Consider the following 71,031-nt stretch of genomic DNA (forward strand, 5'->3'; position numbering starts at 1 on the left):
TGTAAGCTTTCTTTTTATTGTTACATGCGGAATTTTCACCCAATATCGTCCTCCAGCCGGCTCTGATCCCTCGGCTTTCTGTGAATCAATCAAACAGCCACACACACACACACACACATTCCGAAGCCATCCTAAAGCTGTGATCACACTCAAAAGTCTGGGTGTGATGTGAGCGAGAAGCACCCGACAGGTTCACACACACACCGTCTCTGCTGAAGCTTTATTTACCAAAAGGTTCTCTCACACACACACACACACACACACACACACACACACACACACACACACACACACACACACACACAAGGAGGCCCAATAAGGAATAAAAAGTGATATCTGAATACATTAGAATTGTAAGTGGAGTCAGACGCCCACCACAGTGCAGTCATACATAAAGATTAGCTCTAAAAGCCGTCAGAACTTCACAGAGGCGCTGCGAGGAGGAAGAGGAGACAGATTGGCAGGCTGAAGACAAAAAGGGCCACAAGGACAGACGGTAATCATGCATATGATAATTGGCCGGGTTAACTCAAACGTGCCCTTGAGGAGGAATAAAGGAGTTTGGAGCTGTGAGGATGTGAGGTTTGATGTGCCGGGTTATTCTTTGGCCTGATTAGCAAGCGAGCGAGGACACGCCGCCGCAGCCCTGATGTCACCGCGTGGTCACTTTAGATCTGACCATCCTCAGTGTCACTCCTATGTAAAATAATCAGACTTCCACAATCACACATCATCATTCTGCCTCTTTGATTGTATTTGCACCTCATGTAAGCGTGATCCTTGTTGATCCTCTTCATTAGGCAGTTTGCATTTCCTTTAGATCTCCATAGGTGGCGCCACATTGCTGTAGAAGCCCATAAGCTGAGTTGGAGCCTGACACCAACTCCATGAGCGCTCCTGGGTCACAGGTTCAGAGGTCGGGTTCAGGCTCTGATCCGACGACCGCAGGCGCCATAATACAACAGTGGGTGGCGCAATGAAGCACCCATGACCGAAGCACCCGCTCATGCAGAGTCCTGTTTGTCTCCCATCCTAGAAGAAGAGGTGCCCAGAACAAATAACATCCTGCCGCCTCAGATGAGCGACTCGTGCGTCACAGGCCCGATGTTATTTCCACCCTCCTCTTCATCACCCGGGGCGTCGGTGTACAAACACTCAGTGATTAGAGACGATGGGAGACGAGGGCGGCGTGTTCTGCGCCCAGCGGGAGGGAAGAAAAACACAAAAAACAGCAATGTTGGTGGAGCGATCTGTGACGCGTTTGATTCTGCAGTTCTAGGGATCGGAAGGTTCCTGGTTCGATTCCGGGTTCCTCCTATTTACAGTCCGCACAATAATGTTACTCAACTGTCCAACTATCCGTTTCGACTTTCTGTCCTTTTATCGTCTATTGGCTTTTATTCTAACAAAACTAAACGGCTCCTGGTGTTCCCTGGGGGCCTCGTCCCTCAGTCGGCCGTTGTTTGCGGTGTTTGCAGATTTGTACCGTGGATGGATTTGTGCGACGCCGCCGGCCTGTTTTCCCATCGACAAAAGCGTAAATGTCATATTTCTCACGCCGCAATACCAAAAGTACACTGACCCAGTACTAATTTGTTTGAAATGAAAAGCTGAATCAACGTTTCCCCTCCCGCACAACAGAAGCTGTGCCAAACTGCGGCAATGCTGATTTTCCATAAAGCGCCGTTGCGGCCGGCCAGCTCGGTTGCAGGAAAACAACAATGAAGTCAGTCTTGTTTGACATCCGCCGCTGACCCCGAAACAACCTGGGCAGCAGAGATAAGCCGCCCGCTAAATTACTTTTCTGGCCCCAGTGAAGGATATCGGGGAAAGTTTTGATGCGGTCAGACTGAGAATGGGATCAGCTGACACCGGATCCATGACGCTCCGACCTGCATGGAGTCTGTTCTGTGTCGGATTGTGTCACGTCTTTGTTGTTAGGTGTTAGACGGTGACATCATCAGGTCCCCAGATCTGGATTTGAACTTGATTAATGCGAGCAATTGCTTTTGTTTCTGTTAATTTGGCTGCAAAACAAAACTGTCTCATTCTGATTCATGACAAGTCTGCCGAAGCTTCGCCGATCCTCCACCAGCGTCTTTGCCTCAACAAAAGCAGCATTCCATATTCTGTTTGTGTGTCGCCGCTCATCACTTCATGCTTTCCTGCTTCTTCTTCTTGCGTGTCGTCCTTTTCCAGCTCCGGCGTGTCGGAGATTAAACTTCAAAGCGTGAGATGCGATGCAGCGGCTTTGGTGGCGGCGTACAGACGGAGCCTCAGGTTGAACTCCTCATCTGTCACCTGAGCGATATCTGCACCCGCCAACGTAACAATCCGCCTCATGGGGACTCGTCTGACCACAGCCTCACCCCAAACAGCCGCGGGGGAGCAAAGGAAAGACGATTTTGCTTACGCTCTCACAAACAAACTGCCAAACTCTTCATGACATTGAGTTTCAAGTTAACAGTTTTGTGATTTGAGTCAAACTCGGTCGTCTTCCGGGCCTCTTCCTCTGAGGTTTGATTACCGAGCTCTTCTCTCTCTCCGTGGTGTCTGAACACGGCGTCACACTGAGGTCTCTGCGCACTGGCAGACGGACTCGATGACCCCCCTGTCTATTCTCGGGGACATGCTATAGACCCGTCGTGTCCCATCGCAGCTCCTTCTTAATTGGACATAATAGAGGAGCGGCGACGGAGCGAAAACCAAACATGTCACAGAATACACAACGCACATTTAGACGACTAATGGAACCTAACCCAATAACGAGTTCATGTACTCACAGCAGAGTAAAGCACTCGGTGTGATGAAGCTCGTTGCGTCCATCCTCTCCTCTGAAGGTTAGAGGAAACTTGCTAAACTCTTCATCAATAGGTTCCCTCTTCCTCATAAGGAACTGGGGATTTGAATTACTCCCACTTAAACATAAGCAGATTAGTGTGGGTTTATAAGGGGGGGGGGGGGGGTGTGTGTTCATGATGTGCATCCAGCCTGGCAGGCAGTAATGGATGGAAATGGACTGCTAATGAGTGGAGCTGCTTCGTTTCAAAGCAGCTGGTTGGTTGCTTTGTGGCTTGTGACATTTAGCTTCTGCTGTTAACATCCTCTGCCAAGGAGCTCACGAGGAGCTCACCTTGCCTGCCCGTGCACACACACGTGTTAAAGTGTGTTTTCGGTGAGAGCACGTCAACAAAAGGAGCGGACAGGTTCAAGCGCTTCACACGTTTGCATAAGTGACACATGCACACGTATGCGGTGACATCGCCACAGAGAAACTCTCAAAAGAGGGAGATATTGGGCCGGTCACAGGCGACGGGTCGACGTTGAAAGAGCTCAGCATGAATATACCAGATAAGATATTTCCTATTTCGCAGTACAAGAAAAGCCGCCCAGCAGGCTGTGAATGGAGGCTTTGCACCCTGCGTCCATCACATTCATTTTTAAAACAGAATTTCAGCTTCAGCGAAATTGATCTTGTACTCAATTTGAGGTTTTTAGTGGCGAAGAAGAAGAAAAAAGCAGATGTCCACGCTGAGAGTTTCATTTGATTCCTTTTCAGACAAACTGTGAGAGACACTCGGGCGGAACTTCCGTGGCTGAAAGTTTCCACTCCTCTGCGCGTGTGTGTGTGTGTGTGTGTAGCGTTTAAGACGTAAACACAGGGCCCTCGCTCGCTGTGACAGGAGAGCCACTCAATCTCTGCAAATCAGCCCTGAGACGTCTTTAACCAGCCAGCAGAGGGGACGCCACGCCGCCTGGAAGCTTCCACCTGAGATGATGCCGGATTATATAAAATGGCAGGACGGCGCCGTGCGACCTGGATCGCAACGAGCGCCGAGGTACGGTGGCCGAGAACCGCCACCGCTGCAAATAAAAGAAGCGCTGCAAAAATAAAAAGCTGGTGCAAAAATAAAAAAGGCGATGCAAATAAAAGAAAGTCTGCAAAAAAGAAACGCTACTGCAAATAAAAGAAAGTCTGCAAAAATAAAAAAGTCGGTGCAAAAATAAAAACGGTGATGCAAATAAAAAAGCCACAACGGAAGTGGGTTACCGGGGACTGTTTTTGCCGATGCACCTGTGTGAGTAGAAGACGACGCCGACGCACCTGTGTGAGGAGAAGAAGACGGCGACGACGACGACGAGAAGAAACTACGAGTAGGAAAACGAACTAGAAAGTAAGTGAACATGATAGTGTTTAATGTCGCTACGTGTACTTTTTAATGTGTTATTTGGTTAGGCCAGGTAACCCCAGGTTTGAAGGTGAACTGGAGAATGCCGGTGTATTGTTAGCTTCGGCTAACACGGGGAGACCACTAACCAGATGTCAGTTTGACATCATAGCTGGAGTTTGAGTTATTGGATGACATCGTTTTGTTAGCGTGATGCCATCACACTCATTTATTTAAGTAGCTTCAGATTCAAACAGCTTCAGCAGCATTGGAGACACACTTTCTGGACCAACATCTGACTGTGACTCTGTGAGTGAGCTCGTTTTGTGGTGACTATCTACAGTGAAGACAGCTTATTACTGTCGTTGTTGTTGTTTGTATCATTAATAATCATGCTAACAATAATCTAAGGCGTGGGTAACAGAAGTTATGTGGATGAATGTGAAGTTTAAGCTGTGTGGGGTGGCCAGGGACCTTTGAGAAAGAACCATGACCATAATGTCAGATTGAATCCTAAACTTGACTGTTTTTGCTTTGTCATTTACCAGGTCATGTTTTGTCCATTCTGTGGGGTGAACCTTCCATCCGTCCTGGTATATTGTGGCTCATGCTGTAGAAATGTCAGGTTCCTAAGGAGTCTTCAAGATGAAGGTACATTTCTTTCTGACAGTTAATGAGGTTCTTAAACATGATGGATTGCTATGCTTTTTCAGAGAATATACTGTCTGTTAGTCATGAATATACCACTTCATATGGTGAAATCCATAACAGAGGCATGTGGAATACAATGAATTTGAAGACATGAAAAATTAAGAAAGTTTCTTAGTCTAGTAGGCTACTGATCCCTGTAAAAAAATCCTATGCAACAATTTTGAGTGTTTTGCACTATGCTACTTTTATATAAAGACATTTTCAATTAATTAACTTTAACGAGTGCATTGAATAGCTTGATTCCTCAATAACTAATCACTAACTACCATGTCACCCACACATGATAATCTTAACAATCTCATTTATTCACCTCTGTAAAAATTGAAAATGTTCATTATGCAGTTCATCATTTAGCCTCTAATATAGTGTCCTCCGTCCTACCCCTCAGGTCCTGAAGCTAGTACTCCAGTGGATGAACTTATCCAAAAATATTTCACAGAGGGCCATAGTTATGAAATAATAGTGGACTTACTGAAAACCAAACACAACACATCAGTCAGTTTTCGCAATCTACAAAAAAGACTAAAACATGCAAGCCTGACCAGAAGGATCAACTACACTCCAATTGCTACTGTGCAGGCAGCTATTTCCGAGGAGCTAAAGGGATCAGGCCAGCTTTTAGGGTATAGAGCGATGTTGCAGATTCTGAAACGGAAACACTCTCTTGTCGTCAGACAAGACGATGCACCTAATGGCAGAGCTGGATCCATGTGGAACAGAGAATCGCTGCAGACGTAGATTTGTTCGAAGGGCATATCATTCAATGGGACCAAACGAAACCTGGCACGTTGATGGGTATAATAAATTAAAACCTTTTGGAATTGGCATAAGTGGCTGCATTGATGGCTTCTCCAGAAAAATTATGTGGCTGAATTGTGGAAAGACGAACAACGACCCTTCAGTAATTGCTCAAAACTACATCAACTGTGTAGTTGAGCATGGAGTTTTTCCAAAGCGGCTCCGCACAGATTGCGGCACTGAAAATGGAATAATGGCCGCCATTCAATGTACCATGAGATCAGAGCATGCAGACGAGTTTGCAGGAGCTTAAAGCCACATGTATGGCACTTCAACATCCAACCAGCGGATTGAAAGCTGGTTCCGGAAACAAAGGTTTCTGTCACTTTTAATTCATTTATGTTTTACTTGACCCTGGATTATTGTATTTGCTGTATGCATTTATATTATTTCTCAGTTTAATGTATATTGCTGTGCTTTTTAAAGGAAAGGGTATATTGTAGTGAAATCTCCAAAAGGCATGAGTCAGTAGTAAGTGGACTTGTACATTAATCTAAACCTCTTGAAGAACGATGACCTGGATGAATTTGTGTTTTCTATCTAGGAGCCAATTTTGGATGGATCTGTTCAGTGACTTGAGGGAGAGGCATCTCTTCAATGGCAGCCCTGCAAACACAAAGTTCACCTCCTGGAGTCACCTTATTTATTATTAATTACGTAAAAACTGAAATAATGTGGTGCTCTAAAATGTGGGTACTTAACTGCACTTGAAAATATTTTGTAACATTTTGATTATAAAATTTAAGATTCACAATAAAGTTTTCCCTCATGTGCAATGCTTTCTTTAATATTTGATACTTAGTTTAACCTAAGATCATTGCTTGTCTTTGGGTCTCTGCATCCTTGTCCTGTAAGAAACTCTGGAGATAATTGTAATGACCATGAAAGTGAAACTTAATTGATGTGTTGCTCAGTGTGAACACTTTCCTGTACTTGCTCCTAGCAATTGTGGTTTCCCAGCATCTGCCCAAACCCTGAACCACATCACCAGCATCATGCCAGTGCCAGCAACTCCTGCTGGGGATGAGCATGAAACTCTTTTTGGAGAACTGCAATGACAGAGTGGTGTAAGAGCTCCTTTGCAGTGGGAATCAGCTGTAGAGAACTACATCACCCTGAAAAACATGGCTGGTCTGTAAAAATTTTAGGGACATATTTGTGTTGTGACAACACCAAAACAAACTTCTTTTTATGTGTCGTATTTGCTGCTGCTGTATATTGCTGCTGTCATTTTCTTCTCTCCCCTGTCATTTGGCAGAGGCTTTTGTCCAAAGCAACGTACAAATGTCTGTAATAAAGTTGTCTATGCCTGAAAAAATCTTAAAAAAAAAAAAAAAGAACAGTCTGTAGTTTTTTTATTTATTTTTTATTTAAAGAAACAAGCTGAAGCTGCAAGCACATTCCTGATATCAAATACAATAAAAATGTGCGGTCTTGACAACAGTCTAAAAATGAAATGTTTAATATAATGTACACAAACATGGATCTCTAGGTCAGAGCGTGACACATTCTTTTAAGTAGTTTAAGCCTTGATTGTGTGACAATATTTTCAGACAAGGCTAAGTGTGAACGATAGACTATGTTTCGGAGCTACAATTACCAGAGCTGCTGAATCAGTGCTTGACTCTCCATCTGCAGGTTCCCATATCTGGAAGTAAAAAACAATATATCAGTGAGCACTTCAAATTTGATTGACAGAACTAGAGCTGAACAAATTTGAACATAAATATTGAAGTTTGTAAAATATGTGTAGGCCAGGACACTGCAACATTTACTGTAATTTAAAATGCTATTTTGGCACGTTTCATCAGAAACATGGCTTCTATGTAAAATCTAGAAACATTTTCATTTTCAGACAGAACTTACAATATAATCAATGTAAGACACAACAAATGTGGCACTCACCAATGTATCAGCTGCACTGAATTCTGCAGAGCTTGGACTCATGATGATCACCTCTGAATCCGACAAAGTAGTTTCGGAGGCTGCTGGTGTCCACAAAAAGGACAATTCATTATGATCTGCAAAAAACAAACAAAAAAAACAAGTATCATTAGGTTGCTTTGGACTTAAATTGCATGAACATTTTAGCCGTCAGTTCAATACCTCAATCTGACATTATGGTCATGGTATTTTCACAAAAGTCCCTGGCCACCTCACACAGCTTAAACTTCACATTCATCCAAATAACTATTGTTACCCACGCCTTAGATTATTGTTAGCATGACTATTAATGATACAAGCAACAACAACAACGATAGTAATAAGCTGTAGCCGTCAGTTGCTTCCACTCTCGTTAGTGGTCTCCCCGTGTTAGCCGAAGCTAACAATACACCGGCATTCTCCAGTTCAACTTCAAACCTGGGGTTACCTGGCCTAACCAAATAACACATTAAAAAGTACACGTAGCGACATTAAACACTATCATGTTCACTTACTTTCTAGTTCGTTTTCCTATTCGTAGTTTCTTCTCGTCGTCGTCGCCGTCTTCTTCTCCTCACACAGGTGCGTCGGCGTCGTCTTCTACTCACACAGGTGCATCGGCAAAAACAGTCCCCGGTAACCCTCTTCCGTTGTGGCTTTTTTATTTGCATCACCGTTTTTATTTTTGCACCGACTTTTTTATTTTTGCAGACTTTCTTTTATTTGCCGTAGCGTTTCTTTTTTGCAGACTTTCTTTTATTTGCATCGCCTTTTTTATTTTTGCACCAGCTTTTTATTTTTGCACACCAGCTTTTTTATTTTTGCAGCGCTTCTTTTATTTGCAGCGGTGGCGGTTCTCGGCCACCGTACCGAGGCTCCGTGACTCATCCTTAGTGTCGCAGCCTCGCAATGGAAGGGAGACATCGACAAACACCGCGGCAGGCTTGATCAAGGACTAATTAGGATGTGTGTGTGTGTGTGTGTGTCTCTAAATAAATCATGTGTGGAAAACTTGTCACAAACATTTACTTTGTATGCGTGAGATGTATGAAGGCCTCCTGCTCCTCACAGCGGCGCGTGGATGTGATTGATACGTCCTGCATTGATACATCAAGAAGCCACAGATTGAGGCAATTATAAACAACGCCAATCAATCCTAATACCACGGTAACGAGCGGCTTTGCCATTCAGGGTGATTGCTCCCTCTCAGGCCCATGTTGTGCTAGGTGGCACTGTTGCTCTTCCTCTCGCCTGCCTTCATATTGACGACACCGAGATAGTGATTGGATGTGATCAGTCAACACTCGATTGTTTATTAATGATCTATACAATCAAAGTAATGACTCAGTTCAGCGTGATGGTCTGTAAGTGCTGCATAATCCCGTCCTGTTGTGAATATGAAACACTTCAGATGAAAGAACCGATCCCATTCTGGAAAAACCTCCCCGGGCTTTAGATCCGTATCAAATAAACTGTGACAAATGTCTGAGATTTTCCGCCGCTTGTTTTGGAAAATGCCGCCGCGCCGATAATACCTGTGCTGGAGTCTAATCTGATTAGATCTCATATCGCCGAAATTGCGCTTTCAAAGGCAAAGAAGTAGGTCAGGATGAGGGATGATTAAGGTGAAGTTACACCACCTGACTGATGCTGCGCCCACGCATACTTAGGCTACTAGCAGGGACACTGGAAGCCTCTAGGGGGCGCTGTGAGGACTCGAAGTTTACTGACTGATCAACTCTGGTTCGACTTGAGTCAGGCAGCCAGAGAGGCAGACAGAGAAGAGAGAGATAAACAGAAAGAGAGCCAGACAGGCAGACAGACGTGATCATAGGCGGAACACTTATGCTGATAGCATATTAGCATCAGTTGATTCCTTAATAGCATCTGGCTGCAGTTTCGCCCGCGCGTTGGCAAAAAAACGGCCAGATTTCGCACATTTGCAAGCTTTCGCCAGCTGTGAAACGTGTGAGTGGGACACATTATGTCCGCCATATGTTTTCCTCAGCATGGTGCACATCTGCTCTGCGTGTCTCTCCCATAACAATTTAGGCCCCAAACACCGTCTGAAGCCCGTTTGTGCCCGGCCATTAAATGCACAAACGTCGCGCTAAGTGTTCCGCAACCGTAACAAACCTGGACGTTTTGACATCGTGCCACGTCCCTCGGGGGCAGGATTACGCTACGGCAATTTATGGGCACGACTCAGCAAAGTATGAATTACTTGTCAAAGCTCGTAACGCTGAGCACCCTGGGTACGAGGGGGGGGGGGGGGATGCAGGCGATGCTCAATTACGGCGGGACAAAAAGGCAGGCGCGGCGCAGTGCAGGAGAAGTGCAGCAGAGCAAAGCGCCAGTGACACGAGGGACACGCCGCTGCATAAAATGCTGATTTGCGTGCGTGGTGTCGGTAAGCCTTTCAAAATGGAATTGGACTTCTGCTTAGGAATGTCGTGAACATGGACATTAATACAAATACGACGCGCCTGCAGCAAATGTGTCGCTTCTTTTCTGCCGCTTTGTCACATCTCTAGTTCATCTCTAGCTCATTTATTCTCTACCCCCACTCCTGCTTCCTCCTGTTTCCAAACACATAAAAACTCAACTTGAGCATCAGAGGTCAATACCGCCAACATCTCAATCTAAACTTAATCCAGCACTTAACCCATGCAGCAGTAGTACCGTACAGTCCTGGATTTAGTCATCTAGTTCATGACTCTGTCCTGTTTGCTGGCGTCGTACAGGAAACTTGATGACCAAGTTTGGTGTTGGCAGTGTGGATGAGTTAAGGCCATAACTTGAAAGCGTTTGTCAGTGTGTTTGGGCACAGGGATCCATTCTGCATAACGACACGCTGGCAACGGCCCCAAGAGAGAACTAATGTTATATTTAGAAGTTTCAAAAAAAGGATTCACAGGCTGCTCGTTAGGCTTCACTTTAACAGAAGGGCAGTCAGAAAGCTGTTTGGATGGCCTGTGACATTCTGATGTGCATGTGTGTGTTGTGTGCAGTTGCTTAGTTTAGTTCAATGCTAAATTTAACTAAACTGTCTATCTATTTATATATAACTGTCACAAAGAACTGACTGGCTGTAAATGTGTATGCACTGCTGTGTGTGAGTTCCACTGCTGTAGATTAATTAAAAATGACAATGGTCAAAATGTCTCCTCACTGGATTATGACTCATTCCGCAACACACAAATGTTCATCATTCCAGCTCACAATACAGAAGAACATCTAATTACTGCAAACCAGGATTAGTGTGCATATTTTATAATTAGGCCCATTGTACTTGAAATGAGATGCAACTCTTGCAGCTTTAGAATCAACCAAAAACAGACTCCCTTTGTTTATCTCGGCAGACCTCTGATGATTAGATTTAATCAAGCAAGTGATGTGAGTTTGTTTTACCCAAGGAGTTTCTTATTGGGATTGTAAATTGAAAATCAAACTGTGTTTCTCTAAAGCTCAAGGGAAGTCAGAAGCGCAGGAGTGTGTGGGTGATGATGGAACCGTTGCGTATGTCAAAGCCTCTCTGACCAAATTAATAACCCTTTTATGGATGTAGGCCAGACTGTGGCTGGTTACAGATGCACTTTGTGGTTAATATTTTGTTTCAGAGCTCCAATGTGATTATTTTGTGGAGACGGAACCAGAGGCAGCATTCGGAGAACAAAATGAAAGGTAGCAGATGAAATAGGTTGTATGACAAACTTGCAGGGTGCAAAACAATCACGCTTGAAAACTTTCCTGTCCTCCGGAATAAAAACTAGCAAACTGCGTCCGACACGCTAACGACAAGACTATGTAACTTTCGCTTAAATGATAAATTCGTCGATTAAACGTCGATTTACAAAACTGTGTTGCTTCCTACAGCATCGGACTCTAAAGCTGCTTGACTGATTGACAGTGATGCCATCAAACTTATAAAAAGTTTGAACTTTGATGTCATCCAAACCCACCAAGTTCCAACAATGATGACATCCAACCCAACTGTTACAACACTGATGTCATCCTTATACATTACTACTGGATTGCAAATGATAGTGATCAGTTTTTGCGTCGCCTTCTCCATCATGAAACAGTAACTAATAAGTAAGTCAGATGTGGACACCACAGCGTGACAGGTTTGACTCTACCTATGTGATATTCATGACCAATGTTCTCCAGCGTTTCATGAGGTCAATGTATGGAGTGTGGTATATTATTTGTATTGAAACGTTGGGATGATTAACAGAATGAATACAGCCGTCCAAGAGAGGAATTACAGTGGCAAATGTGGTCTTAGTTGGAAGTGCAAGGTAGCTGACGTGTTTATGAGCCTGAACAAAGTGTGATCAGTTTACAGACTGGTCATCACTCATGCGATATGTAGAGCGGCAAAGCAAGCGCGGAAATGGTGGTTTTGGCATCACTGCACTTTTTTTTCCAGTTTAGCCAAAATGGCATCTGCTGCCGACATATCATCTTGGTCTTTGGTGAATATATTGTTATATATTGGTGTGTGCCTGGCTGCCATTGTCTCAAATCAATCCATGTTTTGGCAGACTCACAAATGCAACAACACCTGTTCTTCTCACGACTTCCTGAGGAGTTGTGTTTTTCTATCTTTGCTGCCAGTGTACAAGAATACAGTATCACTCTGTCACAGCTTAACCTCACATCTTCATTGACAACACGCACATCACACTCACACACACATACCGTATATAACACTGTACCCTGCCCTCATTCTTAAAACTTTCCTCTGCATATCACGCATATCCGATAGGTATCTCCACGCACATGTCTCACCAGACCCTGTCCAGATGCCTCTCAGTCATTCCAACGTTCAACTTCTGGCAAGAAGGCAGTCAAGTCATAATGAGGGAGCAACAACGCAGGTCCCTAGAAAGAACCTTGAATTGGCAGCAAAGAATGAAAGGACAAAATGTAAGTATCTGCACTCTCCCTCTAGTCTACACCATCGCAAAAAAATATTTTTGTTTAGGCAGTATGTAAAAAAAAAAAAAAGTAGCTGGGAAAAAAGGTGATCCATGCTTTCAGTAGATGGTTTTTGAAATGTTCTTTATTCTGAACTTGGTCAAATAAATGTCACCCACCCTCATCAAGTGCAGGCGTCCAGGCTATTAAGTCACTCAGGACGTGGCCATATCATGCCTGTCTATAGTCTGAATAGTCTGAATGACTCCTCCTCATCTAGATGTAGTTTATCCTGCAGCACTATGTTTCATAACTGGACCTCTGTGCTTCTTCTCTTGCCTCAGATGTGACTTACCATAAGCAGCCATCTCCTCATAGGGCTAGAGGCCCTATCTCTGTGAAACCTGGAAGCAAACTGAACGCCAGCTTTCATAGCTATGTGGTGCAGTCCATCCTGGGTGAGGGGACATTTGGAGAGGTTGTCAAATGCATCAGAAAGGACACAGACAAGACAGTGGTTGTGAAGGTGTTCAAGGACGAAATACCACTGAAAGATGCACTAGAAGAGGTGGGCAAGAAACCACATTTGCTTGCTTGTTTGTCACAATACTTACATACTATATGTATTATACTGTAGTCCTACTATATCAACTGCATTTGAAAGGATTTTTTGCTAACTGCCATTAATGTAACCTCTGATCTCTCTTAGGTCGCCATCCTGCATAAGCTGAGATCTTTGGCTCCTCTCTCCGACTCCTTTGTGTGGCTGAACCACAGCTTCATGGATCGAGGACGCCTTTGCCTTGAGTTTGACCTCCTTGACATCAGTCTTTGGGACATGATGAAGAAGAGACACTTCATGCCAATGTCTCTGCAGAGCATAAGACCCATCCTTCATCAGGTATGTGCCCCCTTCTAGGCAATGACAAACTGTCACAAAATGAATACAGATAGAAAATGTCTGACCTAATCTACCTGCTTTATTTTCTGTGTCTTTCCCAGCTTTCCACTGGACTGCAGTACTTGAAGAATTTTGGCATCATACACGCAGACCTGAAGCCAGGAAACATCATGATGGTAAACCATCGATGGCTGCCCCACAGGGTGAAAATGATTGATTTTGGTCTTGCCCATGATGCGTCAAATGCCACTCCTGGTTCACGTGTGCAGAGTCTGGGGTACAGGTAATAACCGACACCATAACTGATCTCTTACGTCAGCTGTGAGGCCATACTGGTGTTATATGAGCTACTGATTGCAAATAATACTACAGATGTAATCATGATTGTTTCTTGTCTTTCAGGTCTCCAGAGATCATGTTGGGTCTGCCGTACACAGAGGCAATAGACATGTGGTCTCTTGGATGTGTGGCTGCTCATCTTTACCTTGGTTTTTATTTATTTTGTGGCAAAGATGAATACCAGATGGTACGTATTTACAAATGTGCGTTTTTTGTATTATCAAGTGAGGTCAAGTCAATTTTATTTGTATAGCCCAATATCACATACAATGTCTCAAAGGGCTTTACAGACCCACATCATCCTGTTATGGTTTCTGTTTCAACGTCTATCAACAGAAGTGTTATCAAATCTTGTTTTACAGAAATTTGTCAAAATCCTCTGGTCTCTTAAGTGTGTCTTGAAAATTTTGTAGATGAGGGCCATCATGAAAGTTCTGGGTCAGCCTCCAGACCATCTGCTGATATCTGGACTAAAAACCACAAGGTTTTTCACCACCTCCAGCAAGCAGCACTGGAGACTGAAGGTAGGATAGCTACACTGCTCTGATCTGTGTGCTTCTTCATGTCTTTAACGGATTCATAGCATTGCTAACTTTCTGCTGTCTTTTCAGACTCCAGAAGAGTTCTATATCCACCTTGAGTTGAGATTGAAGTCGCTGGATGGCCTTTCCAAAGTAAAATATCTTTTGATGGTTCAAAAGAGAAGAACCTATAGTGGAACTTGTGTAGAATATGAAATGCACTAATTTAAATTTTTTTACTTCATTTTTAGCAACATGGAAACAACCTGCCAGAAACCAATTTGCTGACATTGGATGACGTTTTTGAAGTAAGTCTCTTTTGTTGGTTCACTTTCAAAGACTAGAAACTAGGCTAGAACTTACGTCCTGGTCAATCAAACTTGCATTTTTTCCCAAAATGGTCTGGGCAATATTACTGGCACCTTTGTAGAGAAAATAATTGGATTTCACCTTCAGACACAAGGTAGAACTGTTTCCACTCGCATCATCTGTTGCCAACTCAATGAAATGAAGTGCCTTGAATCTGTGCATGGCATCATGAAATCGAGAGATTACCAAGGTATTTTCAATCACAATGTTCCACCCAGTGTCACAACGCGTGACCCAGTGTCTCCGTCAAGGTCATGGGTCCTCCACCAGGAAAACACATTAAAAAGCACGCAGCAATGATTCAAAACAAAACACTGGACTATTCTTAAGTGGCCAGCAATGAGTACAGATCTCAAGTCCCATTGAACACATGTGGAGAGATCTGAAAACAGCAGTTGAAAGAAAGCACCCTGCTAATCTGAGCGAACTGGAGCAGTTTGCAAGACAAGAGCAGACCAACTTCCAGTGTAGAGGTGAAGGAATGTGTTTATTTTATGATTTAAATGGCTAAGTTAAGATCTGAACCAAAAACACTTTCAGTGCTATTAATATGCTATGGAAATAAAGAATCAAATTGGCACAAGTAGACTAGATACTTATTTTGTTGACAAGTGATAATTGAATAATTTCATGTGCAGGGGTGCCAATATGTTTGGCCATGAGTGTACAGAACGCAATGTAGATTTTTTAAAATTATTTACTCTTTACAGGAAGCTATTTTCTCATGTCCTGTATTCTACTTTCAGGTAAAACCTTTGAACTGTCAGAGCACATTGCAAAGTGCAGAACATATTGCGGATGTGCGAAGGTTTGTGGACCTGATGGAGAGGATGCTGAAGCTGAATGCAACCACACGAATCACACCCTGTCAAGTTATGCAGCATCCATTTTTCAGCTGGCATCAGAAATCTGACAAACACAGTACCCCATCTTCCCATCAGCCTGTCCTGCAACAACCAATCCACCCCCTTAGGCAGAAGAAATTGAACAACACCCAGAGGCAGGTCAGATATGTCCTGGCGAGTAAGATGGCTGAAGATGAGGACCAGAGAGGCAAATGGTAAGTGTTGTACTCAACTGCTTATGTTTCACTGGAGCTTATTCAATGATATTACCCACCTACATTTAAAGACACTAACACAAACCTTTGCCTTTACGGAATGCCTGACAATAGCAGGATCAGCTTGGACTTTGACAAGGGTGGAAATCGTCTCCCCCCCATCAGCGGGGTCCACACATCACAGAAAACCATCTCCCCGTGGATTCTGCCTGTGAGGAAGTATGGCCAGACCCAGTGTGTCCACCAAAAAACCAACCCTTATACTTCCAGTAGAACCCAAGATGAGGTCAGACATCGTCTGCCCCCCATAAGCAGGGCCCAACAATCAAGGGAAGCCATCTCCCGGTGGATTTTCTCCCTCAGGAAGTACGGCCAGACCCAGAATGTCCACAAACAAACCATCCCTTATACCTGCAGTAGAGCCCATGATGAGGTTAGACATCGTCTGCCCCCCATCAGCAGGGCCCACCCATCAAAGGAAGCCATCTCCCAGTGGATTGTGTCTCTCAGGAACCAAGCACAGTAACACATCTCACTTCTGCTTCTGCTTGTACCAGAATGTCCATCAACAAACCAACCCGACTGTCGAGGTGTAGAGCAACAACCTCAGCAACGGCGACTTGAGCAACACCACATGATGATTCAAGTTGTGCTCATATTCAAAACATTAAACTGACTTTGGGACTTTTTTTAAGCATAGTTTTTTTAAGTAAAATGTTTTTCAATAAAGCAATTTGAATGTATTATGCTGTATATTTGTTTATTGACGCTCCTTTTTAAGGTTTAGTGCCACTAAAATTTTGCGTGATAACAATCAGTGTTCCTTGTGTTAGGACTGAACAGGAGGAATGCAAAGAAAGAAACTATGTGAAAACGCAACGATTTAAATATGCAAGTGGCAAGGAGAGTGCCCCCCTCTCTGGCTTAATGATGCTCTGTTGTCATGGGGACAACTGCTTTAGATGTTTTGAAGTCATCTATACTGTGGAGGAATCACTTCAGAATGAATGATACAACTATAATTCAGTGTGACTGCCATAATGGTGCATTATTTCCATAATTCCATCATTTCCGCAACTGTTAATGTCTCAGGGTGGGCTTGATTCAATTTCATTCACCACAGACACTTTTGACAGATGTTGGGAAGTGGAGCTGGGCTGTCTTGTTAAAACATAATGTTTGTTTACTGAAATGATGTGGTTTGATTCCAAATTGAGCCATACCAGTACTGTAAACATTCATTCAGCACAAATGAAGAATTTTCAGTGCACTAAGGCTACACGGATAAAATGGAATTGTATAAATAGCATTTTACTGGAACGGAGCATATGGATACAGAGAAAGGGAGAATGAAACGGTAGAAAGTATTCAGTCAGAGATGTGCACGTCATAACAACATTTCACCGGATCCCAATGTTCAGAGAGAACCAAACGCTACAATGGACATCAGTCAAATCTGAAGTGAACTATGAGGAAAGCACAACCCGGCAGCGGACAAAATTCAGTGAAAATTCTCAATTCGCTACAAAAAGCCTGACACATTGTCACTGCTGTACAATAGAGAAAAAAAATACACAATAAAGCAGCCAAATAATCGGACTGTCTTACCTTACTTGAGAGCCCTCATGTTCTTGGGTTGCTTGGGACGGTTCTTGATTTATTTCCATTCATAAATCCCTCAAAGCGAAGTCCATTAGTCTGGTGGTGTGACCGTCTGACCTGTATTCAGTCCAAAATCACAAAAATTGTCTTTTATATTGAAAGTATCCAATCTCTGTATTGGTATAAACTATTGCATTGGTTCTAAACTTACATTCCGCTAAAGTGGAATCTGCAACCTGAACAGGTGTGTTTGTTTGGCAAGTAAGAGGGAGGGGGCGGGGCGGCACCGGTGAGGAAGCAGGAAGGAAGTGCCTCACCACTTCCTGTCCACAACTTTTGATAGCAAACCAAATAAAACGCATATTCTGAACAGACTGCGGTCCATTGGAAATTGTAGTCGCCCCCTGGTGGCCTGGTGGCGAAATATGATCTGTGTATGAAGCTTCTATGCGTGAAATTTTTAATAATAACTCTAATATGGTAAGTGTGGTACTACTAACCTAAAGGGTTAGTGGTTCAAATCCACACTGTTTTTGTTTATTATGTTTGGGGGGAGGGGGGGAGGGATAAATGCATCTCTATCTGAAGTGAATGTAAAACGTCATGTTTTTAGGTTCATACTCATTACGTACGAGTACAGGGAAAGATAATAAATCATCACAGTGCAACGGTACAGAGTGCAAAAATACAGAAGCAAGTTATATTTTTATTTTTATTTTTTTATATATTATTTTTTAAATAGAGCAGTACAAAGAAAATCAGAGTAAATCAATAAACTGGGTCTAAAGTGCGTAAAGGTTTCACAAAGCAGAGAGAGAGAGACCATAGAGCTGCTACATATCAGAGACGATCGGGGCGCCGTTTATTACAAGTGAGCACAATTACACACTCGTGGACTCAGGGTTACAGGATCACAGAGTCGGGTCAGCTGCTCCCTGGGATTCCCCCCGCGTGTGGGACGATCGGGGCAACCACACGGAGAGCATCCTGATTGGCTGATTGGGACGAGCACCGTGAATCGAGGTGAGCGGTGGCGAAAAGAGCTCATTAGCCAACATCACGCGCTCACACACACCCGAGACAAATGTTGTGTGTGGACAACACAAACTATACACCGATCTGTTTGTTTCTTCCGATCGTTAAATATCAGGTTTTACTACTTCCGGCCGAATGCGTCATATGGTAATTTTACGGGACGCGATGACCTAAACAAAACGACGGCGCTTGCCGTTTAATTATATTGATTTCGGTCGTCATTTACATGACGTCATTACTTAAAACTATACAAAAGAAGCTCAGGCAGCCTCTGGAAAGCAGGTGTCAGATTTTGTTAAAGCAATGTCCTCCCCCTGTGAAAGTGGAGAAATTTCACCAAGCAAATCAAACAACTCTTCCTCTTCTTCTTCCTCCTCCTCCTCTTCTGCCTCTGCCTCCGCTTCTATCTCTGCTTCTGCTGCGTCTTCTCTTGCCTCAGATTCCCATCAGGCTTCGAGGGCTCGAGACCACATCGTCACTAAACCTGGAAGCCAACTGACCTCCAGCTCCCATAGCTACGTGGTGCAGTCCATCCTGGGTGAGGGGACATTTGGAGAGGTCCTCAAATGCATCAGGAAGGACACAGACAAGACAGTGGTTGTGAAGACAATCAAGGATGACGTACCGCTGAAAGATGCAATGGAAGAGGTGAGAAAGAAACCAGGCTTGCTTACTAAAGTTTGGCTTGTGCATTGTGTGTGACATAGCCTTTATTATAGTCCGACTATATTAACTATGAAAGCATATTTTACAAAATGCAATGAAGGTAACTTAAAACTCCTCTGTTCTCGCTCAGGTGGCCATCCTGCACAAGCTGAGATCTTTGGCTCCTCTCTCTGACTCCTTTTTGTGGCTGAACCACAGCTTCATTGACCAAGGACGCCTTTGCCTTGAGTTTGACCTCCTTGACACCAGTCTTTGGGACATGATGAAGAAGAGACACTTCATGCCTCTGTCTCTGCAGACCATCAGACCCATCCTTCAGCAGGTATACACGCCCTCTTCTCCAATGCACCGATAAACTCAAATACAAAACCCAAACACATAGAACATGTGTGACCTCTATCATTTCCTGTGTCTTTCCCAGATTGCCACTGGACTGCAGTACCTGAAGACTTTTAACATCATTCACGCAGATGTGAAGTCGTCAAACATCATGATCGTGGACCGTGGAGAGAGGCCTATTCGAGTCAAAATTATAGATTTTGGCAAAGCCTATGATATATCAAATTTTATTAGTGGCTCAGGCGTGCAGAGTCTCCTGTACAGGTAATAAGTGACTTCATAGTCCACCTCTTTATGCCCGCTGTGAGGCCATACTGGTGTTATATGGACTACTGATTGCAAATAATACCACAGATCATAATTGTTCATGATTGTTTCTTGTCTTTCAGGTCTCCAGAGATCATGTTGGGTCTGCCATACATGGAGGCAATAGACATGTGGTCTCTTGGATGTGTGGCTGCTCATCTTTACCTTGGGTTTTATTTATTCAGTGGCAAAGATGAATACCAGATAGTACGTATATACTTATGTGTGATTTCCTTATGGTTTCTGTTTCATATTTAGTATCAGAAGTATTTTTGGAAGATATGTTGCGTTTCCAAGTCTGAAACTAGTCTAATTATAACAGAACTGGTCTCCAGGTGTGAGGTGAATTTACGTTTTTGTCTTTAGATGAAGGCCATCGTGCAAATTGTGGGTCAGCCTCCAGACCATCTGCTGCAGTCTGGACTAAAAACCTCAAGGTTTTTCAACACCTCCAGCAAGCAGCACTGGAGACTGAAGGTAGGATCGCTACTCTGCTCTGATCTGTGTGCTACTGCATGTCTGCCTGGCCTAATTTAATGCTGACTTTTTTGTCTTTGTGTTGTCTTTGCAGACTCCAGAAGAGTTCTATATCCACCCTGTGTTGGAGACAATGAAGAAAGAGTTGAGAGTGAGGTCACTGGATGACCTTTCCAATGTAAATCTCTTTTGATTGTTCACATTTTAAGACTAGAACCTGTGTAGAATAGAGGGGATTTTTTCTGCCAAATATTTAGCAACATGGAAACTAATTTCACATCTTGTCCTCTTTTGCTTAATAAACTTCCAGTTCAATCAGTCCAGCCCAAAAACAGAAGAAGAAGAAGACATACTGGGAGAACTGTATGATCGTTGGCTGTTTGTGGACCTAATGAAATGGATTCTGCAGCTGGATGCAACCACACGCCTCACACCCACTCAGGTTCTGCAGCATTCCTTTTTTGTGCGGAGGGTGACTGCAGTCATGTATGACTTTTGGACACCTGGGCGTCAACCCCCCATCAGCAGGGTCCAGCCAGTGCAGAAAAACTCCCCTTGGACTGAAACTCTGAGGGAGTACAGCCCAACCCAGCAAATCCACCAGCAAACCAAGCCTTATACCTCCAGTAGAAGGCGTGACGAGGTCAGACATCATCAACCCCCCATCAGCAGGGCCCACGCAGCCCAGAAAAACTCCCAGTGGATTCACCCTGCAAGGAAGAGCGGCTCAAACCAGTATGTCCGCCAACAAACCAACCCTTATATCCCCAGTAGGTCCCGTGATGATGTCAGACATCGTCAACCCCCCATTGGCAGGGCCCATCCAGCGCCAAAAAACAACCAGTGGATGCACTCTCTGAGGAAGTACAGCCCGATCCAGTATGATCACCAACAAACCAACCCTCATAGCGCCAGTAGAAGGCATGACGAGGTTAGACATAGTCAACCACCCATGAACAGGGCCCACCCAGCACAGGGAAACTTCCCCCGGTGGACTCATCCTATGAGGAAGAGCAGCGCAACCCAGCATGTCCGCCAACAAAGCAAACCTTATACATCCAATAGAAGGCATGACAAGGTTAGACATAGTCAACCCTCAATCAGCAGGGACCACCAAGAGCAGGGGGACATCTCCAGGTGGACTCACCCTGTGAGGAAGAGTGGCCCAACCCAGTATGTCCACCAACAAACCAACCCTTATACGTCCAGTAGAACCCATGATGAGGCCAGACACGGACAACCCCCCTTCAGCAGGACCCACCAAGAGGAGGACAACATGTCCTGGTGGACACCCCCTGGGAGGAGGAGCAGCCCGACCCAGTACCACCAACAAAGCAACCCCTATGCCTCCAACAGAAGGCACGACATCAACCGCACCCAGGCAGGTCTGGCGCCACGTCCTCACTGGAAAACCTGAGCCCAGGCAGAGCAGATCACATAAAAGATGCTGGTGGGGGAAGATAAAGAGATGTTTGGCCAGTAAGAAGAGAGCGACTGCTCACACATACCATCATCATCATCACCAGTTTCAGCATCATGTTTTTTAAGTTAAATGTCTATTTTATCATTAAAGCATTATGAATGTATGGTGGTGAATGATCATTTATCGGCTCTCCTTTTTGAGGATTTGTCCCTTTTATACGATGACCGTCAGTGTCATGATATGCTGATGACCATTTACTGTATGTTAGTGTGTGGAAGGGATACTTTCCCTCATTTGGTTGGATTTGATATTGAGCCACGGCAACACTGTAGGCACACTTTATGTCCAATCAGCAGCAGTTGAAGATAAGATGGACTCAATATATGGAGTGAGAATATTGACTATGTGTGTGTATGGGTCTGTGTGTGTCACAGAGAGGGAGAGAAGGCAAAAGCTGGATCCAGTGTTATTACACTGATATGTCAGATCAGACAGGGATGTGATTTGAAGGACATCCGTCGATACAAAGCCATCTGTGAGAAAGAATAAACAATGTTATGTGCATTGCGCACAACATAACACGGTTAGCCAGCAGGGCGGCGACACCATTACAGGCTGAGTAATAGTGTTGTTCATTAGCAGTGACTGGGAGCGGCTGAAGGAATCCAGCAACATGGAATATCAATGAAGTGAAACATATGAGACCCGTCTGTCTGTCTCCCCCCGCCTGTCTCTTTCTCTCTGTCCATCTGTCACTCTCTCACTCGCTGCACCTCGCTGTCACTATGGATCTCTCTGTCTCTCTCTCGTTCTCTCTTCTCTGTCTGCTTGTCTGTCTCTCTGCAAAGAATCGGTCTCTCTTGCTTTCTCTTGCTCTACCTCTCTCTATCTGTCAGATCTTCTGGGTTTTGGCCTGTGCTCTTTGTTTTCATTTGCAGGGTTAATGAGTCTGACATTTTGCGATGCTGGGGAACATTTAGCCTCATTTCACATTTCTGTGCACTCTGTGTGTGGTCGCCGTGGTTATTATAACTTCATTCCAGATCTCAGGCGACTGAGCTACTCTCCGTCCCCTCCTCCTTCTATCTCACCTTGTCTCCACAGACATTCTCCCACTGTCTCATACCACCACAATATCACAGTGCTTTCCTCCTCCATTGCTCATTAAAACCCTCAACTGATAAAGAAAAGGATTTGGATTCACATTGTCCAACACGATTCATCTATTCTCACTTCAGATCATCATATAACAATAACTCGGGAGGCCAGAGAATTTCTCTCATGGCTAAAGGGCCAGGAAAAATCTTTAAACTGCGCTTCAAAGCAGGGTTAAGTGTGGGAATCAAAATGTCTTCTCCTGAGATGGATAGTTGGAGGCACGACAGCCCTCTTTTATCTCCTCTGGCACGGTTTCATCTCACCTCTTCGTCATCTGACTCATTCATCCCTCCATTCTCTGGAGAAATTATGGTAATCGAGGCGAAGCAGATATTGTTAAGCATCAGCAGTATCCTGTGAGAGGTGCAGTGCTGAGATTGGTGAGGAATTCTCATTTTCTGCTAATTACGGAGCCGTCTTGCCAAACGACGTGCGTGCTACATACTGAGGCGAGTGTCTTTCATCCTCATCCAAGGTACATGGACTGTACTGTGGATAGCATTTCGCTACTTATAAAGCTGGAAAACATTAATTCAGCATCTTGTAGAAAATATCTCAAACAAGCATTTATCAAGATTAAATATCCTACTTTTGTGTTTATGTCAATTCTATCCATTGAAAGCGGTATTTCTGGTTTTGGAGAGTTTCTGTGAGGATTAGGAGCAGCTTCCAGAGGACCTAACATCTCCATCCAGAGGACTCATCTGAATCAATCCTCTCAGATCCATAAATACAGTTGGGATGTGCATACACAGTTCAATCAATAGTCTCCTTCCCTTTAACACCCGGGCCAAGGTCGAGCATACAGCGAAGCGTTTGTGGGAGACATAAAAAGATCAGCACTGGGGCATTGAAATGCATTACGATGGATGGGAGCTTAAGGTTGTATTTATCTATTAGATATTGAATTGGAATAAATTAATGTCAAGAAAGTAATTTTAATCTCCTGTATCATATTAGCTGTCTCCTGTGATATTGGCACTTTGCAAGGTGAAAGGTGATTTATGAAGGGATAAGGAAAACTAATCAATGCTAACAGCACCTGGAGGATTTTGGAAAAATGGAATCTCTTGTGCTTCACAGAGCAGATGGATCTACGGCTGAGCCCAAACTCACTCAGGATATTTATCTTTCTTTTATGGCGGCCATATTTCAGAATGTTCAAAGGAAACAATCTGTCTGTGTCCGGGAGAACATCAGAACAATTTTCCCCTTATCATAATAATAATAATAATAATAATGCTTCTATCAACAAACAGAAATTAACCCATTGATGTTTGCCGAACATTCACAGTGAACAATCAGTGAGTGTCACCAACATTAAGGTTTATTTGCCTTAATAATCACGTATGTGTTATGTCTAAATGATGCATTGAAATAGATTTGTTTGAAAGTTTGCATGCTTTTACTGTTACTGACAATAACAAGATCATTGTGACACAGACAAAGACAAATATTAATAGATAACAAATAAATGGACAAAGAGCAGAATGAGGAGATAAAAGCTTTGCTGAAACCAGGGATCATCCTGCCTTAAAGTAAAGGTTCATGCTGGGTTTGCTGTTGGCAGATAATGATTAACTTAATCTGCCTCCTTAAGCGAAAGACTAACACAGTCAGTCAAGAACGTGTATGTGCCAATCAAGCAACACACGGATGAGAATTGATGATCTCTGGTAGTGGCTTTGTAAACTCATTGTGCTCATTTCCGTAAGCAACTTCATTAATTTTTCACATTTCAATACACGATATTGCATCTATCCAAACATGGAGGGATGATTGGATGTATAATTGTGTTTAGAGTATATATTTTGTTATTAAATCGTGATATATCATTATCGATTCATCTTAGTGTTTCTTTTATTATTATAATTTTAATAAACCCGCTGTTTGATCAATATTGTGTACATGACTTTGTATTTGAAATCGTCTCGAACGCTAAAACGCGAAAGTGGGCGTGTGCAGGGAAGTTTGTCCGCGCCGGCCGCCGTTAGATGACGTGTCGTGTGCCGATGTGTAGTCTCCTAGTGAACACCGTTATCCGCTCATAAACACAGTACAGTTTCTTCAAACTCCGCTACAATTAGTCAGTAACATAACGGTTTTACACCGGGTAGTGTTCACTTCATCAAGCCGAGATGAGACGCGCCGGTCTGGGTAAGGAACAAGTTTATATCGTCTTGATTTGAACTCATCCGTAGCTTCCGTGCTAGGGAGCTAATGCTAAGTGATTGTTGTGTGTGGGCCCTGTGCTGCTTATTTAACATCATATTTACCTTTATATTAATTTTTAATGTTTGTATTAAGCTGAAGGAGGTCCTGGGAATTATGCCGCGAGTGGGTACAGCGTGTATGAAGAGGAGAACCAGCATCTACAGGAGGGACTGAGAGCTAAAGTCACCGCTCTGAAGAGTGTAAGAGTGGGCTGGGATCAATATGGTTATTAGCATCAAACTTGTTACTGTTACATCAGTCGAGTTGTGTTTTCTTACTGTGTGAAATTTGATGTTTACAGCTGACAATCGATATTGGAACAGAAGTCAAATATCAGAACAAAATGCTGGACGACATGGTGAGTTTTACTTTCCTCTTAAGATTACACTTTCAGTTCATTATCCCTTAAAAATGTAACCTTAAATGACACTGTGTTTGCTTTGAGGTTGCAACTTGTTCTTGCTCAACTTGTTCTCCAGTCTTAATGGGATCATGTTACCATGGTGATAGGAGTCTATGTACTTTTCCAATTCTCTGTTCCACCAATTAAGATTCAATCATCCCCTCATTAATGATGGGGATTGAAACTTTGTGTGTCTGTGTGTGTGTGTTGCTTGCCTGCACTTTGACCTCGTCCTTCTCCCTTCTTCCACGCGGCAGGATTCAGACTTTGACTCGACAGGCGGCCTGCTGGGCGCCACCATCGGCAGAGTGAAGCGGCTGTCCCGAGGCAGCCAGACCAAGCTGCTGTGCTACATGCTGCTCTTCTGCCTCTTTGTCTTCTTCGTCCTGTACTGGTTCATCAAGCTGAGGTGATGGCGTGACCTCGCTGGACTCCTGGGCCCCCTGAACGCTACGTCTCTCTCTCTCTCTGCAGTCTGTGCCACGCTGATGCATCGGACCAATGCCATTGTGACGATGAGGAAAAGTGCATAAGGCCCAAAATTAACTCACATTCACACACACACACACACACACACACACAGATTGTTACTGCCAACAGCCTGTGTTCCAGTCACTACTAGGGTTCCTGTATATGCATCATTAATACTGTCAAGGAGCTTAAAGCAGCACAGAGTAATGGACAGTATTACAGCCTGTGGTTTATTACATCATTTAGACTAATGTGAGAACAAACATATTAGGTATTTATGGATAAATCAAAGTAAATAGCATCCTTAGTTTGTTTGTCTAATCGGTTATTTGACCACCTCAGCTTTGTTGTAAAAGTGTTTTTCCAATGTAAATAAACAGATTTTATGTTCTGAAATCTTTTGTTTTATTATCTTTCATGATTTTCACACGTTAGCAGCATACTAAGTTTCATTTGGATGCACATTCGAATGGCACAATGTCACTTTTCTAAAAGGTTAAATATTTAAAAAGCAAGGATTTCCTTCAATATCCCTAAAATATACACAACGTATAAACAAAACAGGACTATTCACACGAGAGAAAATCAGAGTGATGATTACACAACTTTGTAAGTTTGTTAAATCCTTAAAAATGCACAGATCATTTTTCTTTGCATTTCCAACTTTAAATGGGGGCTTAAGCTCAACAACATAATTACAACAGTACTTAAGTAGCAAAAGGCTGTGTGAACATTCTGAGTTTGTGTCAATCGGACGGTAGAGAAGAAAAAGAGAAAAGGCGACAAAATGTGACAGGTGAGCCTCCAGATCAGCTAAAGAGCTGCACCTTACTGCACTTGGTTGGTTAGATTTACGTTATTCAATGTGAATATCAGCAGAGACGTGACGTCAGCCCCTGCCAGGTCAGGTGACGATGATGACATCACTTCTTGGGTAGTGTGTCCATGTACTTGCAGATGATTTCAAGCATCACCTCATCGGCTCCTCCACCAATCGACAGCAGTCTGCAGTCCCTGTGGTGTGTGTGTGTGTGTGTGTGTGTGGGAGAGAGAGGGAGAGGGACACACAGAGGACAAACTTGGGTTCTCATATCTAAATCACATAAATAAAACCAGGGAGCAACCTAAACCCCTCAGTTCAGCTGCGTTATCTGCCCCACCACTAGATGTCAGTATGGTGTTAAATAGTTGGAACAGTGTCACTTGATTGGAAAGTGGGAATGAAACGAGTACGGTCAGACTCAAAGGTGACGCGGCGCCGTACCTGTAGAATCTACTGACCAGCACGTCGCTGGTGAAGCCCATCCCTCCCCAGTACTGCAGGCAGCTGTCCGTCACCTCTCTGCACAGACGGCCCGCCTTCAACTTAGCCATGGACGCCAGCTTGGTTACATCATTGCCTTTGATGTACAACGCTGCACGCACAGGAGGGAAGAGGAAGAGTGATTATGGGAGAGGCAGAATGCGGGACAAAGACTAAATAGCAGTTCATCAGTATTCCTCCGTCGGCAGGAGCTGATCTATCAACATGTGTCAGTGTGTGAAGACGCGTGTGTGTGTGTGCTCTGTTCCAAACAGATGTAAGACCTTTCATCTGTATCGGTGTATGCGAGTGTGCTTTCAATGTTTACCAGCCACAGGCATCGACTCAAAGCTGAAGTGATTACGAACGGAGAAAGCAGACAAACACACGGCCTTTGACCTCTGTAACAGATGCACCCACTTATTCATGTCTTTATGGCATAAGCTGTGTGTGTGTGTGTGTGTGTGTAGGCCACCTTGGCTGTGTTTTAATCATCTTAGACAAGTCAGTTTTGCCAGTTGTGCCATTGTGCGTTCCATGACCTTTTCGAGTTTAAAGGTCAGCAAATTGTAACGCTTGAGCAGCAAAAACAGATTTAAAGGTAGAGAAAACACTTTTCCTGTTCCCACCTAGAGCGCAGTAGAAGAGCGAGCGCAGCAGCTCCACCTCCGTCTGCAGCTCGGCCAGCCTGAAGCGGACGGCCTGGTGGTGCAGGACGGGCAGCTTGAAGACCTTCCTCTGTCTCGTGTACTCGATGGTCTCCTGAATGATGACGTCCAACATGGTCACGGCTGGAGGGAAGGAAGGAAGGAAGGAAGGAAGGAAGGAAGGAAGAAGGACAGGACAAGGCTCCATCAAAGAGCATTAAGGCCAAACTACATTTTCCATACTGAAGTCGTTTCTTCAAATGGGCAAATTTCACTTCATTGGGAGTGAGATATCTCTACTTTTACTTTTACTTGGGAACTTTATCCTCTACAGCCAGTAACTGCTCCTGTTTGTTCAGTGTGTCACATTAGCTTCACTCTCAGGAGTTTCCGTGATGACAGCTGGTCATATTTCTGGGAAATATGCAATAAAGGCACAGCTTTGTAGATCAGCTGAACTCCCCCGAAGTAAACTCTAGACTGAACTCAAACTTCTGCCAAAGGAAGACAGGAGGAGACAGGAGGAGACAGGAGGTCAAGGGTTGGATGAGAGAGAGAGAGAGAGGGGAGAGACACATGAGTGAGGGGTTTGCTCACCGTTGGCGGCGGCGTAGAGTCTCTCTTCCTGGAACTGGAGCATCTGGTAGGTGAAGCCCATGCCCTCCTGGCCTATGACGTTCTTGCACGGCACGCGCACGTCGTCGAAGTAAACCTGCGCCGTGTCCGACGACCACATGCCCATCTTGCTGATCTGCCGGGCGATCTGCACCCCTGGAAGTAGCGGGAAATGGGCAAGACGAGACAGAAACTGTGACGCAAAACAGCGGGTGCGTTGTGTTTAACGGGAATCTTCTAAACGGGAACACCGACAGCGGCTGGAATTTTAGTTCTTATTACAGAGACGAGGCTGCAGACGTCACAGCCCCCGCTTGTGCCGGTAAGAACGATGAAGATTACACTGGATGCGTGTCCGTGGTCTTGCATACCTGGCAGGTCCATGGGTAAACAGATGAGAGATTTGTTTCTGTGCGGGGGTCCGTCGCTGGTGTTGGCGAGCAGACACATCCAGTCCGCCTGCATGCCGTTGGTGGTCCACATCTTCCCCCCGCTGATCACGTACTCGTCCCCCTTCCTCACCGCCTTGGTCGTGATGCCTCCACGTGCCAACGACAACAGACAGGGTTTGTATATGAGTGACAAGCTTATTTTAATTCTGTATTTCTGTCTCACATACTTCTCCATGGCTCCTTTAATGAAACTGTTAAAGGAGATGATGCGATTAACAGAGGGAAGAGGAAGAGGAAGGAAAGGGACGTACTGGAGACATCAGAGCCGGCGCCGACTTCACTCACGCCGAGGCATGCCACTTTATCCCCCATTATGGAGGGGATCAGGAACTCTTTCTTTAGCTCGTTGGAACCAAACCTGCACAAACACACACACACCAGAACCAGGATTGAGACAGCATGTTTGGGGCAACAGCTTTTCCACGTTTGACGCTTGTGGCGTTCCACAGGGACGGACACATCGCCACGCTCCCACATGATCCACTGAGGTTTTTTTTTTAGTGTGGATTACATGAAGCCGAGTGGAGATCCCCTAATTAGACTCCAGGGACTCAGAACGAAAGTTCTGTCTTGTTTCATCGCCAGCTGTTTCGCATCAACGGGAACAGTAACAACCCGAGGTCACCGGATTTAATCACTTAGGAACTTCGACCCGGCGGGATGTTCCTGTGTGTGTGTGTGTGTGTGTGTGTGTGTGTGTGTGTGTGTGTGTGTGTGTGTGTGTGTGTGTGTGTGTGTGTGTGTGTGTGTGTGTGTGTGTGTGTGGGGGGGGGGGGGTCTTAAACTGGGGTGGATTTCCCATCAGTGGTACAGTTTCGTGCAGACAATATTCACTAAATCAAACCCAATCCAACCCATCTACCAGAAGCATAAATGAGGTTCCTCTAAATGTAGTTGTTAGTGTGCGTCTTTGTCGTCATCAGCGCGGTGTTGGAAGAACGTGTGGGGGCGTGTCCTGTACCTGGCCAGTGCGGGCGTGGCCATGTCGCTCTGGACACCGATGGCCATGGGGACGCCTCCGCAGCGGATGTAGCCCAGCTCCTCTGCCACCGCCATGCTGTAGCTGAAGTCAAGACCCAGGCCTCCATACTCTGCGCAGGGGGGGAACACACACACACACACACACACACACACACACACACACACACACACACACACACACACACACACACACACACACACACACACACACACACACACACACACACACACACACACACACACACACACACACACACACACACACACAGCTCACTTAGCACAGCGTGTAACAAGCACTGAGAAAATCACTTTAGAGGAATATAAGCCTTCACTTCATTAGTCACATTAAAGCAGAAGTACTTTCCCTTAAGTATTTTTAAATCTGAGCCCTTAATTCAAAGCATATGTCATCCCTGTCCGTCTGCCCGTCTCCCTCTCTCTCTCTCTATCTCTCACACACACACACACACACACCAAATTATTAAGCATAATGTCCTACACTGATCTGCTGATTCCAGAGCATGCACTCAAATTAATTACAGGATGTTGTCAGTAATTGCAGCATCCAGAGTCGTGTGTGAGGCGAGCGGCGTGCGGCTGATGGGGGTCATTGTCATCTTAGTGCCGTCTCCTTTATTCTCCTGAGAATATCAAACTTGATTTTGATCTCTTAAACAACCCATTTAAGTGGGCGGGGGGGGGGGGGGGGGGGGGGGGGGGGGGGACCAAAATTGCCGTCTATTTCCTGTCTCCTGGCAGCAGCGGCGGCGTTTGGACAGACCTCAGGTCCTTAATGGAGTGGAACTGTGCATTATGGGCCACATTTAAAACTGTCAGTTGTTTCTGAAAGGCTCTTCCTCACTTTTCTTTCCCTTTCATCATCAGTTACAGCCTTTGTGAAGAGAGCGGCCTGATCTTCATACTAATATACTTTGTGTTAAAGGCCAGTTTTCTGTCCACCACGCACAGAATTAATGACAGCTAATGCCTCCTCTTTCATATTGCAGCTCTCTCTGTATTCTCTTCACACACACACACACACACACACACACACACACAATAATCAATGGCGGGAATCATTTGTTTTTGTGCAACACAAAGCAATTGGACGGCCTTGAGACGCGCTGGAGTCTGGCAGTACTTCTTCATCTGTGAGAAAGGCTCGATGTTGAGCAGTCAAATAGCAGCAGATTGAATATTTGTGAGATTCTGTCATTTTGGGCTGCAGGACAATAGAGACACCGACTGCTGATGTGCAATTAGGAGCAAATCTAACACATGAAGGCCTGTGACTTAAGTGGAGCCAATTTGTGCCACCAAGGGCCGACTCGCACGAATGTCTGGAAAAGAGCGACGGGGAGCGAAAGAGAGAGAGAGAGAGAAAGAAAGAGGGCCAAATAAAGTGGGACAGAGAAGCAGACAAGCAAACAAGCGATGTAGGGGAGCCGAAAAAACAAGCGGAAACAGGTGTGGCCGTGCATTGATAAGGCTGACAGGCGGCGTGGAAACCCTGCGGTGGATAATATGGACCAAGGGAAGTGCTGCGCTTTTTCTCCCACTTTCAGAAAAAAGCAGCTGGCTCGACGCCGGAACGAGCCCGCCCAAAGAAAAGCAAACAAAGTCCCGCCGCGGACGTCTATACGGTTCACGCACAGATGTTTCTCCCGCGCGGCAGATGTTGCTCGGGGGTTCTCGTCAGGGGGCGGAGCTCCGTATGAGGCGTCTGTGATCAAAGTACAGACTCTTGCCAGTATTGATAAGCAAATTAACGTGAAGAAAGTGTGTGGGCTGCCAGGTTGCGGTCATCAAGGCCTAAGCGTTGGTGTGAAGTACAGATAGAGTTTTGTCCCAGCAGAGGAAAACGGGCACGAGGCCACAGGTCAGTCCCCATCTTCTCCCTCCATGCCGTTTCCTTGGCAAAACTTCCTGCTTTCCCTGTTTGGAAAGGCAATAAATGTCTTTCCTCTCCTGTTTAGAGGATGAGCGCAGGGGTTTAGTGGCACCAAAGACCGCAGACAGAAGCCTTAACCATCATGATCAAGTTTATAAAAGCAGAGAAGCTGAAGATTTTGAGGATTTAGTTAGATATTTATTAGGAAAAAGGCTTTTTGGATGTGTCCTGAAACGAACCACAGTAAGGTCGAGGAGTCCACTTTATCAAACAAATGAAAGGCCACTCCATTCTGCAAAAACCCATGAAATAAAGTGATTTATATCGGAGGTGGACGGGTAAATGATCTCACCCTATTAGCGGACGCTCCGCTAAAGGACGTGAGATTTAGTGAAGAGAGAAATGACTTCTTAAATGGAGTGTAGAGTTGATTTAGCTGGAGGTCTTTTCTGATCAAAAGGAGATTATCTGTTTTCCTCCGTCTGTTAAATCGTGTCTCCTTTGGCCGGACTTCTAAACTAAACCGCTACATCAATTAACCTGCAGCAAAAAAGCAGGATCATGATGTGAGTCAGGAACAGAGCTCCTAAATCACGGCAAACCACAAAGCAACAACACGCTAAACTGCACATGATAACATCCCCGCACCATTAGTCTCTTCTGTTTCATATCATTTTGACACTCTTACTCAAGTACAACAGCAGCAGTTTCCCGTGCTGCACATCGGACCGCCTGATTGGCTGCCCTCACACTCTTCTGCTGGCTCCGTCCTCTCTAATGCCAACTAATGCTCACGCTTTGTCTACTCGGCACATTTTAATCCTCCTCACATCAACAGATTTACGACGGACACACTTCCTCAGGCTTTGTTCAGAGGACACCGTTGTTCTTTTCCATGTTCATCTTCCAAAAAGAACACTAACACACACACACACACCCACACATACACACCTCTAATCTCTCTCAGTTCCGGCTTCACTACAATTTCCAATTTCCTCAATCTTCTCCAGGAATACAAAATGGGCTAGAACACACAGGCTTGCAAACGTCCTGTGGTTCTTCTTCTACTTGTCCTACTTCTTTCTTCATCCTTGTGGCGACACAGCTGGCTTCACATCTGGATATGGGCTACGCTGTAGTGGACAGCTGTTGTGAGGCGTTGCTGTGAGAGCAGCACCAAAGATCAGAGCGATCAGAGCGATCAGAGCGTTTCATAACTGTAATATACAGCATGAGCTCGTCTGACAGAGAGAAAATGTCAGTGAACGTCTGCCCGTCAAAAGCACCTGGGTCTGTCCGGACTCTTCAGGTTCTAGTCCGTTACAGGTCAGCTGTCCTGACTGGGGTTCGGCCCACCTTGGAATAACACCGTCAATTATTATTCCGACCGTCTGTGATAGGAGCTGGATTAAAAAATAATAAGCCTGAGGTTTCTCCAGGTGATTTATGGAGCAGAGTTATGACGGGGAGGATTGCAATGGCAACAGAACCGGCACACCCCGACAGCATTTATCATGCGGACTGACACCTGGATGATGAATCGATCTCGTTTCTTTTCCTCGTGGATTAGCGTTCTCAGCTGGAATTCCCAAGGAAATGGGCAGAAATCCATGGCAGACAAAGCCCTCACACCCTGACTAAAGCATTTTCGTATAATGCTCGGCTTGTAAATATCCTTTCATGCTCTTAATCTTGTTTTACATTTTTATTGCCCATGTAAGGCAGTTAAGGGAGAGGAAGCTTTGCAGCACTTTCGCTCGCAGGCAGTGCATCGTGAGGTCTGACTTTATTTGTGAAAGCCAAAGTTCTCTGAGCAGCACAGTCAGGTCGTGGGCAGAAGTGCACTGAGTTTGGCACCTTGACACGATGGCTGTCTATTCATCATCCAAGAGAATTACGTCTTCAGAATCTTTTCACAAACACAAGCCTGCTCATGAATAAAAAGGCTTCTACTTCTGTAAATCAAACACTCTTTTCTTCCTTCTCCTATCTCTGACATACAAACACCCACTTCATTAAGCCCGAGTGTCTCTCTCTTTATTCACCAAATGCTCCTTCTTCACGGCCAAAAAATATCCCAGCATGCACTTTCAACACACCTTGCTTCAGAACGGACCAAGCTCAGGTCTTAGTTCCTTTCATACCGACAGACAATGATGTGTCTACTCCACCCACGGGCACAGATGGTTCTGTTGTGGTCCATCATGTTACTCTGCTCAACGTCTGCACATATGCCAGCTTTTTCATATATTGTCTGATAAGGCACATTGAGGGGACATCTAACCCCATTGAGGGGACATCTAACCCCATTGAGGGGACATCTATGTGGGGACATCTAACCCCATTGAGGGGACATCTATGTGGGGACATCTAACCCCATTGAGGGGACATCTAACCCCATTGTGGGGACTTCTTACCCACTGGTTTGTTGACGCCCAGAAAGCCTGCACTTCCTAAGATCTTGAAGATTTTGTGGGCTGGAAATTTCCCCTCGGCCTCCCACTGATCCACATATGGGTTGATCTCCTGGTCGATGATCTATAGCACAGAGACAGCAGGGGAGAAATATGTGTTTATTTTCTATCTCCCTGTGTGTGCCTGTGCGTGCCAAAGCACACACTGCATTCAGTGTTGTCTCTCTCCCAGCCCCAAATGGTAAATGAGTGGGGAAAAACACATACACACACACAATGATTCTTTTTTTACATACGCATGGGTTCCCTGGTGTGCGGTGCATATACCTACTTAAATCCATGTAATCTATCTCTAGCAGAGAGCAAGATAAAGGCTTACACACCAATGAATAGAAAGCAGGCAGGGAAAATGTATCCAGACTCTATAGAGTGAATGCATAATGATGAATACCTCCTATGCATTGCGTGCCATCTCCCACATGCACATGTTATCAGTCCCCTACTGCTATCCAGCCGGTGGTAAGGTTACACAGAAAACGACAACTTGCAGGCTCATTTGATGGAGACGTGGCTACAGCCTGTGTCTCAATCCCAGGGCTTTGTTAGTGTGGGGAGCAGTGAACAGCTCACAAAGAAACGACACCAATGCTAATATTGATACGTCAGCGGTTGTGTTACATTAAGAAATATATACAAACTTTATTCATCCCCAAAGGAAATTGTTGTTGTGTTGGGATTAGAGATGAGAAAGTGTTTTTTTTTGTTGTTGTGCTGAAGCTAAGAAATGACATCCCTGGCACTGGAATGAACTCTGGAACGCATCCAAAGCTGAAACCCTCCACTGAGTGAAAATTGGGTGCAGCAGTTGCTCACTGGTGAGAAGCGGCGGGAGAGGAGGAGCGGAGGGGGCCGGGGGGGGGGGACGTGCAACTTGCACGTTCTCCCCCTCTAATCTGTGCATTCTAGTCTGTCTTTGTCTCCGCTCTGTCTGCCCTGTCAGTGTTGTACTCCGCCTCTTCTCCTTCTGGCGCAAATTGGGAAAGACAGCAGCCTCCTTCTGAACACGGGTAGGATGAGTGGGTATAGAAAATGGATGGAAGGACCGACAGGTAGGCGTCTATTCACCCGCAAGGCCACAGATACAGGATTCCTTACAGATGATGAATACAGTGCAGAAGACAAGCGTGAAGAGCTGAACTGAAACAGAACTGAATGACATCTTCTTTAAATTCTGAAGGATTAACACATAATTATGAGTTTAGAAAAGAGGAAGAAATGGATTCCGGCACTCTGGGAGGGTTTCCTCTCTCTTCAGTCCAAACTCCATGTGTACAAATCCCTGTGGGCTTTTTTGTGTGTGAGTCATGCCCAAAGTGCTCGCCGGGAGTGAAGCCTGGCTCTGACCCACTCCCCTTCCACGCGACATGACCCCGTGAGTAAAAGCGTGACACCGTGAGTAACCCGGCGCACCTGGAAGTGTGGTCCACATCTGGAGAGCCACTTATATGACGGAAAAATCCACGAGCTGCTCACACACTTCAGAGCAGACTGCGGATCTATTGTTTCGTAACAGTTTGTGGGGGGATTGCCACTCTGCCTGGCACAGTAGGTTAATCACCCACACATACAGGCGACACTTAGTCATCATGCTCTGCCATCATTCGGTGCTTTATTGAGCTATTCTGTAAAACAACAGTGATAGTAAATGTTGTTGTTGCTACTAAAAGCAAACTAAAGATAATTAAATCAAAATGATGTGCTCTGACTCGCATTCTCTGATTCTTGCTCAACATTCTGCAGCTAATTATCTTGTCCTCTTGCCTGCCAAATGTTATAAACTTGTATAACCGCTCCTGGAAACATCTTGCCATTGGATGCCTTTCTCCGCTTCCTCAGTGGATAACAAAGATGGAAACAGTGTTATGCACAAACACTTTTAATGGCCCACAGCTTTAACCCTTTGACAGATCCAGACCATAAACGCGTCTCTGAGCACAATATCATCTCAATGGAGGGTGAAGGCAATAAAAAGCTATGATTAAAACAAATTAGGCATTTACTGAATGCAGGAATCTATCAAGCTCAAGTCCTAACAGAAGTTAAACGAGGCATCTGTGATGATGTGGCCTGTGAAAGAAACTTAGCATTTCCATCATTCATACTTTTTACTTCATTTATTTAAAATCTCTGTTTGGCACGGAGAGGCCCAGGCAGAGCGTGAGAAGCTGAAACATTCACGTCAAACAACCACGGAGGACGCAGGGAGAGGAGCACGTTTTCATTTCCAGGATTGTGAAAGTAATGCAGGCTCATTTTCACTTTCCAAAACACACAAAACACTAAAAGCCAACTTCTCACCCAGCCAAGAGAAAAGCCCTGGCTGAAACATGTTACCACTGAGAACAGAAGAGATTCAGCCTGGGCCTCAATCTGTAAACAGGCCTTCTCACCCAAACCAACCAGCAGCACGACACACACACACACACACACACACACACACACACACACACACACACACACACACACACACACACACACACACACACACACACACACACACACACACACACACACACACACACACACACACACACACACGACAGAAGCAGTTTACAATGTATTTTAACTCAACAATACAATAAACTCTAAAGTGGTCAAAGTTCAAATCCTGGCGTCTGGAAAGGGAAACATGAAGCTCATGGGGGAGTGATGATCCTGAATCTCCTCACAAAGGTTAGTGGACAGCTTGTGTTGCATACCGGAACCATCCCACCACCAAGGCAGCGTCGGGGGACACTGTGTTATTACAAACCCACACATCAATCCAATGCACTCTCTCCTCCATTCTATGTTTCCCATTAATTTATTATAAAGTTATATTTCTTTAACTTCAAGTTTACTCATAATAATACTTGATTTCACTTTAGACTCATAATTGGAATGCAGGAATTTTTTCCACTCTTATACGGATCATTTCACTAAAAGAAAAGTTTCCCCCCACCCGCCTGCCCCGATATTAACGAGCAAAACACACCCACTAATTGAAAAGTTGTTGTGGAAACGGTGTCACTACAACCGTCTGACCCTGAAACAATCATCGGAGGATTTCCTATAACCCCCCGTCTGAATTCCATCGTGAAACCTTCTGTGAATTCTTTTAATAACCCCTCGCTACCTCCAGTTCCCTTTCCTGCACCGCCGACATATTGTTCTGCAGTTCTGTTTCATATTGTCATCCTTCCCAATATTCCCACTGCTAGTTTATTTTCATCCCGCTGGCATCCTCTGAAGGTTTAGTCACACGACAGGCTTCCCTCCTGTTTACCGCAACATAGCCGCTCCCTTTGGTGAGTAAAATAGCGAGTGATGTATGGCAAAGTAAAGGATCTGTCAGATTAAAATGATACCCTTTATTGTGTATTATTAACGTGCCTCTTCATCACACATTGTGTCGGAATAACCGCAAGTGAGACAAATCTGTCCCTCAGCCCCACGTCTGCTTCAGGTGTGATCACAGTCCAATCATCCAGGCTGTTTGGTGGTGTCAGATATCAACGGGAACCTCTTCCACACGTGGTACTTTCATTTATTTAAAAGTGGTTTAACCGTTCTATTTTGAAAAATTGCAAATTCAAATTGACAATTCGATCGTAATTTGCCTGAGAGTGGTCGTCGAGTGTTTCCAGCGGCTTCACTAAATTGAAAACGTGCGAGCATTATGTTTTGTCCTCAGCATCTTTACATCGACTGCTGGTTGGACTCCTTGTAAGTGGCTCGTGAACAAAACTGGCTGAACGACCTGGGCTGCCTCCATTCCTCACGCAACCCTCCTACACACCACCTCGCGACCTGGAGTGACCCTCACTTTCCCTTTCTTCCTGCTTTCTCCCTCACTCCTTGAGAGAACTCATTTGAACTCAAATACAACCTTGTACTTTAATTTGACCTCAGCTACTCTACTCTCAGCTACACTTCACTTTGTTTCTTTTTTAACTTTAGTTTATCATAATACCTTGTAATAACATGTTTTACACTTTCTTTGACCAAGATAATATGTGCCTCAAGAAATGGGTCAGGATGTTTTTTTGGCATATCTGAGCAGTTATTAAGACCAAATGTAAACACATCTTAGGTCAGCGGCTGTGGTTAGATTTTGCCTTAAGCCTTTATCCATATTCAGGAGTTTACAAGAAAAGAACAAATCATATGCAGCACCAGGCTTGTTAGTTCATGGCCTTGAATTCCTGGTTTAACAGGATGTATCATATTTTGTTTTACCCTCTTTTGACACTGAAATATGGTTTAGGAGTATGTTTGTACCGCTGTGGAATTAAGGTCCCCCTATAATGAGTATCAGGGGAACCAAGGCAAGTTCATTTAATGTTTCCTCTTCCTCTATTAAACTGGGGAAACCAGGGGTGATCGCATTGTTTTGGCCATGTTAGCACAGATCAATTGAGGTCAAGCTGTCATGTAACAGCAGCAGCTAGCTAACAAACTGACCTCTCACCTACTTCTGTTTCATTTTGACTAAACTCAGCTGCTGACGGTTGTAATAATGTCAAAAATTAAACTGCTCCTTCTGTGTACTGAACTACAAACTCCCGTAAAACGCAAACCTTCCTGCTTATTGTTTGTTCGTCGTGTTTGTATCGTTGCGTACCTTTCTGAGGGACTCCTTTAACGCGAAGTGCTCGTGTGTGTAGATTAAATGGTCGCCGGTGGGCTCGTCAGTCGTCGCCGGTCCGGAGGAGGCTTTACCGGACAGGCGGCAGGCACCGAGGCAGGTGGAGGTGAACAAACGCCGGCGGGACAGAAGTTTTAAACGCAGAAATCCTCCATTCAGCGCCATCTCTGCTCCTGATGACAACAGTCTATCTGCGCATGCGCAATGTTACGTCACAGTTACTGTACAATTTTAATTTTAATTGATTTTTAAATTGAATATACGTAGCATAAGAGTAATCAAAAACCAATGTCGATTTTTTTCCAGTATTTAGAAAAATATTCTCTTGATGCATGTATTTTTTTTAAGTTATTTTCTTCTTTGTATTATGTTATATTGTGTGTTATTCTTATAAAAGTGTACATCTATTAAGCTTAATTGGAAAGTCTGACCAGACTCAAATTTTGAGTGATCTGCATAAATTGAACAATCCATCCAAGAAATAAAGAAAATATGAGCCGCTTCAAACAGAAAATAAATATGATAATCAAACAGTTAAAGTAGAAGTGAACACGAGGGATGTGATCAAAATAAATACGTGTAGGAGGATGTGATGTGTTGCACTTTCATCTCCTGACCTTCCAGCTTCTTGTTAGCTGCTCAACCCTTTGGCTTTTCCAGCCTCCAGCTTGGGTTCTCGTCTACCCTCCTGAGATGCAACTTCTCTAGACTTGGTCCGATTCTTCTAGCCTTCTTTTCTCCTCACTGTCTTATACTGTATATGAAAATATTATATACAGTAGATAGACAGATCAATATCAAATGCCAGATATATCAAACAAAGGTTTGGCTTCTATAAGTTCAAATCCAGCTCAACCACTCCATTCCTAAAGGGCATGACCTTGCTTTAATATGGAAAAAAATTCAAAAATAAAAATGTTGACTTTAGATAGTTCTGGATCAACCAAAAAAATCAGGAAACAGTTTAATTGAAATGTATTTTAAATGAATAATCTAAATAAAAGACAATTTAAGGAACAATATTTTCAAGACGGACTCACATTAAATATAATAAATTATAATAAATTAATCAATATAAATAAAAGATATTGCCTATATCCGTTTGACTTTTGATACATCCCACAAAATGTCAGTAAGATTTATGTCAGAGTAAAAATTCTCTTCTTTATACATAAGAATGAATAGACTGTGATGATGGTGATTTATCTTTGTCTCTCCTGTCTCTCCTGTTCTATGGTGAATGATGAGACTAGTTGAATATAAAGATGCACATTTAATAAAAGCAGTTTATATGTATGAAACAACATAAAAAAAATGAAAGAGAAGCAACTCTCTTGCCGAATAAAACTCTTATTTATTGCATCTTTTCACAAAAGAAAGAATCATAAGGAAACCAATTGGACCAGAAGATGGGGAAACATTTATTTGGGAACTCATGAATTTCTATAAATAGACTTTATATACTCTTAGTCTTCTCTGTCTGCAAATTGTAATCCGATTTATGAAGGTAGGGTGAACATCCTTGTGTGCTACTGAGGGCTAATCTGAGATATGAAAAGCTCCTCAGATCTGGGTTAACAGACGACACAGCCACCTTTCTCTTTGAAAGGGTTCTTGTCTTCTGCAATGCCTTTGAACAGGATGTCCTCCTCCTCTCCGGCCTGAATGTATTCCTTGATCTCCTCGCAGCATTTGGATGTCTGTGATCGAGGCAAATCGTTTGAGAAAGCATTCACAACAACTATTCATTGTGATCTAATTAGTGTTCCAAGCAGAATCATGTTTCGTATTATTATATTCAAAGCAGTTGATGATTACGCCAGATCAACCATATGAAAATTTAAGGTAAAATGTAATATTCATACATCAATATATTGATCAAAGAGCTGAACTTACCAACCACCTTTCAAGCGTGATTTCAGTTTTAAGTTGGGCTACTTCCATCTGAGCCTTGTCCTTATCCGTCAGATCCTCAATATTTATGACCGGCATGTTCTACACGAAGAAAAAACAATCAGGGTCTCTTCATTTAGATTCACCTGACTGACTCCTCTGCTGGGTTATGATATGATTTGAATACATTCACATTTTGCGATTTATCCACTTCATATTACAGATAAGATGATATCTAACAATGTTAAGACCACGAATGGAAATAATAGAAATGTACTTACGAATGCACACCGGGAGCGGTCCTCTTCACTGAACACCTGCAGATGAATCCCTCTCCTCTCCCTCAATCTGGGTTATAAAGTAAAAACAAATCCTAATCCTCTAATCTGATTAAACCAAGGCCCCTTTGTGTGATCACACCAGCATCTGAAGTTGCCAAACAGCAAGAAAACCCTACAGGTGTGTGTTTTCATTGATACGATTGATATGAAAACAGTCATTTGTATATTCTACTTCTTGCAGTGGATTTTTGGCCTTTATTTTTGGTTTATTTGGACCCTTTCCTGTATGGATAAAGGTCAAAGGGAGGTGCCTCGTGTTTCAGATCGTGTTGATAAAACGGCTAATCTGTATTTAGCCTCCACCTGTCAATGTGGAGATGCATAATTGTCTTAAATATGACACCCACAGGTGCATTCTTATAAGGAAACGATGACTGGATATTGGGACTGAGATTGTACTTGATATCAGGCTGAAGAAATAACTTTGACTTGACCTGACTTGACTGATAAAACAGGATAAACAAGTGATGCAGAGGGAAGCATAAAGTATATTGGGTTTAAATGTCCCTTTGTGCCTGAACAGTAACACTAATAAAGAAACTGCAACATTGTGGATTTAGTGAAGCAAAGTTCTGCCGAATTCCCTCCTTAGAAATGTGTTGGAGCTGAATCACTGAGCAAATAACGAAGATAACACAGACAGGAAGGATGAGAGAGAGAGAGAGAGAGAGAGAGAGAGAGAGAGAGAGAGAGAGAGAGAGAGAGAGAGATAGTTTGATTCCCAGGCTCTAGACCGAGAGTGAAAGTGTTGTGTGTGTGTGTGTGTGTGTGTGTGTGTGTGTGTGCGTGTGTGAGGGTGTGTGTCTGCGTGTGTTGGGACCCTGTCAGACAAGTGTATGATGGGAACTTGGCAAGAGCTTGACGAGGACTGTGTTCATGTTGCACAATAGTGTCATACGTGTGTAAGACAGAGCAACGCGTACATGAGGGAATATAAAGGGAGTAATATACCTTCTGAGCATGCGAATAATTGTCAGAACCCCGTCACCATCATCATCATCACGATCATCATGACCTGTCAGTGATCGGTAGTTGTAGACTCGTGTAGTTTTAATCGGATTAGTCACGATATTGGCTGTCCCCTATGCAAATATTGCATCGTAAAAAACGTTTAGCCATGATGTAATTAGTGAGTTAATGTGTAGTGTAATCTGGTTGAATTGTGGGGGAATGAGTCATGTGTCCATCCCCCGCCCCTGACTTTCCTGTGGGAACTTCACAGACTACTATAAAAGTGCCTGTGGAGCAGAAGAGCAGAGAGGAGAAAGAACTTCAAGCTGAGTGTAACAATGGAGTCCTGCATACTGACGCTGTTAACGCTTCTTTCGTCCTTTTACAGCGTCTTTGCGTTGCAACCTAAAGGTAAAGATGGTTTCCCGTCCGCCACAGCGCGTAAAAGTCCCGTTTGAAGTTGAATTTTGGCACAACGCGCGTCAGTATTTGTGTCTCTTTTCTCCACAGTTTCGCCTTGTTTGATTTCTTTATTGTAATCTCGCGATATTTTACTCTACAACGTTAATTCATTGTTTTGTCGCCGTGCGTAAAAGTTTTTGGCAAAGTTAGTGTCTCCGGTTGTATCGCGCTAGTTTCCTTCTTGCAAGTGACTAACTATCACCTTGGTTGCTCCCTTTAACAGGCGTGTGTCTCCTTCAAGCGGACGAAGGACCATGCAGAGGGGAAATCGAGCGCTATTACTACAACACCATCACTCAGAAATGTGAGGTTTTCTACTACGGGGGCTGCCAGGGGAATGCCAATAACTTCAAGAGCTTTCCAGAGTGCCAGAAAACGTGTTTTAGAATACCAAGTAAGTCCCCAGAGAGTGACAAGTGTGTGTCGCTCCTCTGCCAAACATGTCCAACTTGATAATTAAAGAAGCAATTCCCAGATGATCCCAGATTTGATTCCAACAATGTGTACAAGAACTGCGCTTGATCTCACTCTCAAACCAAAATTTTGATGTTCTTCCACGCAGAGATTCCACAGATCTGTAGGTTTCCCAAAGAGGAGGGACCCTGCCGCGGGTTCCTGAGGCGCTACTTCTTCAACATGACCACCATGCAGTGTGAGGCCTTCTTCTACGGCGGCTGCCAGGGGAATACCAATCGCTTCAAGGACCTGACCTCCTGCATGGAGTACTGCAGTCCACAGAAAAGTGAGTAGATGCCTTTTTCCTCAGGGATGAGGATGTGGAACCTCAAAGGGTTGAAGGATGTACTGCTGATATTTCATTAAGAAGGAAATGATGGATTGTTATTCTTTAAAAATAGCAAAGCTGAGGGAAGTTTTCAGTTTCTTGGCATGTTGGATTGGAGCAAATTCTTTCCCGGTACTTATCAGCTTGCACACATTCTTTCAGCGTCCAAGGGAAAATAACACTTGATCTCTGTTTGGTTGCTTAGAGCGTTTGTCCAAAGCCTGTATTTGAGGGGGCAGATAGCTAAGAGTTTCTGTGCTTTGCCATTGGTTTTCCAGGTGTTCCTGTACTCTGCTTGGATCCTCTGGACAAAGGGAAGTGCTCAGCCACTATACCTCGTTATTACTACAACAAAGCCACAAAGATGTGTGAGGAGTTCATCTACTCGGGCTGTGGAGGCAGCAGCAACAACTTCGTCTCAAGGCAAAGCTGCATGGACGTGTGTGTGAAAGGTACGTGTGGGGTTTACGTACGATGGTTCACATTCCAGAGTGAAGAGTGTACGGATTTGAAGGTGATGATCTATTGGGAAATTACAGACTCCTGAATCCAATAATTATTGTTTTTGGATTCGTGGTCAGAACCGGTTGTTGTTTTGAAACCAGAGAGGAGTCAGGGAGCAGGAGGAGATCCGGGAAACCAAACATGGCAGATCTTATTTCATTATTTAGGCGTGAAACCTCAGAGACGCTTTCATGTTTATTCAGGAAGAAGACAAGGTTAAGAATTAAAACCAAAATGGCAAATAACCAGTGATGAAACCTTTTTTTCCCCTGTTTGTTTCAGTTGGGAGGAAGAACCCAGGACAAAGGAAAGGTCGTCGCATGAGACGGAACAGAAATCACGGCATCACGTTCCTGCTAGCTTAGTGAGTCTGATCTCTGCTCTGAAAGTTTCTCTAACCGGGACCAGCACACGATGCAACTAACACGGATTAAACTGACTGTTCGTGTGGAAGTGGATTAATTAAAGGCACATAATACTAAACAAAAGCAAACTACTATAACTGTATTTGTTCATGATTGTTTATGGGCAAAGTTTCAAATGTGATTTTACAATTTACACTGTTGACAATGTTTGTACTACTGCACAAATGATCGTTATATTTTGTATTTTGATACTGTATGAATGCATTGTATGTGTTCATTGTAATAGTGAAGTTTATTTTATACTCTGTACTGTATTATATGCACATTTTTTGATACAATATACAGAATTTTGGTATAGATTTTGTGCTTTCTTTGCTTATTGTGTGGTATTGGAGTTATTATCGCCTCACTGAAACAGAAAGCTTGGCTAGTTTCTCTCCTCTTTCCCTCAGTCACTCTCACTATCTCACACCTTCTTCTTCTTCATCTTCCACTCTTAACTAATGCCTTTGTCTTCCCTTCTTATCTGTCGAGACGCTTTGCCAGCCACTCTCCACTATCTCTGTCGGTGGAAGACGGCCTTGAATGAAGAAGGAAGCAATTTGTGTGTGAATCATTAGAGTTTGTTGCACGGGTACAGCACCAAGAATGTTACGGAGAAATATAATTAAAAGTAACACACACACACACCTACATGGAACTTCACCGAAGCTGCTTTATGGTCTGATAAATGAAAAGGACATTAAGGAACAGGACTTCTCAGGGTGATATTTTCTATAACACTCCATAGGGCCCCTGTAAGCTTAACGAGCCAGACGGCCATTAAGTCCTGGATCTATTGGTTTCCAGGAGGCCCTCGCTGTCCTGCACCTGCACCTTAGGCTTCTCCTCTATTAAAGTACAATTGAAACACTGTGTCATATTAAAGACAATAAATATTTATGGCATATCAAAGGAAAGTGCTGGCCCGTTCAGCTGGGCTATAAATAGCAGTTAATAGATAATACACCTGGCTGGGGCCTCTGATGTTGAGAACCCAGGCTGGATCTGCACGGCATCTGTACGGCAATAAGAGAGGATTCACACGCACCAAAGACCAGATTGACTTTTATTCATTGTTGCTTCAGGTTTTCCCTCAAGAGCCATAAATAAAAACAGCCACAGTGCGTTTGAGGGGCGTAGGCAGTCGCAAGGTAGACAAATGAAAGCTCACCATCTTAAGATCTGAATGAAGATGCAACACAAACAATAACTGATCGATGGACGATTCAACAGATTGATTGGAAGACACAGAGAAAGAGTAAACAAGTCAGAACTCTCTTCCTGCTACACTGACAATGATAACAAACTCCATCTTGTGTTAACACACTAATCCACATACACACGTCCATTTATCACATTACAAAATGCCACAAATGGACTCAGTTGTTGGTTTTTAATTATGACAAAGCTCGGATTGGGAACATTCATGGGTGGCCCATGTTCAAACAGATTACAGAGAATTTGGTGGCGGTCAGGGGCCTGTAGATGAATCGATCCGTCTCTGCTTATTTCATTAGCCGCACTACATTAGTCTGAGTACATTTACCGTCATTCTCAATGGTGATTAATGGAGGCTCACGTGAAAACACAATCCCCCTTTTAAAATCGTGATTAATTCCACGTAGGATGGCGCCTGGGTGAATTTGTCACGTTGATTGTAAACTCTGACATGTGGAATGACGTCATTGCATTTACATGTAAGAGACGCCATTAGGAGTATACGGTATATACAAATCAATAGCGTCCCTCAGAGGACACAGAGCAGTTTAGACGCCCCCTGGTGGCCAATCTATACACATAACAACAACCCCAAAGGAACAAGATGAGTCATAAACAAAGTAGGGGCACAAAAATTGTTTTGCCTTAGTCTTAAAGGCATAAATAATAAAAATGCATTCTGTATCAAAATTCAACCAATTCAATTCAAACAATATTGCTTTTCAGATAAACTATATAATCTTTCTATCTTTAGCTTGAAAATGATATTAAGTCTTTCTTAATCAAAAGGTTCAGATTACAAACCAATGGTGTCAAATTGGAAATGCAACTTTTTATTCATTTATTATAATTTTAGTCAGCAAATATGGGCGTCTATAGTCTAAGTCGTGTCTAAATCATAATCACATATTAATATTGTGTATTGTTTGTATGTGTTGGGGAAACTGGACTCCTCTGAAAGTCAAAGCTACTGTATGTGAAATGAAATAAAGTAAAGTGCAGATGCAGCAGGCTGTGTCGTTTCCATAGGTTACAAGCTATACTGCAGTGACCCACACGCTGCAGGTCAGGTGCTGACTCAGCACTGCTTCTTTCACAGCTGTCTGCTTCCTGTTCTCATGGCGTTTGGGAGTGATGTCTCGCCTTTGGCACCAGAGGAGTGTAAACAAGCGCCTGGTGGAAATCCAGCTCCATGTTCTACCTTTGGCTGTTTGCCCCAGCTCAAACCTCACATCCGTCTGTGTCTTGCATCCAAACGTGCGCTGACAGAGGAACGAAAACTGCAGCACAAGCAGAGAGAATGAAGAAAATCAACTGAGCTATGTTGTGTGTAGACTGGTGGTTCATCTCAGGGGACAAGGATAAGACACAACATGCAAATGATGTCATCAGGGGTTCTTAAATGTAGTAGTTGGGGTTCCCCCTGGTGGTACGCTGGAGGACTTTGGAAAGTGTGTTATCGTTCACAGACAAAATGTGTTAGTGGTTGTTGGTGGAGGAGTTGACATGTTCTTGTTCCCTGTGAGGAAATCTCTTCTGCTCTGGCCCGTCCTCACTAATAGGAGCCACAGGAGGGCGCCTGGGGACCAATTCCAGCTCTACAGGTGACCGCCATCCATCTGCTGCTGCTAGCCTCTAGCACAGCACACGTGTGGCGCCATTAAGCTGAACTTCTACTTCTCTTCTCTGTGTTGGCAGGGAGAGGAAAGTACATTTCTACCAGAGCCACTGATTCAAATACGTATATTCTTATTTTAGGACAAATCTTGCTTTGATTTTCTGAGTTTGTTTTGTTTAAAACTGAAGACCAAACAGTCCGTCCTGACCAGAGGTGGCATCAGAGTTTCCCCTCCTGACATCCTTCATCATCCATCTGTGGAGCAAAATGGAACATCTCCTCCCACGACGTCTCTGCTGATGATGATGGCACTGCAGGCTGCTGAGCACTGTCCACCTGGCAGCTCCAGACACGGAGCTGCTGTGTACATAAGCAGCACGGAGACCTTCTGCTGCTGAGGATTGTAGTTAGGCCGCCATGGATACACACACACGCCTGCTTGGTTCTGCGTGCTTGTGTGTATGCACTTGACCTGTATTAGTGGGTTGCAGTGTTGTCATACACTCTGCTCCTCCAGTCCTAATGTAATTTCACAGTGCTTTGGCTCCGGCGGTGTTACAGTAATTGATTTTCCAGGTGAATATGAATTTACTTTTAGTTTTCTATAGCCGAGCCGCGCTTTGCTCATATAGGAGCCTCTCTCTTTAATCTACTACGGATAAAATCTCACAGATGAGAGTCTTCACTGTCCCCATCATTCTCTGCCTGAATCAAATCAACCTTTTTTGGAGCAGCAGATGACTCAAAGCTGTAAATAAGCCTGCTTTCTCCTGTCTGAAAATGTGCCAGAATCCCTTTTCATCAAGGTTGGGAAGATTAAAAATGATTTAAGTAGAACGAACAAATACAGGGGCCTATTTTTGCATATAACCCAGATGATTCCCCCCCACCAACCTTATCTGGCACGTTTGCAAAGGGCAAAAAAAAGATGCCAATCTGTTCTCGAGCTGCTTTGTTGCCCGTGTGATTCTTGTTAGCGGCTTCCCTGAGGTTGAAGTCTTTATATGGAGCCGCTTTTCGCCCTTTCTCTGCCGACTCTGCGGATAAATGATTGAATTTGCCCTTTGTGTTTGTTTTTATAAATATATACAGTTTATGTATTGTTTTTGAGAAAGCTGACCCACCACACGCTCGCCACCAGAGAGTTAAACGGGAAAAGCTACAAAAGTCCCTGAATAAGCAGGCGGCAGGCAAACGGGAGGTGAGGGACGATCGGTCATTTGTGATGCCCACTGAGCAGGAACCTGGCAGCTGAATGAGGCGATGGAGAGATTTCCACTCACAGGAGCTGTGGAAAGTTTAATTAGCAATAACTTTCTGAAAGTCAAAACAGCGTGGGAAGGAGTTTGTGAACAAATGAATACACGATGAGTACGAGGCCTTAAAGTTAACGCATCATTACACAGATCTTTGGACATTGGATCATTTGGATATCACTGATAGATCAAATCACTGCAACGATATAAAACACCTTGAAACCGAAAAAGGTGAAAGCCTCAGTCACCGTAAGTTCTTCTGCACATCACTTCCCGTCCGATCCTCTCAGTCTGCCAGATCTTTGAGTCTCATCTGGATCCAAACCCAACTCCTACCGCTTGTCTATCAAGGTGTAAATATTTTTCTTTCTTTCTCCTTACTAAGAAAAGTGCTTTTAAAAATATTTGAAAGCGGATAATTTTCTATTTTATAGCAAAAAACATCCACCCTGAAAATGAATGCGCACTGCAGAGCTCAGTTTTAATTATGAATTTTTTAATCCGTCGTGAGTGTGTGTGTGTCATATGGAGACACAACCTGGAGCGCGCCTCCACACACGCTCAGAGTCTCTGACAGCAGGCGTGAGGATTTTACCGCAATATGAGCATATTTTATGACTCAGAGCCCCAAAAACCTGACTTTTCAAATCAGACACTGTGATGAAATAGCTCAAATCCCACAGAGTCGGTCTGTCGCTGAACGATCGACTCCCAGTGAGCGTCGACTCCCAGAGAGTGTCACCTGAAATCATCCATCAGTCATTAGTGTTGATGGTTTGATATCCAGCTGAGGTGAAACAGCTTCTAACAATCATTTTCCTGATGGGTTTCAGCCCCATGGCTCTGAAATGGGAACATGACTCACGTGTCCCTTTTGCTCGCAACAATGGAACGACGCCAACAACCTCACGATGAAATAATTGCGTTAACTCAACAGAATTCACCAACGTCCTATTGAAATCAAAACATGCAGACACAACCGACGCAAACTCACATTCGCTACTCAACATTTGCAAAGCAGGCGTCCATCCATCTTGTATCACCACCACAGACTGTAACCATAATGAGGTCGGAGTCGGAGGAAATGTCTCCACGAACGTGTCGTCTGATCGGAAGGCCATTGGTGTCAGCGTAACTCCAGCGATCAGGGCGAGTTTCCTGCCCAAAGGTGACGGATGATGGCGCCACGTGTTGGTGAACTGTATGACGGAAATTCTTTGGGCCAAAATCTGCAACGGAAAACCACAAGAGGACTTCCTGTCGTTGGTCCATCTAAAATTCTGAGATCTTTGAGATGATTGAGGATTAAACCTGTAAACGCAGATGTACAAGTATTGCTGTACGAAATTGTTGTAGAGTTGGAAAAGGCAGAGCTGGAAAAATGAAAAAGATGTCCTAGACTTGTGTTTCTCCACCCTTCCCTCCCCCGCGTCTGAACGATGGATGTTTTGTCTTGTCCCGCTGCCTGCTGGTCTGTTCGTGCAGATCTCCTGGCTTTACAGATGACAGCCTCATCTCGCGTTCCACCACCGTAATGACTCATAAATATGCGCCTTCATGCCCGCCAGTCGTCACTGTCTGAGACGAAAAGTGATGAGCGGAGAATGTGGCGGTGGCAGGACGCGCGGGCGAACACCTGGTTCTGATGTAATTAAGTGAAAGTTGTGGAACAAAAGGACAACAAGGAAAAGTCACTTCCTGTTTAAGTGCTCCCCGAGGTGGCAGCTTCACAGATGTTTCCTGTTTTAGTTTCGCAGCTTACTAAGGAACGTTAAATCACCAACAACAAGGCGACCGTTTGAGGAAGCGAGTGACTGAGGCGGTGATGTGGAGTTCATCTTAGATGTCTCAGGTGGTCTGGAAAGGCCCATTGCAAGAAGTTCAGAGATGAGGTCAGAGGTCATCACAGAGCCAGTGAGAGGAGGTGAAAGTGACACAAACAACAAACAACTCTGCCTTTATCGGGATTTCCGCCTGTTTCTCTGCATAAACAGATCGCACACATACACACATTAACCGAAGGAAAAGCAGCTCCTCCTGCGTTGTATCAAGAATACTGATTTCAGCCGTTGGTCATCTATTCCGAACTAACAAACGCTTTAATTTGTACAGCGTTCTGTGCTCAGCAATACAATGTACATGCAGTAATATTGCTGACGTGAGATAATAAGAACGATCTCTCTGTAATTCCAACAGTCACAGTTGGGGAAGTTGTGTAGTCTTACATGAGTAATGATAGCGAGGGAGTAAACTGAATTTCCTGTAATTACCTGCCAGGAGGTTATGTTTGTTTGTGTTTGTGAGGTTGTGTGTGTGTGTGTGTGTGTGTGTTGGCAGGATGACACAAAATGTGATTGTTGAATTGAAGATTTTGTGGATAGGAAATCGAACTTAAAAGTAGATTTTGGGGTGGGGGGGGATACGCTGCAGTTTTATCATTAATAAACGATCTAAATACTGAACAACCTCATTTTTACGGCCATAGACAACCACACAGACAGCTTGGCCTGTGGTAACATTAGGTGACCACTAGATGGTAGTAGAGACTGAGGACGGTTTCCATTCATATCTCCTAAACTACAGGTGCATCTCAAGATATTACAATATCGTAGTCTTCTCCATGATTGTGTCGCCTACTGAACCAGACTGAGAGACAATTTAAAGGCTCAGGAAACCTTTGCACAGGTGATTTGAGTTAATTAGCTGATTAGAGTGTGACACTGTGAGTCTACAATATTGAACTTGCTCACAATATTCTAATTTTCGGAGGTATTGAATTTGGGGTTTTTATGAGATGTAAGCCATAATCATCAAAATTAAAACAAATGAAGGCTTGAAATATTTCACTTTGTGTGTAATGAATCTATAATATATGAGAGTTTCACTTTTTGACTTGAATTCCTGATATAAATGAACTTTTCCACAATATTATATTATATTGAGATGCACCTGTACTAGGTAGAGGGAGAAGATTTCAAGGTCAAGGGGTGAGATTATAAAGATCAAACGTACACAGATATGTATATGTTTTGGCTGTTATTGAGAGTTACAGAGAAATGTTTGGCCTTGGAGGAGGTTTGAGCCATCTAAGTGCTTTCTTGTTATGTGAAATGTTTTAAATTGGTGCTTATTGTTTGCAATTTTAATCTTAATTAACTGCTAAACTGAAGGTACGACTTTGGGAGTTCATTAGCTTTAGATTGCGCCTTAGTAAACCATCAAGGTCATTTAAAGGTCAGAATGAAACGTTTTATCAGCGTTATTTGTTATTTTAGTTATGCACACACACACACACACACACACAAACACACACGAACGCACGCTCGCACGCGCACACACCCACGCACACACACACACACACACGTTGCCCCTCCTCGCCGTGTTTCTTTAACGCCGGCAGAGATGATGATGAGGCGAGGAGGAGCTCCGCCGCGCGCTCCTCCGCGGTGACCGGGAGCTGGTGAGCAGACGCACTTGGATTACCGGCCAGTCAGCTGTCACCGCTGGCACCAGCGCCGCACCTCGCGCTCCGCTCAAACAAACCCCACACGGCGCGCGCGTTTAATTGATCTCGTTAAAGCAAGAAAAGGCGGCGCGCGCTCTTCGTGACACTTTCGCGGAAACGGTTAACACGCCGTTGATTTTTTTATTGCGCTTTTATTGCGTACGAACGAAAAAAGTTTGTCATCTTTTTCTTTGGCGTTGCGTTACATAGAGGTGGGTGAAAGCTGCGGGTCTTCAGCGGCACATCAGCGGGCGTCTGTGAGCCACAGCGGCTGCTTCTTTCTCCACAACCTCTCCAACTCAGGTAAGCCACAGCTGGACGCATTTGAACTCAAACTTATTTTACGTAAATTCTGGAAAAGACGAATTATCTTGCGTGGATTCTATGTGATTGAGTTTGCGTGTTGTCTGGTTTCCTCTGCGTGACTTCTCTGGCTCGGGATGATGACTGGGACCGTTGACGCAATATGAGATGGATTGTCTCTTAATTCTGCATTAATCACAAAGACATGACGGCGACGTGTTTTAGAGACGGTGAAGAATAAGATCAAGATCAAGAGGATATATTGGAAATGCATAAGCTACAGGATGAGATGTATGTGTGTAAAACATGAATTAAATTAATTAAGATCCGTGTTAGATTTGATCCAGCAGTGGGTAAGAGTTAGATTTTGCACATATTGCTTCTTCCTCAATGGTTGGAGCTTCTAATGAGAAAATCCAGAGAAACGCATTGATCCAATCAGCCGCTGGATCCAATCATCAATAACATTGTATCTGCTGCAACGGGATTTGTACAAACATGGACATGTAAGATAACGTTCTGTGCCTCTGTGCAGCCAAAGAGATGTGGAAAAAGTGTGTTAGAGATGCACCCCCACACACACACACACACACACACACACACACACACACACACACACACACAAAATCCATTCAGAGAAATGAAGAGAGGAATTGTATACACTGTAGGTAAACACAAATCACACACACACACACACACACACACACACACACACACACACACACAGAGTAGACATGCGTAACAGCTTAAAGGTCGATGCATGCAAGATTTCTCAGCGGTGCTTTCTGTATTAATCACAGTGACAGAAGGCTGCTCGGTGCTTTTGCTCTCAGGCTGGAGTGTTGATCTGGCATTTACCGTATGTTTACCAGACCAACTCAGACGTCTCCCTCATCCGTGAGAAATTTTGACGCCACTTTTTGTACCATTATTATTATTATTAAGTCATTCCCGTATTGATCCTATGAGCTAAATCTCGGTGGAGACCAGAACAAGCATTCCTTCACGGACCCGGCAGAACCTCAAGACGGAAACGAAACAATCCAACGACAATCAGAGGTGAACGTGGTCTGCTGCTGTGCAGTCTCTAAACGGAGGTTCGTGCCTTAAAAGTGTGTGTGTGTGTGTGTGTGTGTGTGTGTGAGTGTGAGTAATGCCTTGTGTCATCTGGGGTTTTATTAGAAGCATGAGGGAGTGAAGTGGCTGGAGTGAACTGATACCACGGCACATAACAGAGGAAGCGGGTAAGACAGGCAGACAGACAGGTAGGCAGGCAGGGAGGCGGGAGGGGAACGACTCGCTGAGGATGACAGCGATGAAGAGATCGGCACAAAAGGCCAGACAGCGATACGAGCAGCCAAACTGTTCCTGCAGGGAAACGGCTCGGCGTTGCCAACGTGTCTGTCTGCTCTCCGACTCGCAGAGATAAGTTTGTCGTTCATCATCCCACACGCCGTCTCCTGACCTGCCTGACCTGATCCTTCTCATCTGCACGGGGTGAGCGAGCGGCAAACTCGCTCCCCGGTCATAAGTGACAGATAGGAGGAGATATACTGAGCGAGGGCTGCCAGGAAAAGACCGGGAAGGACAGGGAATGATACGGGAGACGGGCCTTCAGAGCGACGTCACGCAATGGATTTGAAACGCGTTTGCTGTGTGTTGCGTTTCAGTGGTTTGGGAAAGAGCTGAATGGCTTTATACCAAAACAGAACCAATGTGAGAGGGTAACACAGGTGTAATCCTGAACGCAGATAAACCCACACACACACTCACACACACACACACACACACACATACACGCATACGTACAAACTACAAACCGTGTAATTGAGATCTATCACCGAAGGTCAGCGGCCTTAACGGAGCCTGTTGTTATTCCTCAATATTAATCAAGCTAATGGTGGATGTTTTATTCATGAGTGCGTGCGACGGGCCTAAATGTCACCGTCTCCCCCATTCGAGTGCTCGCGAAACAAGACGACGCCGAGTTCCACTTACTCATGGCTAATTCTCAGAACGGAGATGCTTGGCCTCTCACGCGGAAAAAATTAATACCAGGAATTGGGCAAGACTGGGAGTGAGGATTTCACTCCCGCGGCGTGGGTGTGGAAACGCTCTCCCCTTTGACCCTCCTAGGGCTTATTGGAGCCATTTTGCTGTCACTGCGATTAACTACGTACATTAAACCGACTGTTTTGCAAAACCTTAAGAGCGCAGGCAGACGAGACAGGGCGTCGTTTGGACCGACGGTGAAATGTCAGACGTCACACTTTGACAGATCTCAGGGTGCTGCTTGACCTTTCCATCGCACGCTACGTCCGCATGCAGCCAGAGGTCGGACAGCAGCTCCCCCAAAGCGCCGCTGATGACGTTTCTACGGAGTAGCGGCGGACATTGTTAAGTCGACTAAGCTGCGGCGCTCGTGCATGCCGGACTGATTACGGTTAAGTGTTGCAACATGCGGAGCGCAGCCGCAGTCGCTCGGCCTCAACACAAACTTTAATCCAGCAGCTACTCAAGACGAGACGACCCGCTGGTGTAAAGTCTGATTTCACACTGATCCGCAAACACACACACACACACAGGCTCACAATGCGTGGGACTTAGTGTGAACGTGCTGCTGTTACAGGAGCATGTGCAGTGAAGCGCCGCCGTGGCATCAATAGGTGGTGCTAGAATGGAGTGAATGTGTGACGGCGGGTGAACAACAGAGAGGAGAGTGGCATGTGTGTGTGTGTGTGTGTGATGGACAGAAAGATGGAAAGAGTGTGTGGGAATTGCACAATCAATTACCATAATAGAGCGGAGAATGTAGCTGTTTTCCTTTCTGCTTTCCTTCTTTTTATGTCTGTTTCCAATGCGAGGGTTTGACGTTTCAGATGTCTTAATGTTTTTTTATACCCGCTCAGATTTACACACACACACACACACACACACACACACACACACACACACACCACACAAACACACGCACACGCACACAGGTCTTTGATATCTCCCCCCCCCTCTCCCTCTGAGCCATGGATTCAATTTGTAGCAGCCGTCGCTCTCGTGATGCTGCAGCTGCTTGGCAAATGGAGAGACCAAAGTTAACAGCGACATCACCTCCACGTCTCGGTTTCATCATCCATCATCCGAACGCTCGATCACATTATACTGTACATTTTGAAACTCTAAAGCGAGGAGGTGATAAGAGATCCCTCGCCAATTTCATAGTGTTTTAAATGGAAAGGTTGCATATAATAGTTTCTATCTTCATGTGAGTACGACTCATTAAAGTCATTAAAGCTTTTTTTACGAGGAGCTTTTGCGCAAATTCAGCTCGGAAGGAATGAACTTTATCTTTGCAAGACCTTTATCTCAATAAGGCTTTCTGCTTCTTGCGATCAACGATCTACACGTCTATCTCTCTCTCTTTCTCTCCCCCTCACTCTCCCCCTCACTCTCCCCCTCACTCTCTCTCTCCCTGACAGTAATCACAAGCAGCGGCCTCATGCTGCATCGAGTCTTTAGATCCAGCTTTAGAAAACCAAACAGAAATTCCCAGATTGAGCCTTTAAAAGCCTATTTTTGTGCTGATCCGTCTCCATTCCGTCTTCTTTGCTGATATTGACATTAAGTGCCTCCGACGCGTCTATATCAAGGATCCAATTAACATGCTAATATCCAGACTTTCTGGTGACAGCACAGGCAGGAATGACGCACACTTGCCTCCGTGTCTCTCTCTCCGTCTCTCTCTTTCACTACCATTTGCGTCTATTCTCTCACATTTCTCCTCTTTCATTCTGCTCCGTTTCTCCCCTTTTTTACGCCCCGGTGCTTTTTCATTCACGGGGCCTGGTTGCGTTTCTGCTCCGCCACAAAAGATCTTGTTACAACTGAATCTTCACGCCGTCTTCCTCCGCTAAGACTTTCACCTCCCTCTTTTTGATTTCTCTTTTCCCCCTCCTCGCTGTGGGTTGGGCCTGATGAAGGCTCCTCTCGTTTCATTTCATTTCTCTCCCCGTCTTCTTTCATCGCTGTCTTCCGTTTTCTAGCCGAGTCCTCTCGCTGTCTGTCCTTCACAGTTAATTGCACTCTCCGTCTTTCTGAGTCTTGACCGCCTCTCCATTTCCCCTTTTCCTCCCTTGTTTGGTGGGGAACACATCTCCCCGAGGGTATTCCGTCCCCCGCTGTCAGCCCCTGATAGCTTCATCTCGCTCCGGAGGCCAATAGAGTGCAACTAATTCAGGGTTTGGTCGAAAATTGGAGGTCCAGTAACAGATCAGATTCTGCTTCTCAGAAAGGTCATAGACATTTTCCCCCTGTGCTAATCTTCCTCATAACGACATCTTCTTCGCTATTTTACCAGCCAGGTGTCCAGATTACGATTCCAGATATGCTTGTCCCTGGAATATTTCGGTTCTTCAGATTTGACACTGACTCGTCTGTGTGCATGTCTGGCCTGCAATCTCCCAAAAAGAGGCCACGTATTGAGGAGTTCTGAATATTTTGGGGTTTGTGGTGTGTTCGGGTCCGTATTTCCACTCGCCGTTGAAATTTGGGCCATCACCACATCTGGGTGATAGGATCTTGGTGTGTATATCGGTCCACAGGGTGATTTGGGAGAGACATCTACGGCGCCACGTCCTGTGAGTCGTGCAGCTCTAACGACATAGAAAGTGGCGTAGGCGTGCAGGAGACGTCACAGAAAACCTACGTCAACGCCAAAGTGCAAAAGGGGCCAAAGAAGAAAAGTTTCAAGACTCAAATACAGATTTAAGAAACGGCATCGGTGACATTTTGGACCTGACGTAAAGACCCCTGCTGTCTCACTCTTGGGGGGGCTGAAAATCAAACCCCCCCCCCCCATGGCTTTGCATTAATTAGCTTCCTCCCGCTGGCGGTGGCATCTCCGTGCCCTTCCAGGCCTTTGGTTACTTATCAGACTATCCTTCACGCTGGACCGATTGATTCCTTTTGCCTGCTCGGCTCCTTCTCTTACCTGTTTTGGCTCCCACTTCAATCCTCTGTGTAAGTCACAGGGTCGGCTGTAATACCACGTAATCGCTCGCCGCTGCCTCTGCTCTGAGTTTTGAGAGCGAAGCCAATGATTTTCTCCTCTATTGTAACAGACTTCTCTTTCTTTTTGACATTTCCCTCCTCAGCCTCAGCTTTATGCAATTTTCTCTGGAAATTTAGAGGTGCATTTTCTCAAATTGGAGGCGACCATTACCATTTATTTCCAGGACATTTATCATCATGCATCATACATTTTGCCCAGACACACACTCTGCATAATGTCTGTGAAACTTCAAACTTTGCACCGAGTTCCACTTCAAGGTGAAGGAGGAGGTTTCAGTTGGAAACTAAAGGTGCAGACTTGATGTGCATGAGATCCAGGCTGGGCTGATAAGGGCCAGAATCTGAAACAAGGCTCTCCGTGGTGGACAGAGGTCCTCGCTGCATGGTAGGCGTGCCCTTGGCTACACTTAACAAGCGAGCAGAAGCGATTTGAAGGTCCACGCTGAGCTTTCTGGGAGGGTTGGAGAGGGTTTCAGGGGCTTCGCAATGAGCCTTCTGGGTCTCTTTGCGATTTGCGGAAGAACCACTCTATTCTGGAAAAGCTCTCTGCACTCACTTATTACCACTTTCTTTGGCAGGAGGTTCATTTGTTTTCTCTCCTCTTCCCCTTTTGTTCCCTTTTGCCTTCATGTCTGTTGTGTGTTTTACCCCAGAGGTAGGACTTAAAAAATGTGTGTTTGAGTGCTTCTGCGAGTGTTGTAGTTGAGAGAGGCTGTGTTTACTTGATGATGACACCACCTCTCTCTCTCTCTCTCTCTCTCTCTCTCTCTCTCTCTCTCTCTCTCTCTCTCTCTCTCTCTCTCTCTCTCTCTCTCTCTCTCTCTCTCTCTCTCTCTCTCTCTCTCTCTCTCTCTCTCTCTCTCTCTCTCTCTCTCTCTCTCTCTCTCTCTCCTAACACCCAAACACAGTGCCAACGAACCGTACAGTAGTCTGAGCACTGTGCCCAGACGGGACTCAAAGCGATGCCCTTTCAGTGCAGTGAACAAAAATGGTTCTTTAATTGGTTTCCCACTGCCGTCAAATGCTACCGGGTCCCACTGAGCATAGACGGGAGTTAGATGATGCAGATGATGTAGTGCGACATTAGAGATGGGAGTTAGTGACATAGTGCAAAGGCTGCATCCTAATGGAATCCATATGTAGCCTTGAAAGAGATTTATCCCCCAATCTAGTATAAAGGACTATGTATTCAGATGGGCATACACACATTTTTTGCTACTCTTTTAACAAGATTTCTAGACTTATCATCATTTGCATGCGTATAGATATATTATTTCATTTAAAACTTGCAATCTTGCAAGTTTTCCAGCAGATGTTGGGAAAGTAAAGCAGCTTGGGGTTTTGTGGCACGGCTGCAGGCATCTTTCAACCAAGTTTAGCGGTGCTCCTCTGCCAGATCGGGTCAATGACTGATTGAAGGAGGAATGCTTTTGGAAAACATTTTGAAGTGTCCCAAACTAGAGGAGGCTGGAGGCTGTGAGTGATAATTGAAAGCACACTGTAGAAGAATGCAGGCATGTTATTTTCTGTTTCTTTTCTGGAATTGAGAAGGTGAGGTCATCTTTAAGATTCGAGATGTGAGTTATGATGCGCAGATGGCGTCGGGGAATGCAGAGTAAAGTCACCTACACACTACAGTGCAGGTCTGGCTTCAACCCATCTGTCAGCTTCAGATCCTCAGAGACTTTATTCCATTTATGGAAATCTCATGAAACGAAAACTGAAATTGTGAATGAAATCTCCTGTTTGAAAGCTTTTCACGATGTACTTGCATGGTGCATTTATGAGCAGCTGTTAAAATGTTATTAGCTTATTGTAGAGATTTAACTAAAACAAAAGTCCCATGATAGTGAAACAATTTGTAGAAAAGTATGAATGCATTCAACAGTGAGCTCCCCTGAAAAACCCTTTATAATCTTAATTATACTTAAAGTTACTGGATATCAAATTGTATTACAAAAGATTACATTGAGCTTTGAGAAACAGAATTTCAAAAGCAACAAGTTTGAAGGATTTGAATGAGTTATATAATATAAATAGTATAGTATAAGCGCTCCTGAATCACAGCCGGCGTTTCCACATGATGTAATAACTTTCCATAAGCGCTGAAGCTACATTGCTTTGTTTGTGTTAACCATGCAGTGTAACCTTTCCATTCATGCACACAATGAGAAATGAACGTGTTCTTCATAAAGTATTCACAGAAGAAACCTTCAGCCTGCTCATGTGGAACAACAGGATCAAAAGTTGATTTCGTAATCCCCTATGTACATTATGCTATAGAGCCAGATTTATTTTTATCTGATTTTAATGAATAATGCATCAAAAGAGAGGAAACTGTGCCTCAAGGAAAACTGTACAACCAAACAAAAGTGCTTTGAAGACATGAAAACCCTCCGAAAGAAAAGTGAGGGAGACAATTTATCGCTTTTTAATTACGCAGCAATCTCAGCACGCATAGCAAATAAGCAGGTGTAGAAGTAGCAAGCCCATCTTTTTCCTGGAAGTTAATTTTTGATCCGCGCTAATGGACTATTACCAGTCTGACTGCGATGGAAACAGCACAGACCATCAGGTGCATCAGCGCACACCTATCCACTGATTAGTTAATAGTGGGGCAATTTGCTGTGTACTTAGCTTGCCAGACTCTTCCTGGGCTCTAAATGGGCACGAGTGTGGCACAGATAATGGTAATGGCATCCGACACGGAGGAAATGGGAGACACAAAGAACTCTCTTCACCTCTGTGTAAACGTTTCGCAAAAGGTATGTGTGTGTTTGTGTGTTTGGATCAGGCTCGTTACCCCCTCCCGGCCAAAGCACATGTGCAACAGTGAAATACAGCCAGCAGCCGACTGATAAGGACGCTGGCTGTGACCCGATCCAGCACGTAAACACAGATAGGCCACGTCGCAGAGCAGAGGGAGCTGTGAAACGCACCCGACGCTAACAGGCTCACATTTTACATAAGGCAGAGCGAAGACACAAGCTTTGACACGGAGCCAGGAGTGTCTTTATCTATTATTTTTAAACCGATGATTTCACACTGGTCCGGGCAGACTTTTTGAATTAATCATCTGTGTTTGATACGTCTACGCTAAGCTCCGGTGTGTGACAGCAGGTTTGAAACGAAGCGTCTAACCTGCTGTCCTCTAACTACTAATTACATCTATCAGTTTGAGCATACATTATAATCCTACAGCGCTGTTGTCGGGTTCTGCTTACGTCTGACAAAATCTTACCAAAGCAACTTGCAATGAAGTATTTGCTTCACACACCTCCACACATCTGCCCTCACACACAGACGGGTGAAGTGAGAGTGTGAGAGCCTGTAAGGAACTTGAATTATCGGGACTTATTACTTATCATATACACGCTCACCGTTTGGTTTTGAATGGAGCCTGGAACACCAGAGTGCTGCTTGACTTTTCAATCAGAGCCTTTATGTTCTGTGGGGCCGAGCTGAACCTGAAGCCGGACAAATATCGGAGAAAACTCAACAAATCAATACCTGCCTGAAAGTCCTCTAAAAGCTTTCTGCTAAAAATGATCTTACTTACACTAAAACAGCTTCATTCATTGTTATCTACCATCAGTATTACACCAGGTTTAGTTTAGGTATTAACTGAAACATTGTGTCTCTACTTGTGAATGGAGCGAAGGCTTCAATGAGGTCCTCTGTTCTCACTTTTTACTTCAAGGGCCAAGACACAGGTGAGTCCTGATTTATCAACAGATAGAGATTTTTGAACTGGGCTTGACCCAAGTGTGTATCCTACAGAGCTGCAGACTCCGATCAGACAAGGATGCCGAGCTTGAGTGTGTGTGTGTGTGCGCCCGTGTGTGTTTAGGGGGTCAGTAATTTATGAGGACTGACAGCCTGCTCATATAATAGCCAATTATTTTGGGTCAGGCTTTGGGTTCAGGGTTCAGATTAGAATTAGGAGGAGGTTAATGTTGACAGTGGTTGTGGTTCTGTTCAGGGTAATGAATACACTGTCCCTCTAAATAAACATACACACACACACACACACTCACACACATACACACACACATCTTCCACAGCCAAGGATCGGAATGTTCTAAGCTTTGCCTGAATTATAGATAAGCACACAGCTGTCACAGTGTTACCTTATTGCTACTGTACATGATTAATAGTTATTGCCCTCAAATCCTTTGGCTTTACGTTCAGTCTGACATCACCACAGTAGCTCTGGAGACTGCAGCACCCAGGTTAGAGCGGCGTGATTAATGATCATATACGGCCGTACGAGTGTGGGAAAGTTGAGGAAGGGTAAGAGCTGTTATCGTCTCTTCTCTCAGCTTCTGTCAAAATCAATAATCTGAGCTCTGATGAGACTCCAAGGCAAGGAAGCGATGTGATGCTAACTGACAGGTGATGGGACAGATAATCTTACGGCGAGGAAATGCATAGAAAGTAGACCTGATTCTCTCTTAGCTCTCTGTCTGCGAGCCATTTGGGCGAGTTTATCAACCCAGACTTGGATTCACGCCGGTGTGATTCTGCTCAGGCAGCACTCAGGCCTCCATTATGAGTTTGTTCCTGTTTCTGAAAACCTGCAGCTCAGTCTGTGCACTTTGCAGGCGTTTCTCTGTGACATCCAATCCTACATGTGTAGTTTACAAGGGACGGTTGGCTTACATTGATGGGGGCTCACTGACAAAGGTCCATGTACAGTATGTGTGTGTGAGTGTGTGTGTGTGTGTGTGTGTGACCCTGATAGAGTGGGTTTATGATGCCAATGCTGCTGCTCTGCGTGATTCTAACAATATCCAATAAAATCATAATGAAGAGATCTGCTGTAGTTTAAGGTTATTAAGTTTTCATTCATTGTGAGTCCATGTTGTGAGGACAAAAACCTCTACACACACACACACACACACACACACACACACACACACACACACAACCTTAATACTTTTTAGGGTTAGGTCAGAATTGTCTGTGTGTGTGGTTGATGGTCTCCATAAATCCGCCACTTATTTGGAATTAATGACTCAGTAGTTAGTTTGGAAATGTGTGTGTGTGTGTCTGTGTGTGATTGCATTTTGTCCTCCAGTTAGCGCAACGTTTTCCCAAACACTCCTATCAAAGCCTGTTACATAACGAATCATTTCACATGTATGAGAAAGCAATGAAATATTCTCGGAAACAAAATATATGCTCATATTTTAGCATCATCAATATCATTGTCACTATTGTGTTTGATATTATGCGTATTCAAGTGGTCAGTGTCCGCTCTTTTGTAAATGGTCACAAAGAGGCGTTTCATCTCCTAACGATGCTTTCCCCGTGGCGTTGTCCCTGTGTGAGCACGATGGCGATGTAACCATAGCGGTTTACTCCCACATCAAGTCTTTATTCTGTTTACACACACACATTCATTTGCAGTTGTTGTCCTTGTGCTGAGTATGTTCATCTTTTCAGTTTGTGTTAGTATTTAAAAAGAAAAAGCTTTGGGCTTTCAAACTGTGTTGAGGCCCTGAACCTTGAGGCAGGCGATCATATTACACACAAGTGCATCTACCTGTAGTTGAGCTCAGGCCTTGAAGTTGTAATTTACTTAAGGTTTTTCTTTTTTACCTTGTGGGTTGTAAAAATACCTGCTCTACAAATTTGACCATTTCTTTTTTGGTGTGATTTCAAGCTTTCCCTAAATTGGAGTTGAGCATCACAAGGAGCACTTTCCCAATCAGATGTCATTGTATTGCTAAGACTTACTCAAGCTGAATTTCAATGCAGAACCCTAACGTAAAAGAATATATTTACATTATGGCCTTTATCGTTATGTGTCAGATGTAGACGCCCAAGAAAGCAAACCAAGCTCTCTATTTATAATAAGTAATTTAATAAGTCAATAGTCATTTCTTTCAATATTTAACACCTTGGCTATTTCATTAAATGTAATAGTTTCTCTCTCCCTAACACACACACACACACAGTTGTACGTAACCACACACACACATGCATGTGATAAATTGAGCCGTGTATACTTATACTGTAGATGCACTTCAGGTGTGATTCCCCCCATGCACACACACACACACACACACACACACACACACACACACACACACACACACACACATATCCTTTATAACGCTCCTCTCCTCTCGAGATTCATTTGAAATCAATCATACACTGAATGAGTTTAACTTTATAAGAGCAGAGAATCTTAATTAGTCAACTACAAACATGAATTTTCCACTTCAGCCTTTCTGCTCAGATCTTGTCGGCTTCTCTGTTTAGGTTTGTTGAAAAACGATGATCTGCTGCTTCACTGTCCAAAGTGTTAGACTTTCATCAGTGTAAATTGTGTGTTTTCCAGTAGACAGAATCATTTTGTATCCTTTACACGAGTGTGTTTGTGTGTGTCTTGCCCATACTAGAGCATTTATATTGCACTTATTGCATCATGCTTGACTGATGCGCCCTCCTGTGCCTACGCCTGCTTTGCCCAAGCCGTGCCTGTCAACCCTCTGGCTTTATGTCCTCCCACCTCGCCTGATTTACAGTCAAGAATGTTTATTCCATTCAGCCGGCGCACATCCCAAAGCTATTGGTCATTCCGGTATTTTCCATCCCAATAAGCTCCTTTCTCTCTGATGCTCTTTGAACTGTCTTGTTTGAGTTTGAGATTGAGTAGTTAGATTATGTGGAATATCTGCCCTCCGTGCCTCTGATCTTCCCCTCTGGGATCCATTTCTAGTGTGATTGTGATCCTTGATCCAGAGCAGCTCAGCTTTTATCTATGATTTGTGTGACCACTTCTCCGCTAATACTGCCACAGGCCGCTCTCGGCGTTGTCCCGCCCTGGTACAGCCTGTGCACCTGTTGTTGTTCAGGCTTTTTCTACAAGCGTTTGTGTCACTTACAGCTGCCTTATCATCCCTTTTTATCTTTCTTTTGGTATTTTAGGGTAAAGATGCAGCCTTTCATCTTGTTTAAGTAAAAGGGGCTTCTAGGTGGCTCAACTTTAAGCGCTGGCTTATGATACCAGGCTCGGGAAGGGGAAAGAAAATTCCAAAGCAGCCCTGAAAGGATCCCATTAAAATGACTTGGTTCAATCCAGCGATGAAAACCACAACTAACCCCAAAGATTCTTTAAATCTATCATTCAATTATTCTTCCCCCTCCCCCGACTTCCACCCTTTAGACCTGCACATGAAGCTCTGGCAAAGGTCGCCTGCATGTGGCATTCACCATCTGTCACCTTCGCTCTGCTTTTTTGAAAAACAGACAAACGTCACAGGCCCGGTTGACAGATGATACACGCCCTCGCTGGGTGGAAAGTCAGGAGGAAATGAAGAGGCAAAGGCAGAAAGGTTGCCGAGTGAAAGGACTCTGATCCCCTGAAAATACCCCTCTTTCAAAGACAGATGCCTGAAAGCACCTGAACCCCTGCGCTCAATCCCCCCAGAGGGTGAAAGTATAAAGTGACACATTATCAGCTCAGGACAAACTCCATAACTCGGAGGGAAGCCGTTCCTGTCGGGGGAGGAAGCTGCTCGTTTGGCAGAATAAATCCTTTTCTCCTTTCTTTACTGATAAGAGCCGAAAAAACTCTAACTGAACAGGACTCTTTGGGGCATTGATTTATTCCTTTCCACTCTGTAGTGCAGGTGATTTGTAAATGAGCATTTGACGGATTGAACAGTGAAAATGCTAGATCTTGTTTGGAAACGAAGCTCGGGACTGGATCGTAATGAAAGGATCGGTTTTCCCTGCGATTCCTTATCACCGACTGCAGATGAAGACCAATCTTAGAATTACCTGAGGATCACCTTTTTCCACCTGCTCCATTTTCTCCTGCTCCATAATGAGCTCCCCAGCGCCCTGATAGAACCTCAATCCTGCAGAGGCAATATCAACGCCTCTCTGTCAATCTGTGGTTTTTAATCAAACGGCACCCGGGCGACCCTGAGGGACTCGGAAAAAATTAGCGGGGAAAATAATCACATGAATTCAAATCAGCCGAGATGTTAAAGTAATAATCACCGCCAGTGTTCTGTTATGCGAGTTTCACAACCGAGGCTGGTTAACACTTCATAATTACTCTACATCCCCCCCTAATGATGCGGCTCTGCTGACTGGCACCTCCACTCCATCTGGAAGATAGGAGAGCGTGATTAAACTGTGGATTGGCCATTATTCAAAACGCATAAGGAACGCAAAGCCTATGAGTGAAACAGGGACATATTTAGAAAGTCCTGACACTTATGTAAAATAGAAGTAAGATTAGTTTTGAATCCTTGTCCAGACTGTTTAAACATACGGTGATGAGTTCAAGGCTCATATGCTGCATTCACTCGCCCAGTTCAGATGTTTTGCTTGCATATGGCTCAATATGAGAGTAATGTCATTAAAATGGTGGTCATATATATAATGAAAAATACCTATTAACTCCTTTGCATTCGGTTCGTACCATGCAGGTGATTTCACATCTGAATCACTAGTTTCAGGGTTGCTTAGCCGGAGCTTTATAGTCCAAAGAGATTTAAAGCAGAAAGTTCATTATTTTCCCATTTTCCATTCTCATACACCTGTCAGGTTCCTCCACATCCTCGGAATACACGCACAGACACACATAATGGGCAGAAGTTATTACTGTGCATATGAGTTAAGTGTGCCGGATGAGCAATTTCGGTTCATTTAGAGATTGGAACAGAAATGGAAAGCTGCGGTCAGTGTGGGACGTCACCTCTGCGTGTGAGAAAACCTCAGAATGCTGCGGCCCGTCAACAGCATGTGGAGTTATTAGATGCTGGAGCTCAGTATTGGCCTGGGAGGCTCTGAGCTGCTACATGGAGTCGCAGTCAAGTCAGTGTGGAGAAGGAAAACGCGAGGCGGCTTCCACCAGCATGTCTGGCAAATGAGAAATAACTCCAATTTAAATGTGATGTATGTGTGTAATGCTTCATATCACGTATCAAAATGAGGTGGATACGTGGCTTTCGCTTGTTGTCTGTTGTTGCATCGCTCTCTTGTGTTTCCCCGACTTATTCCCCCCCTGAATCACGCCTGCCCCCTCAGCTTCTTCCTAGCGGAGGAGAGGAAATGCGTGGCGGGGGGATGCGGCAGCGTTGGAGATCAGGTATAAATCATCTGCTTGCACCGAGGCAGGGAGGGTCATTGTACTGCAGGAAGCTTGTTTGGAATAACTGGAACAGAAAGCACACAATGCTCCCTAGCTTCACCTCCTTATAACCGTATTCCACCTCAATTTGCTGGTGAATCACAGGCAGCTTGTGGGAACAGCGCTCGAGCCAAGAACGCTGAAAGGTCGTAGAGCCCCGCCAAACGTACCCCGAAGGTGGAGGAGGCCGTGTTAAACGAAGGCTTAATATCCTTCAAAACAACTTCAAATTCAATCTAATTCATGAACCTGCTGGGTAAACACTGCGTCACCAGAAAAAAAAGCGCACAATCTGGACGCGGTGGAAGGTTTTCTACGTTCAAACACATTCTAATTCATCAACTCCTCAAGGAGAGAGGAGCTTCTCTTTCATGTTGCATTTCGTCAATCACGATTTGCCTTTTCGGAGACGCTGGAATGACTGCGAGCCAATCAACTCTCCACCAGGTAAGATGCAACAAAGCGCAAAGAAAACAGACAACACAACCTGCACGTGAGACAAAGAGAGCGCAGATCAATAAAGGAGCCTGTAGGTGTGAGACGCCGCTTTGAACATGAGACCTCATTTCCACAGCGATGCCCCGAACGCCTCCTCAATGTCGGCCCATAACGTGATGTAGCTGAGAGGATATAGAGCATTGATTTTACAGTGTGTTAGTTTATGAGACAACACAGCACAGGGATCCAAAAGCTTCTATTCTGAAGATCTGGAGAGTGAAATGCTCACAGAAAGATCTCCCCTCCACTGAAACAGCATCGTCATTTATCTGAACCCCAAAAATAGATTTCATCCGAATCCATAATTGCTTTTCTCAAATAATGAATGTATTTGTGCACTTCCGTGTCTTGTCTGAATGCTTGTACACACTGTACAAATGAGGAATCGGCCCGTGCCGTCCCGTGTGTGGTGCAGCGCAGACGGATGACTCAGAAATATAACGTGCCACCGTTACGGCAGCACTGTTTAATGTTTGCGAGGGATGTGCCCAGCTGATGAATCGGTCGGATTAGCCCAGAGAGTTCAGAGAGAAAGGCCTGGAAATATAACCAGAAAAGGGGGGAGGAGGAGGAGGAGGAGGAGGAGGAAGTGACGGTCGGTGCAGGAAGCAGCAGAGATGGAGCAGATTAAAGCAGCAGGAGATGCGTGGAAGGGAAAAGGCGAAAGAGAAGGCAAAGAGGAGAGGGAGGTGGGCTCTGGGTGAGGAAGGGGAGGGACAGGGCTCCATCTCCGTCCTGTTACCTTCAGTGTAAAGATAGATTTAGACAGAGGGTTTATTTTTAGACGCATCATGGAGGATTTCATCGCAATCACGGCTTCAGCCTCTGATTCTCTGGGCTCTGAGTTTGTGCCGAAAAAGACGCTCGGAATGTAAACTCGGTCTCCTGTAATCGCTTCACTCGGCACTTTGCGGGCTTTGAACTAACACAAGCCTCTCAATCCCCCTTCCTCTTGCTTATTCATGAATTCCAATCTTTGGATGTGACGTTTGGATTGTGTGGTGTTGGTTTCCTCTTTGTTTTTTTTAGCCAAATAACTGCAGTTCAGTGGCATTTTCACAATTTTTGAGGTAATCTTTGTCTTGAGCACCCTTGCAGTGTTTTTGGGGCGTTTCTTCGACTCCACGAGAGAGAGAGAGAGAGCGATACGAGACGAATGGAGGTGATGAAAGGGTCAGCGTGATGGATTGGCTCTCCTCAACAACTTTCGAGTCATCGCACGCAGATTTCATGAAACGGATGGAGGCCAGCGGCGGTCTGGAAAATGGGAATAAATCTCCACAGTTTGGAATGCTTTGGAAAATAGCTGAGATGGTCCTTTAAAGTGTGTAGGAGCTTTACCACCAGGTGACCTCACTCCACCTATGGACTCCATGCTCACGTATAAACTCAGGCCAGTGTGTGTTATCAGCTGTATCAGTGCGTGTGTGTGTGTGTGTGTGTGTTCACTGAGGGCCCAGAGGCTGCAGAGGTTATCCAGCCTACCTGAAGCTTTTACTGATGCCTATAATTCTCTCTGGCAGGATCATCTGGCGGCCATGACTGGAGCGTAAAACACTGCTAGAGTAGAACTGTGATTATACTGTAAACGTTTAATCGTAGAGCTGTTAAGTCACAACAACGGCAGGGAGTCACAAATCACACCAGAGAGCATCGTGGGTGAGAGTTGCCCGTCTGTCCGTCCGTTCGTCAAATACACACACAGGCACAACAAACACGCACACAGAAGTTTGTTTGGTAATGTAATTTGTTTGTTTGGGCCCTGGACTCAGGGGACAAACGCTGGTTTTGACTGATGAAGTCTGAAATGGGGAGAAGTTGATTTTCTGCATGTTGTTTCCCCCTGCGTAATTAATTTTATGCAGGTTGAATTGAGCTTAAGAGAAAAGAATCAATGCCGACTTGTATGGAAAGAAACTTAAAGCACAGATCTCCAATTTCCTGCGTTTACAAAAACACTTGAGGCTGAATAAAAAGAGGCAAACAAAGTGAGTAAAAGCTTCCACCTTCTTTAAAAATGGCACGCCGGGCTTTTTGTTCTGTTGTATTCTATAGTGGCGAGTTTGTGTCGTGTGCTTTGTCAAATTTGCAAAACAGTAATTTTGCACAAAGGACTGAACACAGAAACCCTTTGTAACCCATTTTGTCTCCAATTGAAGCTTTTCGAATACAAGTTTGTCTTTGTAGGAGTGCTTTGTATTTAATTTTCAGAATACATTTTTCGAGTTCTATATTTGATCAATGCGGAGGAACGTTCTTGGAAAGTTCGCAGCTCCTTACTTCTGCTTCGCTCGTCGTCCAATTTGAGTGCTTTCCTCTGTCCTCTCTGTGGGGAGCCTCGTCTCCCTCCACCGCGCCACACACACACACAGACACACACACACACGCACAAACTTCATTCCTTACTGTTTGCATCACGTCGGACCTAATGGCTCTGAAAGGGGCTCTGGGGTTTATGTTTTGGAGATGTATGTTGAGTTAATGGGTGAGTCAGAGCAGACGGACCGTCCTCCTCCCCTGCTGAAAGTCAAACACAGCCCGGACCTGAGGCAGAGACACGAAAAGTGCTGCGGACAAATATTTTATTGATTGACTGAGAGTGTGTTATGATGTTGAAAAGGTCCAGAGATTATTGCTGTTCCCCTATAATCGCACTGGTGATCTGCAGTTGCTTCGAAGCCCCTCGACTATTAATCGTCTTGCAGAGGAAACACACAACCTGCAGTAAACCTCCCACATTCAGGGCCCCATTTAGAAGAAGTGTCACTTTTACACACTCACTGGTGATTTACTGATAATCCCCCGGTGTGAATCCTCAATGATGGCTTTTATAGATCTCTGCTCAGGGGCAATTTTGAGATCCATACTTTCCTCTATTATCAACATTTGCCCTTCAGTTGTGTCTTGCGCTCGTCTTTCTCCCTCCCTTCCTTTCCCTCCTTTAAAAGTAGGGACGCAAACTCACACCGCCATGTGCTCGTCGCCGGTTTGTTGTTATAAAGTGGTTTGTAATTTTGCAGCTGAGAATGTCTCGAGGTAATAACTTAAAGAAACTAACGAGTACTAAGAACTTGCTGTGTGTCCCACTTCCATATATTTACTAAGGCCATTAAATTGTAATTACCACGGTTTGTACGCATTAGGGTCCCATTCTGTTACAAGTACAAGTGAAAGAAATGAATGTGTTCTATTGTTTGGTGCAGGAAATGATGCATGCAGTGAGAACCAACATAGCAGCCGTGACTGGAATACTGATGCCAGCGTTTCATCTGAAATACATCTTCAACGATGCCATAAATGTGACCCCTGACCTTGATCCTGCCAAGCTGGAAAACTATCGGATATTCATTCCGTCCTGCCTGAAAGATTTATGCGTTGGTTCAAAAAAGGGAGCAATTACTCCTTGATTTGGTTGCCAGATCTTTGCAACATTTGAACAAAATCCATTTTCAGATGACAAAGACAAACAGACAACATAACCTCCTTGGCGGATTTGATTAATAACATTATATGCAACCGAGTTCCTGCGAGTGTTGCCATGGTTATACACAAGCAAGCAATGTGTCCTATAGAGAACATACAGCACACAAAACCCGTCAGAATCAGGTCAGGGATTCCAGTTTATCCCTTCCTCGTCTGGAATTCTTGGCAAAAACAGTGGCGGGTTGTTTGTCGTCGCAGTGCAAAGTAGCCTACCATCAGTTTGCAGCGGAACGCCAAATCAAACAGCATAAATCCCCCTAACCTGGCACTCGGGCTTCTGAGACCTGCATCTCGTGTCTATCTGAGCAGTCTGCGAGGTGCGGGGGAACAGCTGATCGATCGCTCCTAACTGTTCACGCTGCGGAATGATGGCCTTCCTATAGGGACCCGGGAAGCCAAAGCAAAGAGAGCAGGAGTGAATTCTAATCTCTATCTCGCTCACCAATCAGGCCGTGCAGAGACTCGACAGCAGGTGATGATTAATGACCAGCAGCTACTTTGGTCCGACTGTGTGTCTCCATCCTTTTATTTTATTGCAATAATTGTGCAAATTGATGGTCCACACACTCTTCTGTTTATTTGTCCGTCACACTCTGGGCTGCAACTGTGTAACTGCATTGCTGCTGCAGTATTTTGCATTTGAGATTGATCGGCGTGGCCGTAGCCCCCTGAGATGACATCGAGCCGATTTGAACCGCAGCCATATGTTCATGCAGTCAGTCACTTTCATGCTAGACAACTTCTTCTTCTTCTGACCTAATTGTTGTAACTTGTCACTCTCTTCTCTCT

The 71,031-nt window shown here is 44.4% G+C and overlaps 4 protein-coding genes and 2 long non-coding RNA genes across 6 annotated transcripts; 3 read left to right on the forward strand and 3 right to left on the reverse strand.

The window, feature by feature from the left end:
* Positions 1-4,026: 4,026 nt before the first annotated feature.
* LOC143000419 (uncharacterized) lies at positions 4,027-6,454 on the forward strand. Its single transcript, XR_012963618.1, has 3 exons — positions 4,027-4,175; positions 4,718-4,820; positions 6,223-6,454. It is a non-coding gene; the product is annotated as an uncharacterized LOC143000419 (long non-coding RNA).
* Positions 6,455-7,026: 572 nt separating this feature from the next.
* Positions 7,027-8,301, reverse strand: LOC143000420 (uncharacterized). Its single transcript, XR_012963619.1, has 3 exons — positions 8,117-8,301; positions 7,584-7,699; positions 7,027-7,326 (listed from the first exon to the last, which is right to left on the reverse strand). It is a non-coding gene; the product is annotated as an uncharacterized LOC143000420 (long non-coding RNA).
* A 16,401-nt stretch (positions 8,302-24,702) lies between these two features.
* bet1 (Bet1 golgi vesicular membrane trafficking protein) lies at positions 24,703-26,156 on the forward strand. Its single transcript, XM_076149893.1, has 4 exons — positions 24,703-24,877; positions 25,028-25,134; positions 25,236-25,292; positions 25,595-26,156. The coding sequence occupies exons 1-4, from the start codon at positions 24,859-24,861 to the stop codon at positions 25,748-25,750; spliced, it is 339 nt and encodes a 112-aa protein (XP_076006008.1). The 5' UTR covers positions 24,703-24,858; the 3' UTR covers positions 25,751-26,156.
* On the reverse strand, positions 26,018-39,003 carry LOC143000537 (putative acyl-CoA dehydrogenase 6). The gene is made up of 9 exons (XM_076149892.1): positions 38,775-39,003; positions 34,115-34,235; positions 29,787-29,916; positions 29,077-29,183; positions 28,745-28,912; positions 28,356-28,529; positions 27,741-27,902; positions 27,073-27,223; positions 26,018-26,822 (listed from the first exon to the last, which is right to left on the reverse strand). Exons 1-9 carry the CDS (start codon positions 38,961-38,963, stop codon positions 26,732-26,734), a joined length of 1,293 nt encoding a protein of 430 aa, XP_076006007.1. The 5' UTR covers positions 38,964-39,003; the 3' UTR covers positions 26,018-26,731.
* Positions 39,004-40,298: 1,295 nt separating this feature from the next.
* Positions 40,299-41,036, reverse strand: gngt1 (guanine nucleotide binding protein (G protein), gamma transducing activity polypeptide 1). Its single transcript, XM_076150022.1, has 3 exons — positions 40,973-41,036; positions 40,695-40,793; positions 40,299-40,498 (listed from the first exon to the last, which is right to left on the reverse strand). Exons 2-3 carry the CDS (start codon positions 40,788-40,790, stop codon positions 40,373-40,375), a joined length of 222 nt encoding a protein of 73 aa, XP_076006137.1. The 5' UTR covers positions 40,791-40,793; positions 40,973-41,036; the 3' UTR covers positions 40,299-40,372.
* A 1,207-nt stretch (positions 41,037-42,243) lies between these two features.
* Positions 42,244-44,455, forward strand: tfpi2 (tissue factor pathway inhibitor 2). The gene is made up of 5 exons (XM_076149708.1): positions 42,244-42,394; positions 42,669-42,839; positions 43,008-43,187; positions 43,508-43,681; positions 44,016-44,455. Exons 1-5 carry the CDS (start codon positions 42,322-42,324, stop codon positions 44,096-44,098), a joined length of 681 nt encoding a protein of 226 aa, XP_076005823.1. The 5' UTR covers positions 42,244-42,321; the 3' UTR covers positions 44,099-44,455.
* The last annotated feature ends 26,576 nt before the right edge of the window (positions 44,456-71,031 follow it).

This window comes from Genypterus blacodes, unplaced genomic scaffold, assembly GCF_046128005.1.
Source record: "Genypterus blacodes isolate CSIRO-AG114 ecotype Tasmania unplaced genomic scaffold, CSIRO-AGI_Gbla_v1 ptg000048l_1, whole genome shotgun sequence".
NCBI lineage: Eukaryota > Metazoa > Chordata > Actinopteri > Ophidiiformes > Ophidiidae > Genypterus > Genypterus blacodes.

Excerpts from the sequence above, each read along its gene's own strand:
- bet1 (XM_076149893.1), top strand. Across the intron at positions 25,135-25,235 it reads AAGTCACCGCTCTGAAGAGT|CTGACAATCGATATTGGAAC; the intron begins GTAAGAGTGGGC and ends TGATGTTTACAG. Across the intron at positions 25,293-25,594 it reads ACAAAATGCTGGACGACATG|GATTCAGACTTTGACTCGAC; the intron begins GTGAGTTTTACT and ends TCCACGCGGCAG.
- gngt1 (XM_076150022.1), bottom strand. The coding sequence starts at position 40,790 with ATGCCGGTCATAAATATTGAGGATCTGACGGATAAGGACAAGGCTCAG. Across the intron at positions 40,499-40,694 it reads TCACGCTTGAAAGGTGGTTG|ACATCCAAATGCTGCGAGGA; the intron begins GTAAGTTCAGCT and ends CCTCGATCACAG.
- tfpi2 (XM_076149708.1), top strand. The coding sequence starts at position 42,322 with ATGGAGTCCTGCATACTGACGCTGTTAACGCTTCTTTCGTCCTTTTAC. Across the intron at positions 42,840-43,007 it reads AACGTGTTTTAGAATACCAA|AGATTCCACAGATCTGTAGG; the intron begins GTAAGTCCCCAG and ends TCTTCCACGCAG. Across the intron at positions 43,682-44,015 it reads CATGGACGTGTGTGTGAAAG|TTGGGAGGAAGAACCCAGGA; the intron begins GTACGTGTGGGG and ends TGTTTGTTTCAG.
- LOC143000537 (XM_076149892.1), bottom strand. The coding sequence starts at position 38,963 with ATGGCGCTGAATGGAGGATTTCTGCGTTTAAAACTTCTGTCCCGCCGG. Across the intron at positions 28,913-29,076 it reads CGCCGGCTCTGATGTCTCCA|GCATCACGACCAAGGCGGTG; the intron begins GTACGTCCCTTT and ends TGGCACGTGGAG. Across the intron at positions 26,823-27,072 it reads CTGGTCAGTAGATTCTACAG|GGACTGCAGACTGCTGTCGA; the intron begins GTACGGCGCCGC and ends CACACACCACAG.